A 70,037-nucleotide genomic window follows, 5' to 3' on the forward strand; every position below is an offset into this window, starting at 1 on the left:
TAATAAAACATCAGGGCTTCTTCAGCAGGATTATTATAAGTGGTTTTCCTGAGTGTTGGTTGGAGTGAGGATCGGAAAGAACAGGGATCCATAATCCTATTTATCTGGAGCCACATAATCTTCCTGAAGCTCTTTAATGGTGCCCAACTTTTTAATTACATTGCATCCACATGGGCTGCTGCAGCCAGGCCTATCCGCAAGCCCACTGGGGAGAGCAGGAGCCCAGAGATTTCCGTGCCAGCTTCCTGCTCCCCTCTGGGCACCGACCCTTCGGGAGACCCATCTTTCCCACCCTGCTCCCCGAGGGATGCAGCGGGGCCGGCAGAGCCTGCCACCGCCCTTCTGCCGGCTGCTGAAGGGAGGGTTTGCTCAGCTCATGGCGCTGGCATCGCTCTGCCGGGGACCGGTGTCCCCCTCGGTTCCCGTCGGCAGCCCCGGCAGGGAGGAGGAGCGCGGCAACCCCGGTCAGCCGCACGGCTCGTCCTCGCCGGCGGTGCGGGAGGACGCGGGCGGCCCTGGCGGTGCGAGGGGGGCCGCCCGGGAGGCCGGTACGCCGCGCTGCCTTAAGGGGGTGTCGGTCGAGGCAAGTCCCGCCCCGCCGGGTCCCGGTGCACGGGCGGGGGCGTGCCGCGGGCGGCGGGGCGCCGCCCGCCCGGCCCCTCGGCAGCGGGGCACTGACAGCTGCCCCGAGCGGGCACCCGGCGCGGCGCTCCCGTCCGCGGCAGGCGGCTCGCTCCCCGCCGTGGCCCCGCCGCCCCATGGGCCGCCGCCGCCGGGGGGCGGGCGGGAGCGTGCCGCCGCTGTGAGCCCGGCCGGCAGAGCGCGGGGGGCGGCCGAGCGCCCGCGCCGCGGGCACCATGGACAGTATCCTGGAGCCCTTCCCCGCCGAGCGGCTCTTCCCCGCCGCCGGCACCGGCTTCCTCGACCTCGGCGACTTCAGCGAGGCGGATTTCCTCAGCAATGTGGTAAGGGACCGCCGGCAGCGCGCACACACACACACACGGACACGCACACGGCACCCCCCACCCACCCCAACTCCGCCCGCCATCCCGCCCGGCTCCCCGGTGGGGCGGCCCCGGCAGCCCGGACGGGACGGGACACGCCGGCGACATCGCCGCGGTCCCCGCCGAGCGCAGCCTGCCCCGGGGCTGCGTGTGCCGGGGTTCTGCCCCTGAGCGCAGGGGTGCGGGCACCCGGCTGCCCCTCGCCGCGCTGGCCGATCCTGCCGCGGGCACCCCGAGGGGATGTCACTGGGGAGATATCGCAGGGTGAGGAGGTTTTTTTGGGTGGGTTTTTTTTCTTCCCATGCGCTTTTTGCGGCTGATGGCCGGGGGAGAAGCTCGCGGTCCCAGGCGGGGAGCGCACGACCTGCCGTGGCTCAGCCCTGGCAGCACCGGCGGCATGCCCGGGTGCCGTCGGGAGACCTCTGGGATCCGTGCCTCCGCTCTCCTTTGCTTGGAACTTTTTCTTAGAGCGGCGTGTGGGAGACGCAGCATCTCCTGCTTGGCGTTAAGGCTGGGCTGGTTTACTTTGGAGCGAAGGGTGAGGGGGAAGAGTGACTTGGGAGGAAAATGTCATTGCCAGTCCCAAGAAACCAAAGGGGCATTGTTCACCTCTCGGGAAACTGCCCAGCCTCTCCGAGGAGTCATCTGAGTCCCCAGCCCAGCAGCTCTCCCTTGAGCAGCACGCACGGGCTCTTTGCTGTCCTGTCTGAACTTTCTGTGGGAGTTTGCACTGCGAACCCTGGTGCCGCTCTGCCAGGGAGGACCCAGCCCCGAGGCAGAACCGAGGCGGTTTGGGATGAGGGTGAGGGCATCGTCCGATGCTGAACAGTGGGATACTCGAGCCCGTGAGCAGCTGCAGCCTTGGGACAGTGTGCCTTCCTGGGGCAGACGGCTTGCTACTCCCCCATCCCAATATCGGCACGTCCTGCATTCCCAGCGTAGCACTGTGAGGGCCTCTGAGGACTGCCTTTGCCACGGGAGCAGGAGCACCACGACATAGCAGCAGGGGACGGAGAGAAGAGGGGGCTGTGGCCATTAAATACCTCACCTGATGAATCCACTTCTGCTTTGCTATGCAGAAGATACCCAAAGTCGTCTACGCTGCCTCCTGTGTAGAGGATAGAGATGCAGAGTTGGTGTGTATGTTAAGAGCATCACACTTGGTGTGTGGAGGCACGCCGGGTCTGGGGAAGAGATTATGCAGGCAGCACCATCTCTCACATATCACTCCGAATTTCCAAGATACTACAGCGCCTCAAAGGACCGACTCCGGTCGGGCTCTACGGGCGGCAGCAGAGTCCCGCTGTGCTCAGGCAGAGCTTGCCGTGGCACGTCACCCCGAGACTGAATGCTCACTCGCACTGCGAGACCTCGCCTGCTCGCCTCCCAGACACCCTGTTGTCACGAGTCTTGTGTTTTCCCTCATTCCATCTCCGCGTGGCTGGAGCTGTGCTGGTAGGAAGCGCCGTGTGCCAGGGCTGTCCGTTCCCTTGCTGGAGTGAAGGCAGTACGTACCGGCACCGGCCCTCTTACCTCGGCCAACGAGGGGGTGCGGTGAGAAGTCAGGGAACCCCTAACCAATGCGGGTGGTACCTTTTATAGCTTAAACGCAACTTCTGCCTGCACGCAGCCCCCGTGAAAGGGAAGCTTCTGTGTAAGAGTGCCATCTGGTGCCACCTGCCAGGACAGTGTGTGTAACTGTGCAGGCTGGCTCCCTCCCATCTCATTTATCTGGCCTTTCTGCTTGGAAAGCTGCTTCTTGACGTAGCCTTTCGCTTGCCTTTACGTTAACTAGGCTGTGGTGACTCGGGCATCATTGTCCTCGGCTTACAAGTAGACAAAGGAATGTGTTTGTGGATCTCTTCCCCAACTGCCAGCACCACAAACTTCTGCTGGAGCGCAAGAGTCAAGCTGGTATCTTCTCCTCCTGCATGTAATAAATATGAGAGAGTCTGTAGGCACTTCTTGCCTACCAAATCTCTTGGTGATACAAGAGCCAGAACATCATACATCACCCCCTTTGTTCTTGCTCTGCATGACGCCAAGGAATACACTTACATTTTCTTACTAAACCCAGCAAATCTCCCGGGACCTTGGGATGTATTGAGAAGTCCTTTTAAATAGAACTGTGCAAAGCATCACCGTGCACAATAGCTCTCACAGTTGCCAGTGCCTTTGCTTCAAAGATGGACAGACTTTTCCAGATATTGTTCAGCAAGCATTTTTCTTAGAGCTGGCCAGGAATTTTGGCCATAAAATGCCAGTATGAAACTTTTTCTGAGGATGATTTCTTCTGTTCAGAAAGGAAATGGAAAGAAAAGATGGATGAACCTTACTGCAGAGGCTGTGCTCCTTCAGGGCAAGAATTACGTGTCTCTAAACTACTCTCCTTTCCTGAACCTTGGCATTCCTAATGAGTCATCTTGGTCTTTAAAAATAGGTTCCCTATATTGTTCATCTCAAGTTGTGACAAAGTAGTAATGAAGTCTGTAAATGTGTCCTCAGAAATGGGCTGTGTGCTTGAAACAGAAAATCAATTTGGGTAAGTGTGAGGGTGCTGTTCGGAGGGACCTAGATGTGTAGGAGGAATGGGTCACCAGGAACATGGTGAAACTTTTAAGGCCAAACACCGTCTCCCGCCCCTGTGATGGATTGACTCACCCACCAGGCTCAGTACTGTGTCCCAGGACAAAAGGCAGCTTGCAGCTAGCAACAGGAGGGTGGCTGTGGACCGAGGGATGTGATCATCCCCCACCCTGACAATCATAAAGCTGTGTCTGAAATGCAGTGTCCAGATTTGAACTGCCTGGTACCAGGACAGTGTTGATAAATCTGAGTGTGTGGAGGGGATGGTCACTAAGATAGCACGGAGCTGGAGCGCTTCTCCCGTGAGGAGAGACTGAGAGAGCTGGGCTTACTCAGCTGGAGGAGAGGCAGCTCCAGGGGGACCTAGCAGCAGCCTGCCTGCACAGCTACCATGAAGATGGAGCCAGGCTCTTTCCATAAGTGCATGGCAGGAGGATGAATGGTCATAAATTGGAATGAGGAGGGTTTAGGCTGGATATAGGGAGAACATTTTTCATTGTGAGGACAATTAGGAGTGAGAAAGGCTTCCCAGAGACACTGTGAAAGCCTTGGAGGTTTCCAAGACCTATCTGGACAAAGCCCTGAGCAACCTGGTCTGCATTTAGTGTTGGCCTGCTCTGAGCAGGAGGTTGGCTTCAAGACCTCCTGAGCTGCTTCCCAGCCTGCACAAGTCTGTGACTGGGTTCAGGTTCTTTGGGAAACTCCTAAAGAGAACGGTGCCTGCTTGATACTTGGAGGGGAAATCTCCAAAGGACACAGAAAGCTCCTTTTTACTTCACTTAACTTCTGCTAACCAGACTTGCATACGATGACTACTAACAACATTATCAGTCTCCTTTTGCTCAGGAGGCCACCTACTGCTCTTGAACTTAGGTGACTTTGCTCATCATTTTCTGCTGGAGGACCCGCTGTGAATGAAGCTGACCCCTCACACAGTCTCCGTTTACCAGTTTCACCTGTCTGTCTCCTGCCCGGCCCTGCATTTCTGGTCGCTCCTGTGAGCACCCATCTATCCTTTACTGCCTATTACAGCTGCTCTCTGAGAGCTCTTCCTTTCCCTCTCACGTCTTATCAGTGCTGTGAAACTCTGCATCAGCCTTATCTTTTGAGTCAGATTCACCACTGTGCTTTACTGGGCTTGTGACACTCTCATGTCAGAATGATGCCAGAATAAACCAGCAAAACAGGAGGCATGTGTTTCTTTTTAACCCAGTTAAACCCTCTTCCCTACGTTGCTGTATTTTATAGCATGAAAAATGCCTTCAAAGATGCCTTTGGATGTTTGTGTAAACACCTCTCCATTCTGACTCTACGCTTTTCAAAGTATATTCGCAGAATCACAGAATCGTAGGGGTCGGAAAGGACCTCCAGAGACCATCGAGTCCAACCCCCCTGCCAAAGCAGGTTCCCTAGGACAGGTCACACAGGGAGACATCCAGGCGGGTCCTGAATATCTCCAGAGAAGGAGACTCCACACCCCCCTGGGCAGCCTGTCCCAGGGCTCTGTCACCCTCAGCATGAAAAAGTTCTGCCACATGTTGGTGCGGAACTCCCTGTGCTCCAACTTGAGGCTGTTGCCCCTTGTCTTGTCCCCATATTCTTTACCTCCTTCTGAAAGGAGGACATCAAAGGCAAAACCCCAGATACCCCAGGTGCTAGTTGAGGCCTTCGCTGTGAGAAGCTGCAAACCAGCAATTGGGGCTGTCTCAGTAGCGCTCATCCCGCTCCGCTGGGGAATGCACGGTAACACACTCTTCACATGATCCTTTACAGGTAACATGACAAGCGGCATCTTCTGGAGCCTACTGAGGGGACAGCAGAATGGGAGGGGAACAGCTTGTCCCTCTGGGGATCTCCCTTGAGCACAAACCCCGGCTTGTGCTGACTGTGCATTCTTTTCTGATATCGCCCTGGCCAGCAGAACGGAGGAAGGGAGCAGGGCTGTACGTAGTGAGGCGGGTGAGAGCAGCGCTGGTGAGCTCAGAAGGGGAGTTTCCCTTGAAAATAAAGAGAGGCTGTTCTCAATGGATGACATGATGCATGATTCTCTTGCAAGAAGCCTGTACACACTTCTATTCCTCTTAGGCCTACTACAGGGATGTAAATAGGGCTTAAGTGGTGCTTACATCTTGGAATGACCTTTGGTCTGAGTGAGCTTCATGCTGTGTAAGCTCTCTCCCACCATCTCCACACACAGGGAAGACAAAGAGCTCAGGCAAATTTGCTCATCTGCTCCTCAACCCTTCCAGCTGCTGGAGAAGGGAGTTCTGAGAGGTTGGGTCTCTGGGACTGCTGATAGTCCCTCCTGGGGACACATGCAGCAAGCATTTTGGTCTTCTATTCCCATGGCTGGTAAAATTAGGTCAATGACACTTCTCTGGTTAGTCTCCCACGTACTGGGCAAGGCAAGACTTTTATCTTTATGTTCTTCTTCAAACTTGCCAGTCAGAGATTCCTGTGGGATCTGGAGCACAGATACAGAGAGATCTGGTGGGGCCATCAGACCTGGTCTGATGGAAATGAATCCTAAAATAACAGTTCTCAGATTTTCCTATTTCATTAGTCTCTTTGGACCCATCTCATCGTTCCTCCATTTCATATCCATGCTGCTCCTTAACGGCTCATTCTGGGACTAAGACCTGCAGAAGTGGAAGCAGGAGGATGAAAAGAGAGTTGAACACAGAAGTTCATGGGTCTCTAAGCCTACTGCATCATTACCACAGGGTCTTCAGTAGATGCATTTCCACTTTGGTAGTGAAAGGGGGCAGAGATTTGACTCTCCTCAGAAGACTCTAGGTGAATACCTCATCCAGAGAGACTGGAGATTATTCACATGTCCCTCCTAGCTCAAAAGAAACTGATAAACATTTGGGACATTTTTCCTAAATAAAAATGTTCATCTGTTGGACAACTTGCCTGCTTGTGCTGGGGATCCACTGGCCGAAATGCTCATCCCAGTCAAAGTGGGAGAACCCTTCAGTTGCTCTGGTAGGCCAGGCCTAGGAGGGAGGTTGCAACTCAGAGCAGGAGTACGGGAGGGCATGCATCCAAAACAGGGTTAAACAGTGGAGACAGAGCCATCATCTTAGTGGGGAGCAGCAGGAAGGACTTTGGTGAAGTGCTTGCAGAGTAAACAAAGGGAGTGTTTGGCAGGGGGTGGAAGAACATCTGTGCACACAGCCCGCTCCCACTGAGGAAGGGTGTCAGCAGCACCAGCTGGGAGATGCTGGAGTTGTGTACAGCTCGGGCCATGTCTGCCAGGTAATCCCCATCCCCTCCGGCATAAGGCAGTCAGTCATTTGGTTCCACCACTGCTATCAGAGAGGAGGAAGCCTAGGGGGTCTCATCTGCCCAGACCAGGCTACAGAAAGCCTCTGAGACTGTTCCACTGGACCTATTCCTGGCACCTGTGTGAGTGCCTAAGCTTGAGCTCTGATGGCTTCTGAATCCTATGGCAAGTGTCGAGTTCATTGATGCAAAGTGCCTTCTGCTGCACAGGAGCCCATCTGGTGCTGCCCTGGTCCCATCCCACACCGCGCTCCTCTCATCCAGCACTGCGTGGTCTCACCCAGTGTTGCACTGGTCCCATCCAGCATTGTGTTGGTCCCATCTGGTGCTGCTGCACTGGTCTGGATGTAGCCTGGAATGGAGTTGTCTCTGGTGGAGGTGGGAATTTGGGAAGAGCAGCCCCGCTACTCCAAATGTGGCCAGGCTGACACCTCTGTGATGTACTCCTGTGCTGCCTCTGAGAGCACCCTACTCTGGGGTTGCACTTCCCTGTAGTTTTTCAGACTGTAGTATTTAATGAACATTTAGTATATTACTCACCAACTACTTAAAACATTATCAGCATTAAAGGAAGCGATGACGATGCTGCACCTGCCACTTGGGAGGTTCTCTTCTCATCACCCCAGGTACGATTGGGCTCAATATGAAGATTTGATTCACAAGACTGATCTGGACCAGTGCGTTTTAGGGAAGGGATGAGTCAGCCCTCCAAAGCTTGTGCATCCTTGTCCTGTTGTGGACAGTCCGCTGCAGGAAAGCAAATGGGATGCACGAGCCAGCTGGTGACTCTCCTTGCTGCAGAGGTACAGGGGAAGGGGTAGGGTACCAGGGATGAAGGGGCACAACTATGAAATGTCCAAGAGGAGCCGAGGGCACGGCCAGAGCAGCAGGGTGCTGCAGGTAGCATGCTGAAAGGCAGGCTGTGTCTTTCAGCCCAGTTGCTCCCCACATGCCATGCAGTGTTTACAGCTGTCTAACCTATTCCTAGCTGCTCAGTAAAGTTTTTAGGGGTTTTATTCCTCCCTCCTGCTTTCCTGTACAGTCACATCATTTAAAGTTTTCCTTTCCTGTAATCTCCTGACCTGAACACCCTAGCCTTCCCCAACCTATCCCTTTCTGACTCTCCTCCCCTCCCCTTCTTACCCCTCCCCTCCAGTCTTTTGTTGCATCTCTCCTTTTACTCCTATATTCTTAAATCTCTCCAGGGCGCTCTGCCTATGTGGAGCTGCTCTGCTCTGGTCAAGTGATGGATACTTGACAGTGATCTTGACACGTTATTCAGCCAGAACAAGGTCTGGTGAAGGTTGGACCTGCAAATATCCACACACTTTCACTCCTTTCTTTCTTTTCCTATTTTATCTTCTCACTTCCTAAGATTGCAGAAATTCCTCTTGTGGAATGGAAGCAATGCACATGGCTGTCCTCCCTGAAACTAGCCTGTAATTTAAACCAGTGCTGGGCTAATTAGTACCATCTCTAGGGCTCAAAGGTGATGCCTTATGTGAGGTCATTCATTAAGATCACTGTCCAGCCTGTTCCAGAGGAAGTTCGCCCCAACTACCTCAGCAAAGTTGCTTTTGGCTTCTTTACACTGTGACTTTGTCTTGATTAGGAAAAACGCTCGTTTAGGTCAGTCTGGCTGACCTGATTAGCGGAGCCTGCTCGAAAGGCGGCGAGCATTTTTCCTAGAAGAGATGCGATGTAACGCGCCCAGCTCAGCGATCTGTGTCAGGAGTTCCCCTGCAACAGGAACGTCAGGGCTCCCTTGGGAGGAGTCTGGCAGCCAGGGCTGGAGGAGAAATGCAGTTTGGGCCTGACACCAAGCACGTTACACAGCAGGGAGCTGGACTCCACGTTGGGTTTGGACACTCATACTGGACTGTCAGCATCCCTCCTGCAGGTGAACCTCCTTAGACCAATTTCCAAAGAACTTCCCCGTGCTGAGCAGTGTCATGGGGCACTGGCTTCTCCTCCTGATGCCATGGCATGTCCAGGTGGGAGCACCGCAGTTCAGGAACAACAGGTCTCTGCTGGCTGAGGCACAGGGGGTCTTACCTTGCCAACCTGCTCCTGGCTCTGAGGTATTTGCAGCCCTCCCTCCCCTGGGAGGAGAGATTTTCCCTCCAGAAGGGGTAGTTGAGGCATAAGGAGACCAGGATGAAGAAGAAGACCAAGGTCCAGAGCCTCGGTAGTTAACTGTTTCATGCCAGAGCAGCTTGATATTAAATGAGTCCCGTAGATCCATGACAGTTGAAGGAAGGAGCTGGGCAGGTGATTTTGTCTGAGCTCAGTGCCACCCCAGGAGAAGGACTGCAAGCCAGGCAGCTCAGGGAGGAGGAAACCAGCTCTGACATTTGTAAGAGTTGTTGATGGAAGGTTTCTTTCAAAGCCTTTTCAGTCTCTGGATCTGAGCGCTCTTTGCCCAGGGAGTGCTGGAAATCTGGCTCTTCTTCCCAAGCAAATGTGGCAGACTGAGAGATGATGAGGTGCTGTTGAGCCACAAATCCTGAATTGTCCAACTGAACGATGTTTGGTTTGGTTTTGTTGTGTTTTCTTCTCTCCCTATGGACAGTGGGGCAGTGAGGTTGTCAGGAATGGGAGAACGGTATTTTAGTCCCAGCTCTGCTGGTTACTTAGCCTGTGTTCCTCAGGGCATCACTTGCCATGGTGCAGCTTTTGCTGCCTGTAGAACAGCTCACACCCTGACTCGTACTGGCACGGGGCAGTGCCATCAGAGGGTGAAAAGGAATCATGAAAAGTTACACTGGAGTGGGGTTTTGCCAGCAGATACCTGCAAGGAAAGGACCAGAGGAGCTATTACTTCCCTCGCCTGGTCCCTTTGAATTACTTTGCAGCTACAGATGGCATTTGCAACATTCTCAGTTTGGCAGATCCCAGCTATCTTTCAGCCCTCTCCTGTTCATTACCACCAGGGACTGCACGTGTCCGATTGTGACCTCAGATACTTCAGAGCTAATTCAGAGTAATCTATCTGTGTCAGTCTGAATGGCCCCATTGGTCAACATAGGGATTTACAGTGAGGTACTTGGCCCATGCTGCTGCTGGCCTGACCTCTTTGGTCCTTACTGAAACCCAAACAATTTATGCTTTATAAATCCAGTGAATGGGCCGTTCTCATGTCTCATCCTCCACTGCACAACCAGACCATGGCACACGCAAAACCTAACTTCTCACAGTGTTTGGCACAACTTGCTGAGAGTGCCCTGTTACTCTTCTGCCCAAAACTGCTGCCTGTGCTGAGTTCCCAGGCTCCCAAAGTATGTCTCACTGGTTTGTACCTGAGAAGGAGGTAACAAGCTGAAAGGACCAGGGTGCCAGGGCTTTAGCAGTCCCGTCACAGGGCTTTCAAGACCGACAGGAGTCCCCCCTCCTGCCAGTGCCCAAATCAGTGCTTTCCTGGTCTCTTTGGAAGAGCCTTTTCCCCGCACTAAGTCTGCCTGACCTGTTGTAGAGCTGGGATTGCAGCCGTGCACTGGGAAGACAGACGCAAAGGTTGCTGTCCTGGTTGCTGACAGCTCTCCTGCTCTTCAGGATTTCTCCAGTGTGGCAGCAGTCCACCAGCTGGATTAGCATTAAATAATGAGCACATGGCCTGCAGCCTTTTTTCAGAGCTGGTGAATCACCTTTCGTTCTTTTCCTACGTGTCCTCCAGCCCTGTCTCTGCCATGCCAGAGAGCTGAGCTCTGGGCAAGGCTGGGGACAGAACGGAGGGTGCTGGTCTCTTTTTTTTTGGGGAGGGTGTGGGGGGGGAGGGCGGTAGTTAGTACCAGGGTGGTAACTAGAGGCTGCTAGAGCAAAACTGTTGTCTCCCTCCCCTTGTAACTGCAGCGGCGGTGAGCAGTCAGTGGCAGCTGTGAGCAGCTGGGGTGAGCTCCAGCAGAGCAGGATGCTCATTTCTTACTTCTCCTAAGGGCTCCAGGGGAGCAGCCCTGGCCACCTCCTCCTTTTGTAGCCAGGGGCTGAAATCCCAGGTGAGGTGAAGGCACACCTTGCTGTGTCAATCCCAGTAGCTATGCCGTGTAGCAAGGTCACCCGGCAGCCTTGTTGTCTATGAGGAAGTGACAAGGACCCATGTCCAAGGACCCCAGCACCCCGTCCACTGGTCTCAGATGCCTTTCTGATATTCTGTTAAGTTGGATTATGCAGAGTTTCCAGGGGATTTATTTATTTCTTCTGGGAAAGGAGAAAGGGAAGGAAGCCAGGAGGGATGGAGAATGGGGAAAGAAAGAGGGAAGAAAAAGGCAAAGACAAGAGAGAGGTAGCTATGCAGTGAGCATTCCTGAGCCATATGGACCTGTTGGCATGGCCCCAGCTGGACAGGCTCACAGGTTCATCCACAGCATGATGTAATCTCCATCGTCCAGCGTTTGATTTTTCTCCTTGCGCTGGATGGCCTCGTATCTGGTGCATGTCTGGAGCGGGCACTTTGATTTCCTGTTGCTATTTGCAGACTTTTCCTGGCCGATCCTCAAGAGCAGCTCTGGCGGTTTGCATTCCGCGAGCTGGAGAGGCGATGCCACCCCGCCGGCACGGAGCGGAGGCCAGCCACCGCCAGCCTGCTGGCTGGGGAGAAGCAGCCCCACACGGGCAACCAGCTGTGGGCTGCACCCTGCCACAGCTGGAGAGAGGATGAGGATGACTCCTCTGCTGGGTGCTTGGGCTGCTGCTGCAGCAGAGCTCAGGAGTCAGCTCAGCCTTCAACACCAGCATGGAGAGGGCGTGTAGGACACCCTCTTCCCAGCTGCTCCTGGGCTTCCCATCCCTGCTGGTCCTTGCAGCAGAACAGGAGGAAGGAGAATTTTATTTGGTCCAAGACCTATTCCTTCCTTTGTTAGATGTGAGTAAAAACTAACCGATTATCTCAGTCCTTCTCCCTTACCAGCACCAGCACTGGGGAGCAGTGGGGCTCTCTGCTGCCCTGTGGAGCAGGTGGGCTTCCCAGAACGTGGGAGGAGAGCATCTGAGGAGGACACAGTCCCATGCTATCAGGTGCCCACCCTTGCTAGGGGCAGGCTTGCAATCTTCTTTGCTCCATCACTCGGTGCCACTTCCAGGAGGCAGAGCGGTCTGATGGGAAGGGCTCAGGCTCGCATTCCCTCCATGGTCTCTGGAAGACAGCCATGCCTTACCAAGACCGCCCATCTTTTTTATCTTGAGTCCTTCCCAACACATGAGTGGAGGGGGTTTGCATGTCCACCTCCGCAAAAGTGCACTGCTTGCACATCTTTAAGTTACAGGAGTAACTTTGCACATGGGAGCAAAGTGGGCTTCTTCACTACCTAAATTCAGTGTGAGAAGGGACAAACAGTAGAGCCATGGGTCCCCTCCTGCCTTCAGAAACAGAACAACTCCTGTACGGCTGGAAAAGTCTGAGATGCCCACAGGAGTGAAGACTGGATTTCTCTACAGTGTTCCACTGCTTCAAGCAAACCTCAAGCCCAGCAATATGAGGGGCCTGCTTCAGAGTAAGCTGTGCTCTGCTCTGACTCGAGAGATACGCGTTGCTGTGTGAAGAGCCATGAAGCAACAGTTTGACATGAGCACACAGTCCTCCCTCCCGATGCCTCATCCTGCCCACATGCCTTGGTTAGCTTTGTTTCCTCCAGAGGCTTGGGAACAGGAAAATTGAGTGCAGTGACCCCCCCAGGGAGCAGAGGTTTTTTTCAGCACAGAACCCTGCCACTTGGTTCAGAAGTTTGTCCTGGTTGCACCCTAAGGGAGAAGAGCTCTGCTTTCATAATACCCCAGGGACAGCCTGTCCACCAGGGATGGACTCCCTGGAACCACAGAGCTGAGCTTTTCCACCCAACTCAGCTCTGCTGAGCGAGAAAGTAGCTGAGGAAAACGATGGCCTCTTTATAAACCGACTGGCAAAACTTTTGCATCTCTCCTGGGAACGGGCCAGGGATTCTGAGTCACTGCTTAAGTGGGTTATGGCCAAGGTAGTCTTACCCAAGACATTAAGTGAGAGAGAAGAGATCCACCCAGGAGTGCCAGCAGAAAGAGAAATAGTCATGACCATAATTAATAATAATATAATGATGAAAAGATTCAGAAACACGCTGCCCACTCCAAAAATAAAATCTGAGGACAATTCAAATGCTCTACAGAAAAGAGAAGAGAGGAAAGAGTCGAGAAAGACCGCCAAAGCCTGCATGTCAGCTGCAATGCAAGGCGTCCCGTCCAGCTGGCCTGGGTTCAGAGAGCTCCTATTGTCCAACAGCATTTCCAAGACACCATTCAAAACTTTCAGAAAATGAACCCAAGATGCAGGGTGAGATTTATCGCACAATAAAGGCAAGCCAGATGTGTGCACCCTTTCCGAGAGAGGAGAAGGGAGGAAGGCGATGGAGGAGTGAAGCAGGGCAGAACCAGGCAGGAGGGAAAGGACTGGCATGAGGTTTGGTGCTGTGAGCAAGCAGGCAGGAACAGGGCCTGAGTGTGTCTGTGCTGGGTGGGACACATGCTGGGCACTGGGGAGGGGTTTCATATATATGGAGAACTCCATACTTAGGAAAAGTCACTCAGCAACAGGATTGAGGGACAGAAGGGGAAGAGCTTGCTGATGCTTCTTCTCTTTTGCTGCATGTAAAACCATGATAAGATTCTAAGAGGTTAGTGTTGCTTCTGCTCCTGGATTACGCACCCGCATGATAAGGCCAAGTCTGAAAGGATGCCCAGAAGCCAAACCACTGTAGATTTTATCTTGCTTTTCTAGGGCTGCGCAGGCTTTACGGTGCTGGCGGCCACAGCAAGGCTGTAACTTCTGAATCACTCGCTTCCACCTGTGATTTGATTATGTTAAAATCTAGCAATTAATTACACAGAAAGATAATTTAATCTTTGAATCTGCTAACAGTGGGGTTACATGACCACAACTTGCCATCGTTAAATCAGTCCTCAAGCTCTCCCTGCTTGCAGCAAGCTCAGCATTGTTCCTGCTGCCTGGAGCACAACCCGGGAGGAATGGCCACGCGATACCACGCTCCACAGATTGTAAGGTGGCTTGGCTTTGTTCTCGGGAAGACCTCTGGTCATAAGGACTTGTTCATCTATGAGCAAAAAGCCTGGGAAAACACTTTGGAGGCATATACTAGAGCATCCCTCTTCACAGAGACTCATATGTTTGGTGGCTGTAGTTAGCTTCTAAAACAGTTGGGTTTGGGCTTGGTTTTGTTCTTCTTAGGAAGGAGTGGATTTATCTCAAGACTTTAAACTGAGATGAGATGTTTCTTCCTGTGCAGCTCAGTTGCAGGTGAGGAATTTGAAGCAGGAGGCATGAATATAGCTCCCGCACTCAGCTGTGTAAAGAACCATATTTGATTACCAGACTGGTTCCTCAAGGCCCTGAAACCCATGAAGGGTTTTCAGGGCATGAGAGGTGGCCTGCCTTCAAACGGACACAAGGTCTTTTCTTCCCAGAAGCTCCTGGTTTAACTTGAGCACACAATCCCAGGCATCCGCATCTTTCTAGTTCTTCTCACCAACTCCGTGGTATTCAGCTGCTGAACCTTGTTGTGGAGAAATCTGTCTTGGAGAGGGGATAGCTAGAGAGCCACGTGTTCCAAAGGGTTCGCACAGGCTGCCTTCCCCCTTCAGCCTTGATTTTTGTCCTGTGGTTGAAGTGGCTGCATTATCTCTGACCGATCGGATCTCCATCCTCATATTTGGAAACACAGGGCTTTGACCCCTCCTTCACCAACATGACACCTCTGTTACCCCCCAGAGTGGTGTTAATTGGGGCTGCCCCAGTAGTGACAAAGCGGTCTGAGCAGTTAATGCCCTTCACAGGCTAGGAAGGATTTCCCCGTTCTCCAGAGACTCTGGTTTCTGCAGCTCTACCAAGGTGAAAATGATACCCTCAACGTTGGAGCTGAAGTTTAATTTCCTATCTGCTGCTCAGGGCACAGATTTTCCACTGGGATATTGGCAGCAGGTCAGAAATCTGCATTCCAAGCCGAATTGCTTTGAAAACAGTCCTGGTGTGGGACCCATTCAGTCTGCTGGTTGCAAAACCCAGCTCTTGCCCAGCCTGACCACTGAAGAGAGTCCCAAGTCTCCCTCTCAAGATTTTGGGTGAAAATCCTTCACATCCCTGAGTCACAAATCAGCTGGTCCAGACTTAGCTGCTCTTTGTAATTGTCCTTTACAAAGGCCCGAGGAATGAAAGCCACCAGCAATGTTTGGTATTAGCTGCGTGCCTCGGCTTTTGGACTTGAACAGAGCACAGCTATCTTCCCCCTCCAAGGCCTGCTTTTCTTTATGGGTCTCCAGGGACCTGCCAGGGGACAAAATGTGAATTATCTCCGATTTTGGTCTCTGAGCACTAAGGAGAAACAGTTTTGATGAGACAAATGAAACTGATTGTAAAGATAATACAGACTTTTCTTCCTGCTTTGGTTATCTCCCAAAAAACAGACTTCTTCCATCTCCCAGGGCACCTTTCTCATTGCTCAGATTGTCTTTCTTGCAAGATGCAGGAAAAAAAGGCCCATAATGACAGGGGGGAGACAAGCTGCATGAGAACAGGCTTCTGGCCCTGCTCAGAGGTGGCTCCAAATCCCTATTGAGCAGGAGCAGAAGCTTCCAAGAAAGAGAGAAGGGGCATTTATTCCACGTTCTTTTGGCTATCTAATAAACTTCTCCATCCCACTGACTGGTGACTGGCTTAAACCATTGCACCTCTCTAATTTATTTTTAATTGCATTGAACTATACTTCATGTATTTTGGGTATACAGTGAACTCAGCTCCACGTGTCCATCTCCCTCAAGCAGAATTTTCCCCTAAATTGTCGAGACAGATGTGAAACACACACAATTAAGTTGATGTAGGCTTTCTCAAGGTAGAATTTGCCTCCAGGTTTGCACAGCTGGGATGGAGCTGCGCTCCTCAGTTGGGCAGGGGTGCTAGATGCCAGTGGGCATGGCTGCAGACGTTCACGTGCGTTCTGGCTGCTGTGCCATCTGTGAGAAGGGATGGATGTGGATGCATTTGGGCTCTGTGAAGGGCACGCCTGGGTGGAGGTGGGTCTGGGTGATGTAGCAGATAGGGCCTCCCCAAGGATGATGGATCCTATTTTCACGCATAAGGAGATAAAAGTTCACATGAACGCTGTCCCCCCAATGTGACAGCAGCTGAAGGACTCCTGCTTCCTTGTCACAGTGTGGAGTTAGGGTGTCTTTGGGAGCCCGCTGCAAACTCAGATGAGGCTGCCAATTTAACACACAGAGGTAGAGCACCAGTTCATACAAGGGGGCAGAGACCCAGAGGCAGTGATGATGATACAGCTTCTTTCTCTCAGAGCTATTGCTCATGTGAAGTCTCTGCCCACAGACTGTGCTGACCTCAGCTGGGGAAGGGGCAAAGAAGAGGAAGAGACCCCTGCCAGCTTGCCCAGGGGTACCTGCATTCCCACAGAGAACACCTCCCACGCATCTCTGTTCGAACACGGCCCAGCTGCCACCACGATGGTTCAGAAATAAAGGCAGCTTTGTTTGTAGCAGGCAGGTGTCTTCAGCTCTCCAAGCTCAGGAAAGGCCTCGAAGGACAAACTTTTTATTTACCTTTCACAGACTCCCAAGAAATAGCCCCCAAACCTTCTGCCAAAAGAGGGTTAAGAGCAGCTGATCTAAATGTTTCATCCTGAGAGGGCCGTGTCCAACTCCTGTGTATGGTTTAAGTCCTACTCTTAACTTTTTTTTTTCATCAGTCAGCTGCAAAGGAGCTGTAAGCCAAAGGAAATTTGGGATGTTCTTTGCATATGTAGCATAAACGCAACAAAAGCTCGCTGGAAAGCAGAGGCATTCCTCTTTATCCTCCGGGGTACTGTGGCTGGGAGGAGAGGTGCTCCTGTCTCTGCAGACTCGGCAAGTCTCATGCAACAGGCAAGATGTGGCTGCTTTCCATCCTTGGGGTCAGTAAAGTCCGGTTTGCTCACGTAGAGTCTCCCCCACCCTAGCACATCCATACCTGCTCAGCACTCCGGTGTCTGCCAGTGGTTTGGGGCATGCAGACGGCCACACCACTGTGGCCACACCACTGATGCCGTTTGTCTTTTAATTTACCTCGCCCTGGGCTCTGCCCTGCTCCACAAGTCATTCCACTCACAGGGTGCTTCCAGGCTCTCCCACATCGCCGCTGCCCACACCAGCTGCCAATCCCATTTGTGCTGAGCACGCCAACCCCAGGTGTGGGCGCACCAATGTCCATCACTGTCTGGCCACTGCAGCAGCAGCAGGTGCTTTCTGTGCCTCCTTCAGGGCTGCTGGGAAACCCAGCCACAGGCTGCGAGATTTCAGCTTTCCACGTACCTTTTTCTCTTTTTGTTTGTTCTTTTCCTTTCAGGGGCAAAACCATTTAAGTTAAAGACTTAACTCACCCACTCCCCCCCATGCCTGGATGCCTTCCAAGATTCCTCCAGCAAGCTCACAAAGCCCGAGACGAGTATTGCGATCGCAGCCACAAAGTTTTGGTGCAGTCTGTATTGTGCGTGTGATCTGATCAACGTAGAATCACCACAGAAGAATTGCCTGGGTTGGAAGGGACCCTTCAGATCATGGTGTCCAACCATACACTCAGCATCGCCCATTCTGAGGGAGCTGGGGTTGTTTGATCTGCAGGAGGCTGAGGGGAGACCTTATCACTGCCTATAACTACCTGACAGGAGGGTGTAGACAGGTGGGCGATGGTCTCTTCAGCCAGATGAACAGGAGATAGGACAAGGGGGAATGGCATGAAGCTGCGCCAGGGCAAGTTCAGATTAGATGTTAGGAGAAAGTTCTTCACTGAAAGAGTTGTCGGGATGTGGAACAGGCTGCCCAGGGAAGGGGGTGAGTCACCGACCCTGGATGTGTTTAAAAAAAGGGTAGATAAGGCGCTCAGGCAATCTTGTGATTCTGTGAGCTGGTATTTCCCCCCTCGCCCCCCCAGCCCCAACCTTCCCAGCAGGGCTGTAGAGAATGAGGGGAAAAAACCCCAAAGCTTTACGCCTGCCTCCGGGGCGGCTACTGCAACCTGCAGGAGCAGCGTGTCCCGGAACGAGTGCGTCTCCCCTCATGGCCACGTTCTCTGAGGCGCTCATTAAGACATCCCAGGACAGCAAGGAACCGTGAGGGGACAACTCGTCGAGGGGGCAGAAGACCCCTCCCGCGGTCTTCTGCCCCCTCGACGAGTTGCCTCAGCGCGCAGCCGAACCGCGAGGCAGCGCGGGGGGGCAGCGCCCGCAGCGGGCAGCCCGGCGGGGCAGGGCCGTGAGGCGAAGCGCGGCGCGGGGCCGCTCCGTCCTAACCCTGCACTCCTCCCGCCCGCCTCGCGTGGCTCCGCTGGCAGCCGCCTCCCATTGGCCGCGCGGCTCGGCGGCGGCGGCCAATGGGCGGCCGCCGCTGGCGCCCGCTGGAAGCGTGCCGCGGGGACTGTAAACGGCCGGCGGCGCGGGAAGGTCCGGCCGTTCTCCGCCGGCGCCCCTTGGGCCTGGGCCTGGGCCTGGGCCGGGACAGTGGGGACCCGCTCCGCTTCACGAGGGGAGTGGGGGGGGGGTCGTGAAGCGGCTGCGCGTCCAGGCGGGAGCCTCGTCGGCTCGGCTCGCTGCTGCTCCTCCCTCTGTGCAGGGTAGCGCCTGGCTTTGGCACGGCGCCCCCAATCGCCTTTCCCTGACGGTGCCTTGAGCCTCCGTCGTTCCCTCCCTAGGCCTTGTGGCGCCTAGCGCTGGAAATTGTAAATCCAGGTCCTCTGGCACGGGTGCGTGGCGGAAGGAGGTTTGCGCGGTGAGCTGCGGCGGGACTCAGGAGCGAAGCAGGCGGGGGCGCGGCTGCCGGTGCTGCTGTTGGCACCTTTGGTCTGAGGGGCTGTGGCCCCTGAGGGGAGGGAGCTGGCGGCATGGCTCACCTGTGGGGGAGCAGGTCGCCTGCCCTGCTTTCAGTGGCCCTCATGCCCCTGCCTTTTCTTCCCTTCTGCATTGTTCTACAGACGGCAATAAATTGCAGGGACAGATCTGGGTTCAGTCAAACCCCCTGCTGCTTGGAGGCTGAGGGCCTGGGAAGCGTTTAATTAACCATACAGTCACAGGTGACGTGGGCGCTGCCAGCGGTCTCTGAGAAAGGCTGAGAGGTGCTGCTGGTTGGGATGCTGTTCCTGTGGCTGGAGGGAAGTAACAACAGGGTTTGCAGATGGTTTGATCTGAAGAGCTTCATGGAAGCCAGTGTGTGGTTTCCATGCCATACAGCAAAGCAGGAACAGCGAGGGGATATCAGGCAAGCTATCCAGGCAGATTGGGGGTCTGGGCAGGCCAGGCATGGAGCAGCAGGGAGGAGCTGCAGTGCATGAGGAGAGAGACCAAAAGAAATTCAGGTCAGGACAGAGGGGCACCAGAGGGGTTTGAAAGAGCCAGCAAGTGGTCAGATGGTAACTTGTGCCCCTTGGGGTGCGGATGCACTGACTAGAGTGTGAGGAGAAGAGTGTGTAGCATCCCACCATCCTGCCTGGATCTTATTAATACTGTCAAGACCTTCAGTTTCATAAGATCTAAAATTCACTGCGTTCTAAAGAGAGCAGAAGGACTGTCTGGAGTGTATGGGCTCTTCTTTCCTGGAATGTAAAGGAAACCTCGGCTGTGAAGCTGGAGTGCAGGGGGCTTCATTCCTTAGTGAAAGCAGAGAAGGGAAATGCAGATGTCACAGCTGGGACAGGAGATTTATCTTGGCAAGCAAAGAGGAAAAATACTTTCAAAAAGAAAAGAGAAAACTCAGAAGAATCCCCTCCCCATCTGCACTGCCTGCCAGCATGAGCAGAACCTCCAACCTGCAAAGGCCCTTCGTCTCTTGGGCCTGGGCTGCCGCCCAGCTGGATTAGCCCCTTGCCGCTTTCTCTTTGGAGCGAGACCATTGTGGTGGGAGCAGGGAGGCTGTGAGAACCAAGCTGATCCTGAAGGGAGATTGTCTCCAAACAACTCAGCAGGAGGTGGGAAGGGGAAAGGCACAGTCAGAGGATGGTAGAGGGAAAGGGAGGGACAGATGCAGCCAGGGTGACCACTGAGGAGAAGGGAATAAAGAGAGAGGAAATCATACCCTTCTCGGCTGTGCATGGTGCCACTGGACTACAAGTGTGGCACCTCCAGGCATCCTGTGTGCAGCCAGGGAGAGGAAAAGGTTTAATGCCTCCGTGGCTGCTTGGGGCTTGCAGAGGTCTAACACCAGCTTGGGGGCGGGTGGAGGGAAGACTAGAGAGATTGCATTTGGATGTCTGGATGCCTTACATTAGCTCCCAAGATAACTGTTGTACAACAGGAAAGGGTGTTCAAATGAGTAGTGCACGCACGCACATACAGTGTGCTATTTAGACAACCCTAAGCATGAGGTCAGGGTGAAAACATGTGGTGGAAATATGTTTGGAAGAGTCAGTGCCTATGTCGGTCACCAGGAGTGGGAGGGAGCAGAAGCCAGCAGCTGACAGATTCGCACTCTCTCCCCGTGGCCGAGGTGGCCTCATCCTGAGTGGATTCTCCTGTGGCACCAGAGCAGCTTAAGGTGCTCTGTTGGGCCTGGAGATGCGGTGGTCATTGTCTCCCTTGTACCTGGGTACGCTGGCTCATCCCATTCAGGCACTGCCTCTCCGTCCTCCCAGAACTGCGGTGGGGGGACAGGCAGCCAGAAATCAGGCTTGGATCAGGAAATCCAGCACATCCTCACCATTGCGTTTCTGTCCCTTGGCTGCCCCCTCCCTGACCGCTCACTGGTAATACAGCTTTGGAAACACATCTCGTGCTATTTCTTGGCTTGGGAGCATAGTTAGAAGGAGAAGAAAGGAGGGTGTGAAAGGGAGGGGGAGATATCAGGAGCGAATAATGCAAAATGAGACTGTGCTGTGAGCTTCATATCCCATCTGGAAGCTGTTTTCCCCCAGTACACTTCACACCCGCTCCCTCTGGGCCAGGATGGTAAGGAACACGTTTCCCAGTTGACTGGTCCCCCTTGTTGAAGCTGGGCCCATCTGCATGAAAGCTACTTGAGATATCTTAAGAGTCTCTCACCAGAGTTGCAGAGTCCTTCATTGTCACAGTTAGAAAATCTTGGCTGTTTCCCTGAGGGGTGAGAGCTGGCTGATCTCAGCCTGGCTGGAAGGAACTCTCAAGGAGAAGCTCTAGGCCCTGGAGAGGCTGTGAGAGGGTGAGCCTGCTCTGCTCGTGCATCTCTGAACATCCCACGTTCATTCACATCCGAGTCCTGTGGACTTTTTCTTGGATCTTCCACCAACACCTGCCTCTGGTCTGCTGAGATCTTTGTTGCCACGGTGTTGGTGAAAGTCATTTCATTTAGTGGCAGCACATGCAGGCCTTCAGCTGGCCCCAGTTTGGGTGGAAAGGGGGGATAGTGGTTGCCCAGCACCTCCTTTGGCGTATGCCCTGACAGCTAAAAGGCTGTCATCTGTTTGGTCCAGTGATAAACCTGTTTATCACTCGGAAACTCGGAGCACTGACCCTGGGACCTGCAGCTGCCTGGAGCCTGCTCTCTCACACGCATTCAGGAAGAGTACAGCTGAAGCCGCCTCTGAGTTTTGCCAGAGGTGTGCAGCTCCCACAGCGAAGCTGGGTGGGATGGAGTTTGCATATTCTGGGTTAGCAGGCTCCATCTAAACTAGCAGTGGTTTTGGTGACATCTGTCCAAACTAAGCTCTGGGCTGCTCCACACTATGCCCATCACAGTTGGATCTGGACCAAAGGACGCTTTTCCCCATTACCATGTGGTTGTGTGCATGGCTGTCCTTACTGATACAAAATCTGTCCTGAAGTTAACAGTACCCCCAGGTGTGAGGAGCGAACAGAGCCAACCCTAGAGGCACAGCAGTCTTCTGGGATGTGGTGGTTTAACTTCCCACTTGACCTGTAGCCTCCGTTGTGGATATAGGCAGCTGCAAATCCATGTCATTATCTTTGCTTTGCCCTTCCTCCTCCTGTTCCCTCTGCCTCTTGGCACCACCTCTGAGTAAAACAACAATCTCCAGCTCTGTGACAGCTCTCCCTCTCTGAGGGTGTCTGATCCTTGGTGTCCTCTTTGATAACTGCCATGGTTGTTCCCAGTCTGATAGGCTAGCTCCCTTCTCTCCGTCGTTTGTGTCTGGAGGCGTTTGACTGGTGTATGTGTGATTGACAAGAGATGAGAAGGGACTGCTTTGATGAGGAGGCTTTACCAGTATTTAGTTGTGCTGGAGGACAGGACCCAAGAGCCCCAAGAGGAGAATGTGCCCAACATTTCTGGATGGGATTCATTTCAGGGAGGGCGTGAGTTTCATTCTCTGCTTATCACCTATACTGTGCAATAAGTCACCGTCTCTTGGGAGAGAATGGGCTCTTGGAGACCCAAACTCCCATGTCTCTGGGAGAACAGCATTGCCTTCATCCTCACTTCCAAGCAATGAGGTCTTCCAGCAAGCCTGCCCTATGGTGTCTAAACAGAGAACTGGAAATGTGCAGTTATTCCTGCCAGTGTTGGTGGGACCATGTCAGGGCTCTGATACTCAACCCCTTGCACTCATTACTCACCTCTCAGCCCTTTTGCCACTGCCAGGGAGATCTTTTTTCTTTCAGAATAAAACTAGAGGCACATCTCCTCCTCTTCCCTCCGGGTAGGTTTGTCCTACAATGGGAAGACTGTTGCCTGACCAAGAGATCCTTGTTCTAAGAGTGGGTGGGATGCTGCTAAAAGACGGTGTGTGGAACTACTGCATAAACACATCCTCTTGACTCTCTGCTCCCACCTCTGCCTTTGTTAACGCGGTTGCGAAAGAAATTGGAAGCACGTGGCAGAGCTGCAGACAGCTCTCCCTGCAGCTGTCCATCCAGCCCTGCTTCTCCTCCAGGGTTACACCGTGGTTCTGGTTTTGATGGTTACGACCAGTGTAGATGATTCGAGTGCCTTGTGCCGGATCTCAGCTCTGCTGTGCTGTCGTGGTGCGTTGGCAGCCAGAGCTCTGAATCCCTTCACTCTGCTCTGGTTGCGTTCTCACCCTTACCGTAAGGCTATCGTGTTCATATCCTGTGTTTGCTTGTGGTATTTAGAGAAAGCAAGACAAAGAACAGCTGTTACATGAGCAGGCGCTCGCTGGGGTTAATGCTCAGGACTCCAAACACTGTGCTGTAGGATAGGATAAATCCTGGTTTTTCCAGAGCTTTTTAGATAAATATCTAACCCAGTTCCATCTGCTGACTCAGCTCCCTCGGCAGAGCGCTTATGCTCGGCACAGATGGGAGGTGTTTTCTGTCGCTTGATTCAAGTGCAGAAATGCTTCTAGGCAACTTGGAAATGGCTGGGTAAGATGTTACCAAGCCAGCCTGCCAACTCGGCTTCCGGAATGGGAGCAACTTCAGCCCAGACATCCCAGGGCGGGCCTCAACACTGGGCACTAACATGAGTGTGCCTTCTCCACCTTACCTGCACATGCAATGTCTGCCTTCCCGGAGGAGCCTCGGGTGGTGGTGTGTCAGGCTGTTGCTCCAGGCAGTAGGAGGACAGGACAAGGGGGAAGGAATTTCAAGGAAAGAGACCTTGTATCAGGCAGAATGTAGGCAGCAGGGACTAACCCCCGCTTCCAGCATGCTCTGTGAGCATCGAAGTTTTGCAGTTGAGTGGCTAAGGCTTGATACTGGAAGGTGAAGGGCACTGGCCAGTTGGAAACTGCTGAAGCTCACTGTGTCCCTCCACAACTTAGTGGGAAGCGTGGATCTGTTCAGCTGGAGTCTACTTCACTCCCCAGCCTCACCCAAACCCTCTGACAGCCAGCATAATGTTGACAGAGTGATACTGTGATCAGATAAAACAAATACACCTTCTTATAGGAACAGGAACCTGCAGGCTCCGGCATCCGGGGTCCTCTGGCCAACCCCTCCCTCGGTCCTAGCGCTGGGGAAAGAGAGGACCTCATGCACCCCATGCCCTAGGAGCCGGGCTGTTCCCTGAGCTCAGCTCTCACACCAGAATTCATTTGCCTTCACATTTCTACTCTAGGACCTGTGTGTGCTCTCCCACTCTTGCTCATCCATACCCTGTTGCTCTTGCTATTCCCGTATGCTGCTTTTGATGCCTTTCTGCCCACCCAGTTGCTGTTCCAGGGGTGGGGGGTACTCTGCCTCTGCCTCTGCTGAGCTCTCTCCAGTTCATTTAAGTTACACAGTTCCGTCTGTGTAATACAGTCACTTGAATGTATCTGTCTTTTCTTTCCTCTCCCTGAGCCAGAAGCCTCGATCTGCCAACAAATGGGATAATTTTTCAGCTGGTGTTTGGCAATCATCATTTTTCTCTCTGCCCAACCAATGCTTTGTTGTAGCAAATGGAAAAGTTAGTGATTTGACTTCTGAATAGGAGGATATGCCTCAAAGGAAACAGGTTCTCTGTAGCATCAGGAGCCCAGCTCTGCAGAACCGCTAGCCAGATTTAGTGACTGTTACTGGAATGATTAGTGGAATGATTGTTTGTTGTTAACAGCCCATCTGTAGTGTTTAAACTTCATCGGGGAGCAGAATTTCACAGGCATTATCTGGCTGGAGGACAGCCTCATATGGTCCACAGAGGGGCTGTGAAATCCCAGAGGAAATTAAATACAACAGGGGGCCTTCCTGTTATGTTGATCCAACTGATCTTTTTTTCTGTGATAGAAATCAGCAGCTGAGCTGATGTTCTCTGTGGCATCGGAGTGCCTATTGCTGCTGGCAGAGAGCACGAGAAAGTGTCTGCCACCAAGGACAGGTGCTGAAGACCATGGTTTTCTGCCACAATTGCCTTTTGTCATCACAGGGATTCCTTGCCTTATGCTCTGTTCAACTTATCGTCAGTGAGCTGATGCTAGGAAGCAGAAGATAGGTACCCGCAGAGGAAAGGGAGATGAGAGAATACAGAAGGTTTTCAAGAGTGTTTATGGTGTAAATAAACAGGTGGAGATGTACAGCACCACGGCCCTTTCTGTCTTAATTCAGGTGCTTTTATCAGACTGATGCAGGCAAGGGATAAGAACTGCTTTCTCCGATCCAAAAAGGGCTGTTGCTGAGGTTTGGCTCTCAGAGCAGGGGAAGGCTCTCAGATCCCTCTTGGAGCTGACACTAACACTCTGTCTCCCTTTGTCTTTCCTCAGCACTTCTCAGAGAACCTGGATCACTTCTCTGACAACATGGAGGATTTCTCCAACGACCTCTTCAGCAGTTTCTTCGATGACCCAGTACTGGCTGAGAAGAACCCTCTGCTGGACATGGACCTGGATCCACCCACTCCAGGCATCCAGGCAGAGCACAGCTACTCCCTCAGCGGAGACTCTGCTCCCCAGAGCCCCCTCGTGCCTGTCAAGACCGAAGACAGTGCTAATGGTGAGCAGGAGACATGCACACTGCACAGCTTTGAGCACATCTGTCAGCAGAGGCTTTGGCTGGCTTCCATATATAAGGACAAACTGGCTACTCCTTGGCTTTGTGCGTCGCTATTCCAGGGGAGAATCTGACCTGCCCTTGTCAAATACAGTCCACTTTTTTTCCCTTCAGTTTGCACTCGGACAGTCACATTGCTCCTTTGCTGGGCAAACTGTTACTTTACGGGGATGATAATTGGTTGAGGTTCGGTGTGCTGCCAGCTTCTGGCAAGCAATAGGCAATGTCTCTTTAGGACCCTGCAAACCTGGGTGTGGATGCCCCAGATCCAGGCCTGTTTTGGCATCAGGCAGTGGGGTTTTGGCTTGAAAATAGGAAGCATGAATCTCTGGCTGCAACCAGTGTTGGTACATGTGGAAATCTCAGTGGCTTCTTTACCAGCAGATCTTTTAGCAGGAGACAGAGAGGAACAGTCATTTCAAAATCTATTTTTAAAACAATTCATTTCAGGATAATTTATGATGGCTGGATATTTTTAGAGCTGTCCTTGCAGAGAGTCCTGTAATTTGCGGGACTGTGTGGGTGTCCCAACAGCTGATGGACACCAGGCTGCCTGAAAAAGCAGTGGCATAGGCTCAGTATACACAGAAGAAAGCCATTCCGTTGAGCAAGAGTGAGACCTGGGACAGAAGCTTTGCTCTCATGGCCAGGAATGATCCCAGCTCTCTGGCACAAGCGCCAAGGAGGAGAGGAGCAGAGCAGAGCTGGCCTCTGCTCCCTCTTTGGGTCCGGCAAAGGGCGCAGACCTCGGTACCACATTCCTTAGGGGCAGCTCAGAGACGTGCTGGGAGAGATGCTCATGGCAGCCCAAGCAAGCACTGCCTTAGCATCAAACAAGACTTCAGTTTCTTTTTCCTTAGCTTTAACCCCAGTACAGTCCTGGAGGGAATTCAGCCCAAGCAGGCAAACAGATGACTAACAAAACACCAAACCAGCCTGAGTGCACAGACACATCCTTATTTTGCCCCTGCAAATGAATAGGAGGAGATGAGGCTTAGGAAAGAGAGAAGCAAAAAGCATGCAGTTGTAGAAAGTGGTGAAATGAAGGCTGCCTGCAGAAGCTATCTCAGGGACTCCTCTCTGAGAAGTTTGTCACTGCTTCTGCTCCTCTCCAGTCTCCAAGGCAAAACCATGACTTTCCTAAAAAGGCTGTGACATTGCTCCTTGGGCAGAGGCCAGCACAAGGTGTACAGCGCAGAACCCAGGAGAGCTTGAGAAGGACCTGGTTCTTGCTGAGAGCACAGTTCAGATCTATACAGGGAGTAAGGCCTAGTATTGTGACTGGAAAAGGGATATCTGCACACCCAGTCCTGCAGTGAGATAATTCAGCCCATCTTTCCAGGGCTATTTTGGCTTGCAACTGGATGTGAGTCATATTCTAGTGTAGTCCTGAGTCAAGTCCAGTATTTGCAACACTGTGCAGTCCTTTTGGCACAGCTCCATCCAGTCTCAGTCCTTTTAGACATTCACTTCAAATTAATTACCCAGGAACGGCTTCTCTTTAACATTAAGCAAGCTCTGCTTGGTCTGCAGAGCTCCTCAGGAATGCCCGGGCTCTGTCTAGGCTTGGAGCTGGCTGCAGCTTGCTATTTATCAGCTTTCTCCCGGCTTTTCTGCAGATCTCCCAAACACTTCCAAATCCTGCCCCTTTCCCACATGGTTCCCGCTAACAGAGGTCAGCTAGGGCAAGCCACTGGGTGCACTGTGACCCTGCTTATCAGCCGAGTCTGCTTTCCAGATGGTTTACATGTAGGGACTGGCTGCTCTGGTTCTCAGTACCAGCCTTCAGTTCTGCAGGGCCTGATTTGATGCCAGGAGCAAGGGGAGGGGTTGTACAGAACAATGGGTACTGGACCAGCCCCAGACTAGTGCCCACACTCCTGTAGGGGTCCTGCTTCCTCACTGCTCTTTGCCTCACCTCCTCAACCCAGGGCAGCTGTGGATACCTTTCAGCCATACTTCTTCTCCTCAGGTACAGAGTATCTAGAGCAGAGGGTAAGCTTTCTGGCACGCCTCAACCAGCAGCATACATGAAATCTGCAGTGGTTACAGGCTGACCATACCTCTGAAATGTCCTCTGAACCAGCAGAACATGGATGTATCCCCACAAAATGCCTTCTCAGTCCCTCATTGACCCTCTGATGGTTTATGTGTCTCTGATTCTGTAACCCAATCGCTCCCCAGATGAATCTCTGAGGGTGGGAAAGAGAGCAGGGTCAGAATGTAGACAGGAAATGGGAGAACAGCACATACTTATTTGGGTGTCTGCTCCTTGGACTGTCTGGACTGACAGTACTGGGGGCTGCTCTCTCACCGAGTCAAGTCTGAGTGGGGACAGCCCTTGGTGGTCTGCTCTCCCTTGTCTGGTAACTTGCTTCAGCAGCAGCCCTCCCAGACAGACAATGCCCCACATCTCTGAGAAAAAGAGAAACGTGGAGCTTTGCAGCAGAAAGGGAGGATGAGGAAGATAAGGCTTAAAATGACAGTAAGGGGACTTCAGATTAGCCAGTGGGCAGAACCTTCCCATAGTAGGCACAGTGAGATTTAATGTGGAAAGCTGCGGATTCTTCAAGACTTTGCAGAGGGGTAAGAACAATCAGACAACCATCTTATCAGGCCTGCCACAGGTTTAGTTGAAATTGCCTAGAAGACCTCTCAGGTTCCCTCATCTCTGTGACAGGCTGCACTCAGTCAGAAGAATTCAGTCCAAGTTTTCCAGCTACAGACACTCGTGGCTGCGTAACACCTTACCTCCTTCCATCAGCAGGGGCTTGTTTGCATACCAGGGATACCTGGGATTTCCCTACCAGCTTCGGGCTTGGTGTTCTTAGCAGGACAGCATTAAAAAAACCCATCATTCAGCCTGTGTCTGCTCAGCAGCCCCTCCGTCGTGAGGGCTGAGCAGTGCACCCCTGCCTGAGACTGCTGCCTGAGGGCGCTGCCCCTGCTGCATTGTGGGAAGCTCTGGGAAGTTACCCAGCAGCAAGGGAGAGCAGCTGGCGCAGCTGACAGGCACACTGAGCAGCCACAGCAACTCGTGTCTGCGCTTGAAGATGTCCAGTCACATCACACAGGCTGGGAGGAACGAGCCTTTGCTAGAGACACCTATCCAGTAAGAGGTACCAAAGACAGGAAGAGAAGATACTCCACTGGCAAGGACAACGCCGTGTTAACTGATATAATTCCTGCCCACCTTGTAACACCACGGTGTCCATGCAAAAGCCAGAGGCAGGATTCTGCCTTCTCCTTCCCTGAGGGCAACAGAGCCTGAATTGGGCAAAGTTGACATTAGGTCACTTTTAAGTGTAGTTCAGATGGCAGCTCCCATGTGAACAGTTACTTGCTTGTACCCTTCTTTGTGCAGGCTTCTCTGGAGCTGAGAAAGACCTTTCTCCCCCTCTCCTCTTGCCAGGATATCTTCTAGACTGAGACCTGCACTGCAGACAACTAGGCAACACCCCTGAGTCTGTGAGTGCTGTATGCAGGGAGCAGCGTAGGGGGGTCAGGGAGTGAACCTGACTGTGGCCTCCTGTTGAGCCAGCTGGGGCACTACCTGGTGGCATTCTTAGCAATGGGCTGTTCTGTGTCAAGACAAATGCATTTCTGTATGTTACATAAAAAGGGGAAGGGATGAGGATTAGGGAGGAGGATACAGGCCCCAGGCCAGTTAGGAGTAGCTTTTTGGCAGGCTGAAGTGTTTGAAGAGCAGTGAAGAGACCAAAACTTCAGAGCAGCTCTCCTGCCTAGCAGGTTTTTTTCCCCTCTCTGAGGGGCAGCTTATCTGCCGCTGCCTGAATCCCAGCTCCTGGGATCTCTGCTTCCAGTGACAAGCCAGACTCATGCCACAGATGTGCACGGGACAGAGCAGGCAGGGGGCAAGGGGAGCATCCCCACACAGCTCCATTCAGTTCTGCTCAGACTCTTCCTTTCTCTCACTGCTGCTTTGCCCCTGCCAGCAGTGGCAGCGGGGCACGGCTGCAGGCAGCAGTCCCCCTCAGCAGCACGGGATGGAGGAGGGAGCCGCAGAGGGGAGCAGCTGTGGGAGCAGCCTCACAAGCAGGAGCCATGTTTAACTTCCTTCCACAGAAATGGACCTTCCTCCTCTGGTGTCATGCAGCAAAGCTCTGGTACTTGGCACAACATTGGTGGGAAGCCAAAGCAGCAGTACAGCCACCTGTCAGCCCTCCACTGTCATCCTGCTTGCCCTCTCGCCAGCTCTCTAGCACAGAGATGGTGCTATTCTTGGTAACACACCTGGCAACTCTGTGATGCTGGCCACTCTGCCTCAGGAGACACAGCCCAGCATCCTCCTCTCACTGAGCTCTAAATATAAATAAGCTCCAGAGGACAAGACCAAGATATCACTGGGGGAGGAAACCCTGCAGCTGTCTTTGGGCTGCAAAGGCAGAGCAGAGACACAATTCCCTCTGTCCTGTCTTCTCCCTGCACACGGGGGGTTCATTCCCGTTTGTACTCTGTGTTATAGGCCTGCACATGCTTGTGTGTTGACAGTGCTAAACTTGGAAAGGCAGCCTCCCCAGATGGGGGGAACTGTCTTCATGGTTTTTTTTTTTCCTTGTCCTGTTCTTGCTGGAGTTTGACTCTCACATTGTGCATGTTTCAGAGCTGGAGAATGGAGTGTGGTCACTGGGGCCCAAGCTCTGCTCCATCATGGTGAAACAGGAACAGAACCTGGCTCTAGACCTGCCTGAGTCCCAGCTAGCTGCCAGCTCCATACCAGTGCTGAACCTCAACCCTCTGCAGAGACTGCCAGTCCCCGAGGAGGTGAGCCCACCTAAGATCCATTGGGAACTCGGGCTCTCACACAGCGGCACCCTGGTGATGCGGACCCAGCCATGTGACTGCAGGGTCCTGCTAGGTGATTTAGCCTGGACATACAGAAGAAGGTGATGCAAAGCCCAGATACCACATTATTTGTCATTCTTCTCTTGAAATGGCAGTCAGAGGAGCAGCACACCTGATGCTAGCTAGAACTCTGTTCTTGATTCCTGCTGTGAAGCTACAAGACAGCTTATCCTTCCAGGGCAAACAATGGAAGGAGGGTTTTCTCCAGCACAGGAGGCTTTACAGTCTTGGTTAAATACGAGCATGTTTCCTTGACACAAAAGTCAAAGGCTTTTAAGCTTCCACGCACCGGAGGCCTGTCCCCTCCATTCTGCCTGTATTTCTATAGCCACTCCTGGCTTATTTTCATTTTTCAGAGAACAGTGACGATTAATATGCTGACAGTGTCCCCACTACTCGTGAGTATAGGCCCCTGCTCTGCCACTGTCTTTTTCATGGCCTTGGGCCTCTCACTTTTTTCAGCTGCTCACTGGAAATGGAGGTCCCACTCTAGGTCCTGCTTGCTTTCTCCTATAAGGCAGCTGGAGATATTCTTTCTAAGGCATGAGGGGACAAGTCTTTTGGTCATATCTAAGTACTTAAGAAGCCTGTTTGTCTGAAGGACATATTTATGCCACTGGTATGTGGATATAAGTTGGGGGCTCGGTTTGACTGCCCTTGAGTCCAGCCATGTTGGATGGAAAGGTTTGACCAGTCTCACACAGACCTTGACTATCTTCTAGCAGGTCAATAGATAACAGTAGAGCATCTCTGGGGCTCACTTCCTTTTTTTCACTCATGCTGAGTATCTTCCCATTTAAACAACCATCCAAAACAAATGGGTACTTCCAGCCAAAACTGTGCACAAACTTACTCCGTTATTTACACAGCTTGAACTTGCTGTGCCCTCAAAGCTCTGCTGTGTGTGCTCAGCAGCCATACCATGGTGCTCTCTCAGCTGTGTTTACAGCCTGGAGGAGTCTGCACTGTGTCTGTTTAGTGTAAAAACTCCCCCAGCTTATGGTGGGCTGGGGGCTGGCGAGCCAGAGAGCTGAGGGGCAGCATAGCACAGATGGGAATAAATCTACTCTTTATTTAACTCGCAGTCCCCTCCAATTGGAAACAGCTGCCCAGTGGCCCTGGTGAAAATCATGTGAGCAGGACAGGGAGTTTGTTCTGTTTCTGTTTCTGTACAACGTCTATACTCCCATTTCTAATGAAGGCAGATCAAAGAGGGACTGGCCATGGTAATGCAGAGGTTGGTTTAAATTCAACTGTCTGGGTCTAGCAAGGGAAGTATTGCCAGGGATAAAAGCCATCTCCCTTTTGGAGGTACTCAGTGCATGGCTTGGCAGCATATCCATCTGCCACTGCTGTGGCAAACATGTGTTTGCACTCTGTGTGCCCAGCAACACAGACTTCAGGGGGCTTATGTTTGGACTCCTGGTTTCTATTATGTGTGGTGAGAGGCTGCTTTGGGGCAGAGCTGTGAGATGGGGCAGAGCAGAGAGCTGGGGAGCCATGGCTATGAACAGAACTGGTGGGAACCCTCTGGGCAGGGGAGGTGGCAGCACCCAAGAGCTCTTTCTGCTTCTCTTCCACAGACTCCCATAGAAATGACTCCAGCACCTGTGATCAAAGTTGAACCCAAAGAGATGAACCAGTTTCTAAATGTACCTGCAGGTAAGAAGATAGAATTTGCTGGTCGACTTCTATCGCTCTTTATTACTCAGATACAGATCATTGCTATGCTGGAGGAAAGATGGCAGCTGAGAGCAGAGCTATACATACAAGGTAATACGAGGGTACACACAAACACAGGAGTGAGTGCTGCACTGTTCCAACTCAGATCAGTGTCTGGACCAGCACCCACGCTCAGAATTGTTCAGAGAGGGACTCCCAGGCAAAACAGGCTACCTCAGAGTTGGAAATATGCAAGAGTGCCTTTAAAATCCTCGGAGGGACTGCAGTGTTATCCAAAAACAACCATCTGAAAGTCAGGAAATTCAGGATCCAGTTTAGTTTGAAAGAAACCCAAGCATCTGAAAATCTGCCGATGCACAATGAAAGCACTAATAGGAACTCCCACTGCCACAGAGTGACATTCCTTAGGCATATTCCCACCTCTGTTAGGGTCCCCAGGGCTCTCCAGTACAAAGTGGGGGACAGTTTTCAAGTGCTTGGCAACCAGCTGAGTGACCAGCGTCCCTTTGGATCAAATGTGCTGGCAAGCGTGTGAGCCCTGTGGTGCTTTTGGAAGAGCTCTTGCCTTACAGGGCTTCCTGTACTTGTGAACAGGCCATGGAGCAAAACATCACAGGCTTTGTCCTGCATTTTGGTTGACACCAGAGTACCTTATTGCTTTGTAAATACCTTTGGTGTCTTGGCAGAACCCCTGCCAACTCTCTGACTCCTGCAGTTCCCAGTTTAGCACGTTTGAAGTCAGCTTAATCTCTGTCTTGGGCAGTGCTCAGTCCAGCCTTGTTTTCAGACTCACCCCCATCATGTGAGACTTGTCACCCGCTCCTTTCAGTGCTGTGGTACGGCAGCGCCTTTTCCTGTTGCTCCTCAGGGCCCTGTGCCTGTACCAACAGGCTGACACAAGAGCCACTGACGTGACCTCCTTGTTTCTCAGTAGATGACCTGGTGCAGATGCCTCCAACTCCACCCAGCAGCCATGGCAGTGACAGCGACGGATCTCAGAGCCCCCGGTCCCTGCCTCCCTCCAGCCCAGCCCGACCTGCTGCTCGCTCTTCTACTGCCATCTCTTCTTCACCTCTCCTCACAGCACCACACGTAAGGAGGCAGCGGGATGTCACTGGGGCACAGGGTTCCTTGGTGCTCAGGAGGCTGGAGGCTTTCCGAGACTTATGTGGGGGACTCTGCCCTTTGTTAAGGTCTCCAAACTGAAATGCTCTGGCAAGGCAATTTGATGTCCTAGCACAGGGGTGTGGGGACAGGATGGTGCTCACAGGAGTGAGAAGAGGCACAGTGAGTCTGGTATAATGCCTACCAGCAGCTATTTTGTTTTAGCAAGGGCTGTCTTTCACCCCATACTTTGGGAAATGGCTTCAGTACTGGAGGACTTTCTGAGGAGCTTAATGGAAGAGAAAGGAATAACTGAGAATTCCCACAACCAAACTGGTTTTTAACCATCACCCAAAAGGCCTTGGGCAGCATCCTGCAGTGCAAGCGTGTAGCCAGGCTCACCATGAAGGAGCAGATGCCCTCCCAGGTAAAAGAGGAAGGCAGCTGCTGAGCTGCACCCCCAGGATCAGGCTGAGAACAGGAAAGGGGACTGCCCTGCACCTATTTGTATTGAGCCCCTAGCTGCTGTGCAGGGCTTTGAGGACGATCACTGGGATAATACTCCTTGCTGATGCTGGCAGCTGCTTTCTGTGTGTTTCAGAAGTTACAAGGGACCTCTGGCCCACTGCTCTTGACTGAAGAAGAGAAACGCACCTTGATTGCAGAGGGCTACCCCATTCCTACCAAGCTGCCCCTCACCAAAGCAGAGGAGAAAGCACTGAAGAGGGTCAGGAGGAAAATCAAGAACAAGGTGACTGTTTGCAAATGTAACCGTGCAGTTCCCGTGATTCCTGAGCATCCTCAGCTGACCAGTGGTACAGTTACCCTTGCACCCTCAGCCACAGGGCAGCTCAGGAAAGGTGGGATCCTGCCTTTTGGTGCCCTGACACGAGCCTCCCAACCCAGGCAGAGGTGTCATGGGGCATCCCTGCATGAATGCTGTGCATGCAGCTGTATCTGGGGAGTGTGGCTTCCAGTCCAGCTCCTGGGAGTGTGTGTCCTGGGATGAGGCCCACGAGCTAAGCCATCATGGATCAGAGGAACAGGCCTAGGGAGGTTTGGGGGAAACAGGGGGACGGGGAAACAAAAGCCATTGCATGGTGCAGAACTGGTGACACACAGAGCTCATTAACCAGGCACAGAGAAGCTGTGAGACCTTAGACTGTGATTAGAAAACATCTCATGGGAGAACCGATGCGACCTTGAGTTACTCACCCAGTGACTCAGCAGTGGTCTGGGGCAGAATCTGCCCAGATGGCCACAGCACATACCCATATGAGTCAGAGGACTTCAAAGCAACTTTAAAGATGCTCTCAGCAGCGAGGGGGTCAGGCATACTGCAACAAATAGTTGTGGCCTGCCGGCCAAAGAAAGCTTCGCACTTACGGCATCCATCCCTCCCTCCCAGTTTTGGCCTGGAGACCAGTAGAAATGGCAGTCTGGAAGGCAACTTCCCCATTTACCCTTATGGTGCTGCATGTGCGGGGCACAGACAAGAAAAGGGAGACACATAGAAATGTCTAGAAGCTTCTGATACTGACTGCTCTCTGACGGCTGCCCCCCTCACAGATCTCTGCTCAGGAGAGTCGCAGGAAGAAGAAAGAGTATGTGGAGTGTCTAGAGAAAAAGTAAGTTTCTTCTTTCCGTCTTTCCCCTGAAAAAGGAGCCCTGTCCATGCTCAGCCATGCTTTCTGGTGTTTTTGTCTCTGAGTTGCTCAGAGAGTGTGATTGCTTGCAAGGCTGGCTGCACAGGAGTTTGGTTCAGTATCCTGCCCCTAGGCACCTCCCTCCTAGAAATCCTCTTGTAGGATAAAGGAGCAAGTTTCTTGCTCTAGAAACCTTGTGTTTCCAGCTTCTTCATTTGGCTGGTCCCCTGCAGAACACAGGACATTTTTGGCTGCCAACAAGGTGGGATTTTGGGTTAAGTTTCCCCACTAGAAGTTGGTTCTAGGTTGCCTGTCCCATAATCAGCAGGCCCTCTGAGGGCACTGACCATGGCTTTTCCTCCTCTCTTCCCATGAGGGTAGACACACAAGCATTTGATAGCAAGAAAAACCTTACACTAGTTATTGCCCATACTCCCCCTCCATCCCTTTCTATCTTTACCTGCATGAGCTTTGTTTTTCGCCTTGCAAGGTCCTGCATCTATGGCACCCATAACCCTAAGGTGACATCACGTGACATTGATGGGGTAGAAATAACTCTTGAGGGCCTGATCCCCTCTGTACAAGTATGATGTACATTGTATGTACTAGTATGATGCTCCGATAAGCATTCCCATGCCAAGGAGAATGCCAGAATCCAGGTGCAAGTCCACATTTCTGTCTGAATACCAGCTTCTTCCCTGTTATTAACACCACCTGGCATCAGCAAAATGGAAAAACCCACCCCCCAAACCCAGCCTTAACCAACTCTTCTCTCTGATGCTATTTGTTTATGTTCTCTAACTGCACAGAAATGGTGAGTGAGAACAGGTGACTCCAGGCACCTTCAGGTTCTCGTGGCCTTCCCTAAGCAGCACTTTGGTGTGCATGTGTGCCCGGGCATCAGAGCCCATCACCTCCAGCTCAAATCCCACGCTGACACTCAGACCCTTCAAGCTGCGGCTGGTCTCGCTCAAGTGGGGGGTCCAAGGCCTTTCTGTGCTGGGGCCCCTTCCCCAGCCGCGGCTGTGGTGCCTGTCCGCACTCAGCGGTCCGCTGCGCTAGCGCATTGCTGTGACAGATGGCTTTCAAACAATGCCAGCTTTAAATATGAACCAAAAGCAGCATCCAGCCAATTTTTATTTTTTTTTTTAAATGCAACAAGTCTTGGGTCAACTTGGCTTTCTGTAAAAGCTGCTTTGTCAAAACCTGTACTCGGGCCTTTTACCATTCAGTTTGACACCTTTACTGCGAGCCCAGTTTTTACACGGAACGCCTGGTTCGGAGGCTGTGCTGGAAAACTCCAGCAGGATCAGGCTGTGCCCGTGGCCTGCCTGTCTTCCTCCCGGCTTGAAGACATTCCCCGTACCCCGTCCCAAACGCAGTCTAACCACTTTCCGAAGCAGCGGGAGGGAGCCTGCAGGTTCTCTGCTGCCCTCAAGTGCCTGCAGTCGGAGCCGGCCCAGCGTTTGCATAAAAACTGCCTGGTTTTCATACAGCAAGGCGCACAACCAGGGCAGGTGCTCAGTTTGAGTGAGAGAGGTTTGAATTTGTCCCCCTGTTCCTTTTCCATGCTCCTTTGGGGGCTCTGGAAGTGATGGAAATGCCCGCATAACTTTGGGCCTGTCCTGACATGACCTGGCTGTAGCTGGGTGCTACTGCCTCTCCCAGCACTCTGGAAAGCCTGGACTGAGTAATGTCAGATGTAACCGTCTACCTGCCATCTCATCCTTGGTCTGCTGGGGCTGGCTGCAGCCAGATGGGTGAGGGACATCTGGCCCCAGGATCATATCTGTAGGTGATGGATGGGTCCACTGAGACTCCGCTCCCTGAGAAAGGCAAGGACTGCATTTGCCTTATGTCTGGCCTGTGTAACTAACTGGCCATGGTTTTTATTCCTGCAGGGTTGAGACATACACAACGGAAAACAATGAGCTCTGGAAAAAAGTGGAGACCTTAGAAAATGCAAACAGGTAAGAGGGGCTAGACCTGACCCTCTGTGGGCAGGACGGGATGGGCAGGAAGGGAAGGCAGGGGGCACTGTGGCAGGGGGAGAGAAAAGAAAGACAGGCTCCTCCAGCTCCTGGCAGGACGGGTGCTGCTCGGTGAGGCGCTGGTTTTTGGCCCGTGGCAGCAGCAAGGCAGCTGGGTTTGGTTAGTGAGCCTGGAATGTTTGTGTTGGGACGGCCAGGCTGCACCGCAGCAAGGGGAGGGAGGGAAGGCGCGTTTCTCACATCTCTTCCTCCTTCTCCCTGCAGCCCTTTGGGCTCATGCTGCCCTCCCCACTGCCCTCCAGGCCTCTGGCTGCCTCCAGAGCAGCTACACTGAGGCAGGTCCTTCACACCAGCCTCTCAGACCCACTGTTTCTGCTCTTGCATTCTTTGGAGGAATACAAGGTCCTGGGCATAAGTTGTCTGGTTCAGGTTTCTCTTAAGAAAGAGCTGAACAGACTTGGCAAATACAGAGGGAGCCCATTCCTCTAATAAGGGTGGAGATCCCAGCTCCCACCAAATCCAGGGCCACTCCCCATGGTACCTCAGCTCTTGCCCTGTGGCTTCCCCTTGCAAAGAGATCCTGAAGGATCTCCCCACTATCTGCTGCTGCTCACCTGAAAGGAGCAAGCTGCTCCCATGGCCCCAAAGCAAACCCCTGGCTCCCTCGCCCAAGAATCTGGTGATCACTTGTGTTCCTAATATGCAGAGCTGGCCAACTGATCACCAGGGGAATCTGCTTCCTTGGAAGCAAATAATAAAGACTCCTCTTGTGCAGTGGGGATGGGTGGCAGGAGCTAAAGAAGGGCCCAGATCTGCTCCCTCTCACTGGGTGCGATAGGTGCAAGCAAGGGCAGGGGCAGCTGCAGGACTGGTGAGGGGGAAGGTCATTTCTACAGGCCTGTTTCTACCACCTCCAACTTGAATTGAAGGGGAGAACCACAGCTAGAGAGCCAGTCCTCCCACCCACCCCTCTGTTGCCACTACCACCTCATGGAGTGCTCACTGGGGCTCTGCTGCTCTCCTTCCTCCCATCCACCACACGAGTGTCGTGACTCCAGTTTCCAGTTTCCAGGCCATCTACTGGTGTGCGAGTTGCCACAGCATCCCGTCTGCTGGAGACACAGCTGCCCAACTGCTGTCATCCACGGGCACAGCCTGCCACTTGGCCTTGCTGGGAGTACAAGCAGCCCCCGCTGCTGACAAGAGCATGAGCCCCACCCTGAAAAATCAGGAGACTGACCTAAAAGCCAGGAGATGTGTTTTTCTCAAAATACACACTGCGTTCTTTCTAATTGGGCTTGTTTTTTGAGCACTGCCAATGGGACACTCTGTGCTTCTCTCCACATGTACAAAGAGCAGAAGAGCATTTGGAAGGAGATAAAGCTGGGATTCTCCTGCAATCTCCTGGCTCCAGGACCTGGCATTTTATGAAAGCTCAAACATATTTGTGTAAAACAGTCAGTGCTCCCAGAGGGGAACACTCAGAAGTCTGCCTTTCAGCAATTTGCAGCCTCTGGGACTTGTGTGCTCTGTAGTGTCCCTCATCACAGATTTCTTCATCAGGCCAACAAAGGGTTCAGTGGCTTTTAGTAACACACCTACCACTGCACTGGGCTTATGTGCACTGATATCCGTGTTCAGTTAAACAGGGCAGAGAGACCTTAGCACGTGTTCCAGCCAGGGCAGCCAGAGAATAAATTAATTGTTGAACTTGAGATTTGGCTTTGCCCACATCCCTTTGCAGAGTTTGCCAAGACTGAAGAAGCTGGAGGGGATCAAAACTTGTTTTTTGTTTCTCTCCCCATCATATGGTTTGGGGCACAGGTTGAGCCACAGAACATGTGTCTCTGAGTGAAGTGGAAGCAGGCAGATCTGTGCTCAACATCTGACCTGACTACAAAGTTCAGCTTCTGTCCCAGAACTTGGTTTTAATGGTAGCCTGCCTCTCCACTGCTTTGGGAGACGGCTGGCTGAACTTTAGGGCACCCAGGACGTTGAGTGGGACATTCGTGATGATGGACAGTTGCAAGGAAGGTTTTGGTGAATCTACTGGTGAGGAGACTGAAGGAAGGTGCTACAGGGGGTTATCACAGCACAATGGCACCTTGGGGCTGTACCTCCCAAGCTTGGGACCTCAAACTCACCCTTTTTTGTTTCATGCTTCCCAAGCCTGTTTGATCACAGAACTTGGGCCGGATGCAACAACAAGGGGATATTTGTTTTGATGAGAAGGGAAAATCAGGGTTGAAAAAGAAAGGGGTAGTGGTATTCTTGCATCACTTACTGGCTGTTACCTCCTTATCAAGTTTTGATTTGAGTTGCTTCCCATCCTAGGACTCTGCTCCAGCAGTTACAGAAGCTGCAGGCACTGGTAGCTGGGAAAGTCTCCAGACCTTACAAAATGGCTTCTACGCAGACTGGGACCTGCCTAATGGTATGAACTTCATTTCCACCTTCCTTATTGGCCTTGCTTCTCCAGACACCTTTGCCCAGCTGGGTTGCCAGTCACATCTGCTCTCTCCTTTTGTGTCAGAATCATCAGAGCTGGGCCCTGTGTCACACCTACATCGGCAGCATCAGTTGTTCAGGCAGCGGCGTCAGAACGATTCCTGCATTTTCACTGTCTTGTTCTTTGGGCAACACAGCTCTTTGGTTTTCATTTGCTCTCGGCCATTCAGCAAAAATCTTCAATGAGCTTTCATCATCGTGGGTAGTTTTCTTCTGCTGAGTTGGTAATGCTTAATGTTTGACTCAGCAGGGCAGGCGAACAGTTCAAGAATTCCTCCCAGTGGGCATTACCTCGTGTTTATCAGCAAGAAATGGAACCTGTTCTTGCTATAGGCCAGCACATCAGGCTTTGTCAAATCCAGATGGAATTCTCTTTGTTTGCCCTTTTGACTAACCAGAATGAGTCGGGGTTGTCTGTTGGGTTTAGTAATCCCTGCTTGCCTCTCATTTCTCATCATGGAAGATCATGGTTAAGCAATATAGGCTTCACTGTCAAGCTTTGAGGCATGCCAGTGTGTGGCCTTAGAGACAGCTGCTTATTCATCATCTCACTTCTTGCCAGGGAAAAGGTTTCTGATCCATGATAAAAATATAACCTTCAGCCCTGTGATCTCTTTGCAGGATTGTCACAGTAGCTGCTTGAGACAAATTTGTCAATTAGCTGTAGTGTTAACGGTCATGAAATACAAACAAATGTGAGATGCTTGCGCCACTTTCTCAGCGCCCTCAGCATCCTGAAGTTTTTGCTCTTGGTTTCCTTGGTTCCAGAACCCCTGCTCTGTAATTTCCAGCACTTTCTCCTTTCAAAATCTGCTCAAACTTTTGCTACTCTTTGCTGCCCCCATGTCAGACCAGATTTTAGTGACTGACTTCTTTTGGCTGCTCTGTGGCTTCATTCCCAAGTTCTTTCCACATTTTCGGGTGTGACCCAGCTGGGCCCAGTGACTCACTTCTCCGTGCAGCAGCTCATCAGAGCTCCCCTGGCTCCAGCGGTTCTTCATCACTGTTACCTGGAATCAGCAAGTCCAGGAGAGGTGCCTTCCAGACACCCTCTGTGCTACGGGCTGATAAAATACCTAAATTAGCTTCCCAACAATGTCTTATCTCTCTTTGCTGCTCCCTGCATTCCGTGGAATCCCAGCCCACACACCAACTCTCTCAGGCTTCCTAGCTTTGAAGCATTTCAAGAATTTGCAATTTGCTTTCCTGTCGTTGGCCAGTTCCTCTCCTGGGCCTCTGAGTTCCCATTCTCCATTTTGGAATACAACACTCCTTATCATGACAGGTATGTAGAATCACCATGCCTCGCAGCATGGGAGCGGGGCAGAGTACCCTCCGTTTTTAGCCCTGTGTCATTGCTGCTGGGTATTTGTCCAGCCAGGTTTTGAAGGCCTGCAGTGAGGAGCAGTCCTCAGCCTCCTCAGGCAAACCATTCCAGTGCTTTGTTATCTTTCCCAGATAAGGCTTTATTGCTATCGCAACTCAGTCTTCCCTTTAAGCCTATTGCAGCTCCTTCTTTCCACTGTAAGCAAGATGAGTTTACCCTCCTTTTCTGCAGCTGCATTTTACTTACTTGAAAACTACTGGGTTTTAGCAACTCTCTTTTAGTCTGCTCTGCTAAATCACCATGATTTCTTCAGTCTTCCCTTGTAGGCTGAGTTACTGAATCCCTGCTTGTTCCCAGAGCTCTCTTCCAGACTTTCTCTGATTGCTCCACATCTTTTTGGAAGTAGGGGGCCCAAAGCTGGACACAGTGTTCTACCTGATGGCCAGTATGGAACCAGCCAGCCAGAAAACCCATTCAAACTGCCCGGGCTGAGATTTGCCCTTTATTGAGTGACACTGACTTGTGCCCACCTTGTGCTTCATTTAAACTCCCAGATCCTCTTCTGCAGAACAGCTGCCTGGCCATGTAGTTGCTCTGTTCATCAGTCCTGTCCCCTCACAGGTCTCAGCAGGTCTCAGCATTTGTCCACATGGATCTGCCCACTGTTCTTGGACCACTTCTCCCTATAGTCGAGATACTCTTAAGTTTGAATCCAGACCAAGAGCCAGTCTGCTTGTAGTCTCTCCCATCTGCAGATTCGATACACTCCATCATTCAAATCGAGCTTAAAAATGTTGACTCTTGGCAGAGCCATAACAGAGCTCTCTGCTACTGCATCTGCTACTTCCTCCAAGTCTGACAGCGAACCGTCTGATAACTATGCTCTCAGGATGTCTTTTTTTTTAATTCATTTTGCCTCCACCTTTGCAACTGATTTTGCAGTAGTTTCCTCTAAGGTCAAAAGGGTGAGATGGCCAAAAGCTGTGACAGTGAATGGTACTCACAGTCAAACCAAGAGTTACTGTTAGGAAGTGTTAGAGAGCTTCAGCAGGAACCACATCACAGCATCGATCAGTTAACCTGAAACAAAAACGGGTAAGAACAATGCTGGTTTGCACAGCCCCAGTTGAAAGCTGTGTTAAAGCAGTGTTATCTATACTGCTCTTTCCCAGCCCATAAAGCCTGGGTTTTTCTAGAAGAACAGGCTTCATGGGGCTGACTCCCCTTTCTGGAAGTTGTGTGGTTGGCTGTGATAATGCCAACAAACATATATTCAGGATTCCCCCCGCCCTCCCACCTCTGTTTTTTGAGGAATAAGTCTTCTAAATGCTTTGTGTGCCTGATATGGTGCCCTTAGACAGCATCTATGCTGTCCACATTTCATTTCCTTACTTTAAAACCAGCCACGAAGAGTTTGAACAATTTAAATCCCTCTTTACATAGTGTAAAGACATTACATTGTTTCTTAGGGATGACTATTCTGAAATAGGTGGCTATTCTGAAAAGCAGTCACGCAATTGCTTGCTGTCCCCACAGGTGTCCCCAGAGGTCAAACTTAGCTAGCTTATACTTAGCGAGTAGAACTCACCAACAGATGCACTGCCTCTTTGACATGCTCGGTCTGAGCACTGAGCTGGTTGCAGCTAATTATATTCCACCCGTGGCACTTGGGTGGCCAGGCAATAAGGATTTGGCTCTGTATCGCTTCCCACGTGTCCCCTCTTGCTCTGTATTGATAGTTCCCTAAACTCTATAGAGTCCCTTACAATCAGCACTGGCATCTTGCTCTGAAGCTTTACTGCTACGGCAGCATTTTACAGACAGGTGCAGACCTACCAGAGGGGGATTTCCAGGGACCTTTCATCTGCTGCTCTCCTTTTATCACTGCCCAGTGGTTCTGACTGCGCTGCCTGCCAGCAGAACACACAGACACATGGTCCTGTAAAGGTGCATGTCAAGCATAAATTTAACCCTTTCCTTGGGCTTTCCATCCTTGTGTGGTGGTCTGACCCTGGCTGGAGGCCAGACACCCACCAACATCTCTGTGTCACTCCCCTTTTCAGCTGGACAGGGGAGAAAATATATATTGGGAGGCTCATGAGTTCAATATAAGGACAGGAAGAGATCATTCCTCAGTCAGTGTCACAGGCAGAACAGACTCAGCACAGAATAAAGGCAAGAAAACTCTCTGATGTGTTACACTGCACTGCACACCCACTGACACCAGAGTCCAGTACTGAGAATTGCAACCAGATCTTAGCACACCTCCCCCCACCCCACCCTTCTTAGCAGGCTTCACTTCAGTCATGATTTTGCTCCCTTCTTCCCTGTGGGGTCCCACCCACAGGAGACAGTCCTCCACTAACATCTCCAACCTGAGTCCTTTCCCACGGGGCTTCAGCCCTTCACCAGCTGCCCCAGCCTGGGTCACTGCTATGGGGTGCAGTCATAAATCATGGTATGTCTCAGTCTCTCAGTCCCAGATTCCTCTAAGCTGGTCCCCCCTGGATTCACAAGTTCCCCCAGCAAACCTGCTCCAGTGTGGGTCTCTCTCCATGGGCTGCAGGTGGGGTCTCTGCTCCCCATCATCTTCCATGGGCTGTGGGGGGACAACCCGCTCCAGCATGGTCTTCTTCACAGACTGCAGAGGAATCTCTCTCCTAGTGCCTGCAGCACCTTCCCCCCACACGCTTTCTTCACTGACCTTGGTGTCTGCAGAGTTTCTCACTCCTTTTTCTGGTGGCAAAAAGCAGCTGCTTGTGGTTTTCTTTTCTCTTAAATGTGATTCCCAGAGGTGTTGTGACCATCGATGACGGGCTCGGCCTTGGTCAGCAGTGGGTCTGTCCTTGACCCCAGCTGGCAGTTACTATGTTGTGCATTGGGGAATCTTCTAGATGCTTCTTGCAGAAGCCACCCCTGCAGCCCCTCGTCCTCCACCAGATCCTTGACATGCAAAACCACACCACCTTGCTCTCAGGTACTAGGTGGCTGCAGTTCTGCTGTCATTCCTGTCCTTGCATGGGCAGTAGCATCACTTTGCTATGTGCTGTGGTACCTCACAGATTTCCCCTGTTCCCTTGGCTCTTGCTGAGCCAATGGTGAGGTTCCCTTTGGTCATGGCAGAGCTCATCCCTTCTGTTGAGTCTCCCTCTTTCTGACCTTGCTCCCCAGCTATGCCTTCCACCATTTCTCATCAACTGGACGTCAAGTTCTCACTATTGAACCAGAAATACGTCAAATAAAGAAACACAACAAAGCATCTGACTTCCCCTCTTAGATGTGCAGCAGAGATTAGCAGAGTGAGCCCTTCCCCTCCGTAGAGGACCACAGCAACCCACTTGTCAGCCTGACCACATGTTCTCACCCAGCCTTGTATTTGTGTGCTACGAGGGGGAGGGTTTCCTCAAGGCTACCAGCCTTAACTCTGTGTTGATCTCCTCTCTAGGTGCTGGCACTCTGCTTCGTTCTGATCCTGGGGTCCCTGATGCCCTGTCTCCCTGAGTTCTCTTCAGCATCGCAGACAGTGAAAGCAACTCCAGCACCAGACATTTACACAACTAGTAAGAGTGAGTTTCACATGATTTCTCCATTTCACCCTGTCAAACCGTTTCCAGCTCTTCTCTCGACACCCCTGGTTCAGGTGAAGTGTCCTCCCCACAGCACCTACTCCGTACGCTGGGTCTCTGTCGGGGGGGGGGATTCCTGGCCTGTCAGTGGTTACAGACTCTAGTAGCAGCACCCTGTTTGGGCCTCTTGGCATTCTCAGCTAACATTTGCCCCAAAACATGACAAATGTCAAAGGAAGCCACGTGAGGGGGAAGTCCCAGGGCAGACCGAGTCTTCTGAGGCGGCTGTGTGTCTGAGGGGCGTTTGCCTCCTGAAGCTGGGGAGAGGTGAGTGCCCTGCAGAGCAGGCCTCCTGCACGGTTGCACACAGACCAGGCTGTAGCTGGGTGAGCACACGCTGACATCACCGCTGTGACGCACACTCATTGCAAGGGACCTTGTCCTCATCATTAACCAATGTTCTCCTTTTTTTCCAGTTCAGTCACGGAGCCTCCTTTTCTATGATGAGGGTGCTGGCTCCTTAGAAGAGAGCTATAGCTCCTTCCTAACCGTGGACCATCCTGAGGGGTGGGAAGCCGAAAAAGGGCAGTCTGAGGAGGCCAGGCCTCATCTGGCCAGGACACATGAGACAGACAAATACCTGAGCAAATCCCAGCTGGAGGGTCCTGGCCAGAACCAAACTGACCCAACTTTCACCCACCTCAAAGAGCAACTCCATGAGAGGTAAGCAGGTGGGGGACACCCTCTGAGCCCAAACCACAGCATGGTGTCTGAGAGTGAGCAGCAGGCATGTCCTCTGCTGCAAGCTAAGGACAGCTGAGCTGCCTGCAACAGGCCATTTCCTAAAGAGCAGTGGTTGGAGGAGGCCAGTGCTGGCAGGGAGCATAAGTACAAGTTTATTTTCTAGAGCAAAAGTTGGGGACTCCACAAAGCAGTGTCCCACTGGCATAAAGCAGAAGAGGACTGGGTGTTTCGGGTGGTCCCAGGCTTGCTGGTCATTCAGGCTCTGTCCTGGTGAGAGCAAATCAGTTGGGCATGCAGAGAGGTGAATTTGCATAGGAGGCTGCAATGAACCTTGACTGATGCCTTGTATTTTCTTTTCCTCAGGGAGACAAGCTCCAGTGAGACAGCTGAATACTTGTAGCAGCTGCTGGACCTCAAGGCCTCATCTGTCTGGTTGCAGGATTCCCTCCTCACCGAGCAACTGAGGGGACTTGGTGGCAGAGGACGCTGCATTCAGACACTCCTAAACTGGCCTTGGGTTCAGCTCCTCCCCTTCCCTGTGCCCTCCCCCTCTTTCCCCCTTAGTACTGATGTCTCTGAGGGGACTGTCACAACTGCCAGAACCATCAATGAATGTCCCTGGCAAAGCCCAGAGATGCCCTCTTCTCCTGGCCTAATCTCCTGCTTAAATGAGCGCTACCCTATGGGTGTGGGCTCACCTTGGAGTGGAGGGAGATCAGGGGAAGCCCCAAACCATTCAGCTCACTCCTCAAAGCCTTCAGACCAAGGGGGCTGTCCCCAGGCGTGCACCCCTTGGCTACATCAGATGCACCTGAGGGAGAGAGGGGGAGAGAGAGAGAGTGATGGACTTACCGTCCTGCCTGGGGATCTTCAGAGTGGGTATGCTGGTGCTGGAGAGATGGCTCTGGAGAGTTTGAGCTCATTCCTTTCCCTCCATCTGTTAGTATATTTCTTCTTCCGTTGAGAGAAAACCTAGTTCTTCCTTGCTCCAGTTTTCTCTTGATGGACATGCCTACGTAACTTCCACACCAACTATCTGCAAAGATCTGCACACAAACGGAGTGGGGGAGACCGATCCCAGACAGCTAAACCAATGTAAAAAGTAGCCAGGAGCTTCTGAGCAACTGGAACTCTGAAACAGAGAACAACTTTTCCCCACAGCCCCCTCCTCCCCACCCTCAGCATCCTTGCTTTGGCAGGGATTGCATTTCCCTTTCTGTTCCCAGCTTGGGCCCTACAATGCAGTGCAAACCAGGCCAGTGGCCTCCTCGCTTTCCATACTGCAGGCGAGAGAAACCGGCTCCCGTAACCTGATACCCATCCCAGCTTTCCAGCCCCAATTTTGCTTGATCCCAAATAGGGTCTTCCTGGGAGCCACCAAGGAGAGCCCGGCAGCCCGTCAGAGGGCTGTTGGGTTGTTATTGTTCCCCTCACAACCTCCGTGTGCACAGCAGTGTAGGAGAAGCCACTGAGGACACACCGGCATCTCTGTTGACAGGTGTGTCTGTCAGGAAAGAGGTGGCATGTTGGAATTGGCCAGAGTCACCAAAGACTGTTTTAGACCTCTTCCTTCTAAGTGCTGGCACCAAAGGTAGCAAACTCTTGCAGTGACACCCTTCGGGCCAGACTTGCCAAGTTTGGTGCTGAAATGACCTCATCTCAAGCCTATGCCATCCTCTTTAGCACCTGGACACCCACTTCTGACCCTTCTTCCTCCCTGGCAAAATGCTCTGCTGAAAGACGAAGTATCTCCTCACTCCATTCCCTCAGCTGCCATTTGATGGAACAACAATGTGGGAGATGAGTGTTGGAGATCTGGGATGGGGCAGGTTGCCCCGTGTTTGTATGTGGGAGTCCCTGATGCATTCCACCAGGTCTCACAGCAGGTTCTTCTTTGGCTTGTTTCTCTTTGAGCACCCTGGACTCAATCTGCACTGCCCCAGCCTCTCCTCTCCCGCCAGGTGGGAGCGGAGAGGGCTCCCTGGAGAGGAAGTATGGGATGGCTGTTGCTCAGCGATGGGGAGAAGCGAGGGACGGGCCCTCACATCCCTCTTTTCTCCCTTTTGAAAACTGGTTTTGCCCCCTGAAGCCATTTAGGAAAAATTTGGACATTTGAGTGGCCAGTGGGGTGAGAAAGAGGAAGGCCTTCAGCATTGCTCTGCTCTTCTCAAGGTTCACACTGGTCACTAGACACCACTTCATTCCCCATCCTCCGCCTCCACCTCCATGCAAAGAACCACTGCAGGGTCCAAGCACGCCTTCCTCCCCCCCAACACTTCACTGAGCATGTCCCCCTGCCTCCCACTCCCACCGTTGTACAGAGACCAAGAGCAGAACTCGTTTGTACATAATGAACCTTGTTTTGTATTATTGCTGATCCCTTAAGATATTGTATTTTGGAGACTCTCAGATCCTATTTTCAGTATTGTATTTTATTAAGAATTAGTGCGGGCTTGGCATCTATGAACTTCTTCCTGGTGAGCAGCTCGCTTTCCCGGTATACTCCAGAGCTGCTCCTTCCCTCCCGTTTGGTTTTTGGTTAGGTTTGGTTTTTTTTTTTTTTTTGGTTTTTGGTTTTTCAAGCCACCTTTACTCCTCCTCCTTCTCCTCTCACTCGCTCTGCATTTGCTTAGTGAAGCAAAATAAAAATAAAATAAAAAAGATGCAGCATCAGCCCTGGGTTGACGGCTCCTTTAATTGAGGTGTGGTCATCACGCCAGCCCATGTGCACAGCCCCTCACCCCCCGCTGCCCTGCTCCCTGGCCACATGCAGGACTGGGTCGGTGCTGGGACCTCGTGCTCAGTGCCAGGGGTTGGAAGCGAACATGCATGTTTTTGTTTCCAGCAGGGAATGAGTCGGAGATGTTCCGCTAACATCATCCTCTCGGAAGGAGAGGAGGTCGTGGATGAGAGTTTATGGAGGTGCAGCGAGGTCTTCTGATGAAGGGGCTGCGTGGCGGTCTGTACAGGAAGGACACTGCTGGTGGCACCGTGGGCCTAGTCCCATCCAGTCTGAAAAAATACTTAAATCCTTCAGCTACCCAGGGGGCCTGGAGCAACTCCCCTGCAAGGAAAGGCTGAGGGAGCTGGGGCTGTTCAGCCTGGAGAAGAGAAGACTTGAGAGGGGATCTGATCAATGTTCATACATATCCTAAGTGTGGGACACAGGGGGAAATGGCCAGCCTCTTCTCAGTGCTCTGTGGTGACAGGACAAGGGGCAGTGGCCTCAAGTTGGAGCACAGAAGTCCTGCACCAATATGGGGAAGAACTGAGGGCGACAGAGCCCTGGGACAGGCTGCCCAGGGGGAGTGTGGAGTCTCCTTCTCTGGAGATATTCAAGACCTGCCTGGACGCCTCCCTGTACAACCTATCCTAGGGAACCTGCTTTGGCAGGGGATCTCTGGAGGTCCCTTCCCAAGCCCTATGATTCTGTGAAAAGCAGAGCAGCAGCACTCAGGTCAGTAAGGCCTTGGGGCCTGGCTGTCTGCCCACACCCCTGAAGGCCCATTTACAGCCACAAAAACAGGTAGGCTTTTTCCTGATTTTGTGTGAAACACAAAGCACCAGCAGGTCTAGAAAACCAATCTTCATTTTCTAGAAAGCTCTGAGTGGGCATGTTAGAATTTGGCCACTACTGAAACAGCCCCTCCCTGCAACCAGGCCCCCCAGAGCTGGGAGGATGCCTGAACAGGAGCTCCTCCTGGAGCTGCTGAAAGGTGGCTCTGTCTCCTGTCTCTGGCCCAGCTGGTGCAGCAAGGCTCTGTCTTTGACACAGGAGGAGGATATGAGAATGGTGCTTGCAAAGATCTCTTTCTGTGGTTTACAGTTTCTCGGTGGAGAGGAAAAAAGCCCTGTTGTGACCCAGATGGCCATTGAACAATGGCTGTGAGGGACAGGACCTCTCTCTTCTTGACTGGGCCTGTACTGCTGAGAGTGGCTTTGACATGGGATCCCTGGTGTGGGTTTTACAGGCCCCTGCCGAGCTCATTTCCCCTACGTGCGCCCACGGATGCAAGGAAGCGCCTGACCCGGCCCTGAAGTTTGTGCCCTTGGCCAGAACTAGTTTTAAGTTTAAGGGCTTGATGTTTTCCCTGCAGCACCTTGTCCAAAAGCAGCCTCCCACCCCTGTGTCAGTGTGATGCACCTTTCCCCACCATGCCACTAGGATTCTCCCCATTCCCACCACAGAATGTTGGGAGTTGGAAGGGACCTCAAAAGATCATCTTAGTCCAACCCCCCTGCCAGAGCAGGATCACCCAGACTAAATCCTACAGGAACGCATCCAGGCGGGTTTGAATGTCTCCAGAGAAGGAGACTCCACAGCCTCTCTGGGCAGCTTGTCCCAGTGCTCCAGCAACCACACATGGGACTTCCAGCTTGCACCCGCTGCCCCTTGTCCTATCACTGGTCATCACTGAGAAGGGCCTATTAATATGGTCACCCCTCAGTCTCCTCCAAGCTAATGAGGGTGGAGGGCTTTTGCCTTGCTTGCCCCTGTGCAATGTCACTCAGCTCTTTGGCCATTGCCTTCCAGGGAGATTCTGGCCTGTGACCTTAAATGCATGCTCCAAAACATCAAGGGAAAGTGGGTGCAAGAGTGGAGATCTTTCAAAGTACTATTTCACAGGCTTTAGCTCTCTCAGCACTGATGTGTCTGGAACAACTGGAACCCCTGTCCATCAGGAACAAATTTCCCTTCATCTTAACAAATCCTCCTAATTCTGCAGTCTGCCAGATAACTCTCAGCCATTCAAAACAGGCCCATTAGGATCTTCTGATCCTCGCTATGCCTCCCGAAACGCAGCCAGCAAATCACACCTACCAATTTGGCCACAGCGACTAATTAGAGGAGAACAAGAGAATCAGCAAAGTGAGAGGGCATCTTCTTCACAAGTCACCTTCAGCCTTGCTCAGTTACGCTGGCTCTGCTCCAAAATGCCCTCAACCAAGCTCCATCATGCCAAGCCAGGCAATGCCCATTTAGGGTCACATTTCTACCAAGCCTCTGCACTGTCGATAACGTACGAGCCCCGAACAAAAGAACACTAACAGCACACAGCCTTCGTTCTTCAGAGACAAATTATTCCCAACTGTTCTCTGTTACCAGGCCAACTTGGAGGGGGGGGGAATAGAAAAGAATCGGTGTTTGCAGCTCGCCGCTTCCGAGCGGGCACTGGCGATGCGTGGCAGCAGCCTGGTGGGTACATTGGGTTTGTTACAGAACAACGTGTGCTATTTAGGAGTCTCAGGAGAGCAGCCCTGCTCTGCAAGTCCAGTGCAGTCCCTCGTGCTGGTGTTTGGAACTGTGCTAGCAGTCCTTGCACGGATCCATCACGGGGATCAGCAGGATTCGATCCTGCTGCCTGGCAAGGGGCCCAGGCTTTTGGAGACCTTCTGGGGAGAATGGGGAGGGGTTGGCCTCTCCTGACAGCCTCCCCCTCAACCCCAAGTGTTGAGGGCTAATAGTGATGGTGCCTGACCAGGCCTGGACCCATCCCACCTCAGCCTTGAAAAACCTGTGTTGGTTCTCTAACCTGGCAGGTAAAATGGGGCCTATGGGTGAGCAGGGGGGGGAGGTTTCTCTTCTTGTGCCCAGGGAAGGAGACCGTACCATCCCAGAAGTACTGCTGTGCCTGCCAGAGATGCCACTTCCAGGAAGCCCGTGCCCTGCCCGTGATTGCAAAAGGGAGGGCAGGATCTGTATAGCAATGCTGAGCTGCCCTTGCACTGTCCTGTGTGCCCATACAGAAGAAAATCCCTTTTCAGGGCACAGGAGAAGCCCTCTTCTGCCTGTGCCCTTGGTAAGCAGGGATCCCTGGCTAAGCAGGTGACGTGACTCAGCTGAAGTGGCAAGAGGACAGGACCAACCCAACCCAACCCCACCACCCAGACACACTGTCCTCAGTCAGCATCTGCCTGTTCTTCCCAGGTCCTTGGGAAGCTCTGATGGCATCCTCCAAGGGAAAGAAGACCCCATGAGGGACAGATGTGTGCGATGTAGAGATGGGTGGGCAGAGAGAGATACAGAAGCCTGAGCAATCCTTTACCTCCTCTCATGCAGGTGTATCCCATGATGTCTCCTCTCCTCCAGACACACCATCTGGACACACTGCCTGTGTGATAACCGTGCAGTTTGGTATATGGGTAGAAAGTGACAAAATCCCTCTCCTGGCTGCTCTTCCCCCCACAGGAGCACAGGATCAGCCCCCACAGGATGGCAGGAGGCATTCGCCATCCTGACCCTCTCTCTGATTCGACCAGAAGTGCTACAAAACCCCAGGGCAGCATCTCCTGGGGGCGCAAGAGGACCTGAGTCCTGCATCCCCCATCTATGGCTCCTCTGAGCAGCCCAGCTGTGACCTGCCCTGTCTGGCCAGTGCGGGTGAAGGTGGCTCTCTTTTGTAGACCACCCAGGGCAGGCAGCAAGGCATTGCCCAGGGGGTGGTGAGAAGCTGTGAGGGGCCACGGGTCCCTCTGCACTAGCTGGGTACCCACTGCTTCTCCCTTCCCACAGCCCACTCCCAACTCCTCTGGTGCCTGTGGGTGGCAGGAGGACACAGAGCAGGGCCATGCATCCGTGCAGGGAGTGCTGGCAAGCTCCCAGGAAGGTCTTGGTCCCAACAAGAAGGGCGAAGCCCTTCCCTGGGGCTGGCTTTACCTATGAGGGAGAGCTCACCCAGCATCTCTCTGGCTTTCGAGGGGAACAAAACCCCTGTGGGGGCTGGAGGGGCTGAGTCACGCGCTGAGGAGGGTGCGGGGCTCCCCTGCAAGTCACGACTGTGCGGAGGAGTGGGCTCTGGGGCTGCCGTGCCCCTGGGAGGCACAATTTCCCCAGCAGGTGCAGGATGGGGGGAGATGCCATCGTGGCATTTAGGGCCAGGCAGAAGTTCGGTAACTTGAACTGGATGTTCAAGGGGCTCCCAGAGAAAGGCACAGCCCTTCTCCAGCTCCTGCTGCTTCCCAGGCTGGGCTCAGGAGTGGCATGGGAATGTGTGCCCTGCTGCTGCACCCTGCAGCAAAGGTGCCACAGGGTGGCAGGGAGGTGATGGAGAGAGCACTGGGAAGGTGGATGAGCTGCTCACACTGACTCCCAAGGACATGTTCCAGCCCCTGTCACACTAGCCCTTCAAGGGAAGGCACCAGGATTAGGCAGGATGGCAAAGTGTTCTCAACACTCAATTTTTCCAGTACCCAGTAGGCAAAGCCTGCCCAGCAGGTAAAGCCTCAGTGTGTGAGTCTGGCGTAGAACAAATCCAAACCAAGCAGCCAGGCACACACAGGAGTTTTATGGGGATCTTTCACCCCAGCCGGCATCTGCAGCACCAGGGCAGGCCAGAACTGAGACTGGGACTACAGAGTCCAGTCCCAACCAAGGACAGACAATGCAGATCTCCTGATGGATATGGACTGGGGACAGAAGGGTCTTTTTACTGCTGGATGCTAGGACTGGAGAACAAAAATGCCTTGAATTAGTAAAATGCAGAGAAAACGTGGCCTCCCAGGTGGCAAGGAGCTGAGTGTGCCTGCTGGGAGGAGGGAAGCTGCACTACAGCTGTACCTCTCCTTACCCCTGCCCAAAGCTGGGGACCCCATCCCCAGACGGCTCTCATGTATCAGGCTGCTGGCCAGAGCACCAGGTACCGTGCCCTCCTGAGGCTGCTGTCACACACTTCTCTTGGCTGCCTGACCTTACCTGACTGTGCACCCTGTCGAGAGAAGCAGCCAAGATGCAGCTCCCTGAGCAGCCCTTGGAGGCAGACAGATGCCAGCTGGGCTGCGAGCAGCGAGGGGCAGCTGAATTGTCCCCCTCCTCTGCCTCCCTGGCCTCTGAAGGGTTAAGTGCCAGTTTCCCAGTGTCTCTAAGGTGACACCAGGCTGCCTGGCTTGGTGCAGCTCCCCGCAGCAGCAGCCCCCTCCCCACGCACACACTCACGCTCTCTTTCTGCTTTGTCTTTTCGAGGGCTGCTGCAGGATCGGTGCGGAGGCACCTTCCTCGTTGCCTACCTCTGCCTGCCTCTCCCCCTCAGCTGCCGCTGCCAGAGACACTCCTTGAGAGGGGACACCTCACCGACGGCATCCCGTGCTCTCCTTCGGCTGCTGGGAGCATCCTCATCCCTGAACACTCTCTCTCCCTAAGATTCCTTCTCCGGCGTGTTTCCCGCTGCCCTCACAGTGCCGGCTCCTCCAAGCAGCACCGCACCGGCGTCTCCGGGTTCCTGCCAGCCGTTCCTGCGCTTCGCCGTGGCAGGGCAGTGGAGACAGAAGGAAAGCTGAGCTGCGGTGCCTGGGCTGCCCAAACTGCTAGCGAGAGGGCGATAAATACCACCGCCGAAAGTTGGGCACTGCTTTTCCCCTGTGCTCGTGTCCCTCTGGGTAGTTGAACCTCGCTGAGATCGTCCCACGGTCCTTGGGGAAGAAAGCCGAGCAGCGCCGTGGGACGGGACCAAGCTGCCTAAGAGGTCTGTAGGGAGAGAGCAGGGCTCCCTGCCTGGAGAGGCACCTCACCCCAGCATGGCTGAAGGTCCCAGGAGCTGGAGAGACTTCAACCCAGCCAGGGGGGACGGCAAGGCAGCCAGAGGGGCTGCAGCAAACCTCCCGGGAGCGGTGGATGCAGAGAGTGCCGGGCAAGCGCAACGCTCCGGCCTCTGCGGTGCGGATCCAGCCTGGGAGGAGATGAGAGGGGCGGTGGTGGTGACAGAGGTGGAGGAGCAGTTCCTGCACTTGGCCATCAGAAAACAGGTCTCCTACAGGTAGGAGCTTCTGGGTCCCAAGCACTGGGGCTGGGATGGGGTGGAGGTCTGCCCTGTCCTGTCCTGTCCTGTCCCATTCTGGGGCATCTCCCTCCCGTGAGTCAGGGCTGGCTCTTCCTGGTGGCCATGGGTGCTTTTCCCACCAGAAACCATCTGAGCGTAGGGGCAAGGGAATGACCTAGCCTATTCCCTCCCTGCCCATTCATCAGTCCCCTCACGTTCCCCCTTACTTATCCCTCTCCCCTTTCCCATCCTGGGGCTGTGATGTCTCCCAGGTGGTCCATACCCAACAGCGTCCCACCAGCTCTGGCACGGGGCCATGGGCTGATGTTTCCCTCTCTCTCTGGAAACTGGAACACTGGCTTATCAGCTCAGTGCTTGGGTGCAAAGGACTTCTGATAAGAGATTTTCTTTCTTCTTCCTCCTCTGCCGCAAGGCAAATAACCCTTTGCGTGTGACTCTCACGTCCAGAAACTTTGATCCCACCTGGGGAAGACTGAGCAGCGATGCAAAGATGAAGGAAGGGGCTGAGGGTCGGGGTTGGGCTGGAATTGTGCCCTTTGTGGGCACCCTGCAGCAAGAGGAGGATCTGTCCTGGCTTTTGGTGGGACTCTTCTTCAGGGACAGCCCTTTTTAGGACTGACCTACGGTTGAGGCAAAGAGTGGTTTTCATAGCTTCCAGGGAGCTTTTATGGGAGCTGTTGGCTGGTGATGCTCAGATGAGCTCCCATCCCCAACTCCAGTCACGCAATGTCCAAAGTCCTGCTTGGGTCAGCACCTCCAGGAGCTCAGCTCTATTCTTTTTCTCACAGCAGATAAGGTCTGGTGTCTCACCCTCTGTTTCCTTTCACCCTTTAAGCCCTTCCACCATTCAGTACCCCCGGGCTTTGCAGAAAGGATCTCAGGTGTAAGGGAGGAGAAACCCTGCACTTGCAGGGCTGACCCTGGGCTGCTTCAAGGGTCTACGATGGAGGGGAGAAGGCCTCCTTACCCTTCTCTTGAGCTGGCTTGGCCCAGGGATGCCTCTGTGTCCTCTTGGGCTCAGTGCCACCATGTCACTCCACACTCAGCAAGCAGCAGGTAGCTTACAGGCAGGTGGAGAAACTGGCGAGTCATGGTGCTGCCATGGTGGGCAGAGGATGGACAGGCTCTCTGGCCACTGGCCCGCAACTCAGAGTCTCCAGGGTGCAGAGCACTGTTTTTGAGGGGCGGTGTGTGCAGATTTGGGACAGGAGCTACAGGTCAGTCCCCAGCTGCGCTCCCACACGTGTGGCAGCCCTTCTCCCTCCTTGCGAGGGCTGTGGTGGAAGCTGCGAGCAAATTGTTCTCTAATCCTGCGGTAATGGGAGCTAATGGGGAGGCGTATGAGCGCCTGCAGAGCAGGAGGGGCCCCGGAGCTGACTCATCCCTGGCACTTGTTATTTCTGCAGCGGGTGGCAAGCGGGAGCCGGGGTGGCAGAGTGCTCCCCAAGGCAGCCCTGCATCCCTGAGCCTTGCCAGAAGCTGGGGCAATGCGCGGCCCCCCCGTCCCTTGCTCAGCACCCCAGGGATGCTCTGCCAGAGCTGGGATCTCTGCCCTGATGCCACTGAGAGGTCACCGCACCAAGCAGAGGGGATGGAGCGGGATTTTTCTCCTCTTAACCATCTTCCTCCAGATGCATGTGGAGTGCTTGGCAGACGGGGTAGCAATTATCCAGTCTCCCCAGGGGAGGAAGGGCCCATACTGCAACCTAATCTGATGAGCAGGAATTTGCTCCAGAATTGTCTAAGGTTGCTGGGGATTGTTTACATCCTGCTTGTCCTACCCCAGCTGCCCTGGGCAGGCAGATCCACTGACACGCTCCAGCCCGTGCCGGGCTTCTGCAGAGCGGCCCTTGTCCTCTTCAAGCCTCACAAGAGGTTCCTTTACAGGAAGCTTTGCTCATTCCAAGGTGGGCTTTGCATAAGAGAGGAATCTGGCAGGGTCAGGGGGATGCTCTAGCCACCTGCAAGCCAGCAGTGAGGAAGGAGATGGAGTTTGGGATGAGGGAAGGGGAAACCAGAGAGGAAGCGTCTGGGGATGGAAGTTCCTTGTGGCATCCTGGGGCGGGTCAGGCAGCAATGGAGATGTTGGGGGTTGGACTTGATGCTCCCTGGAGGTCCCTTCCAACCCCTAAAATCTTGAAAGATTCTGTGACTGTTCCCAGAGCTGGGCTCTCCTGCAGCACAAGAAGTCCTGGGGAGGCTGACAGAAAGCCCATCGCCACGCTGCCTGCCTCTGGAGGCACTCACCGAATCCGGGTAGGGAGTTTGGAGGACCTCCTCCATAGGCTGTGGGCATCACAGGTGTCCTCAAAGTCAAGCGAAGGTTGGAGGCCGCCGGTCCTCCTGCCGCCAACCTGCCGGTTCCTGCTGGGGCCCATTAGTCATCACAAGGGGCAGGCAGCAGGAGCTGCTATATAAAGGCTCTGAAATGAGCAGAAATGATATTAAGCCCATGGAAATAAAGTTCCTTCCATAAATAGCTGCCGCGGTGTATGGAGCTGCCTTGGGCGGGTGGAAGAGAGCTCAGCACTCAGGTTATATTTAGGGCTTTGAGTAGCAGTTTCGTGCCAAGCTTATTAATGATGCTGGCTTGCGCACCAGATTTGCACGTTCTGGGACAGTTTTTCCAGTAGGGAGATGCTTCTGCAAGGCCAGAAGGACCCTGTGCTCTCAGTCACCACAGCAAAACCTGTGTGCCTTGCTCCTGGAGAGCAGCCAAGGGGAGTCCGAAGTCACCTCCTGCTCGCTGCGGGTGTCTTCACCAAGGTTTTGTGGTGGGGCAGGAACATCTCTGGCTCCCCGAGTGGGGCAGCTCCAGTGGCAATAAGGGGAGTTAGAGCCTGGGGGAACTTTGCTCTAGGATAAAAAAACCTGGAGTCGGGGAGGCCCTGGGGCAGGTTCTGGCTGGCCCCACAGCAGCACCCCGCAGCCTCCCTGGCAGGGCTGGGGGACCTGTGCTGTCAGGGGTCCCTCTCATCTTTTGAGACTTTCTCAGTTGCTTTTGGGATGGTGGTGCTTGTCAGGGACAGCCTTCGTTGCTGCCACCACTCCCGGCAGCCCGGCCCACGGAGGTGTTTACCCAGAAAGGAAACCACAAGTGCACAAAAGCTCGCTGCACGGGTTCCCTGCAGTCTGGGGGTGGGGGGTGAGGGACCCGTCCCCTTCTTGCCCTCAGCCACCTCCAGAGGCAACACCCCGCCGCAGCCCACGCACCACGGGGCTCCTCGCAGGGCTCTTTCAGCGCCTGGAAGAGGATTCCCTGTGCCCCAATCCCCCCCGCCCCGTACCCTCCTCCCTGGTGTGGAACAAAGGGGCACATCCCTTTGCCAGCTCCCATCGCCGCTGGGGAGATGCAGGGCACATCCTTTGCTCAGTGTGGTCCCCGGCTGGCAGGCAGGACACGGGGAAATGAATTTCACAGGCTGTTCTGTGCTGGGGGGCGGAGCTAAGTATAACCCGGAGAGCAGGGAGAAGGGGGCTGCTTTGTAATGGGATGGGAATAGCCAGGGAGCTCGGGCTCGGGCACAGGCCAGGCAGAGCAGAGGGGAGAGCTGGCAGGGCCCGCTGCTGAGGGGGAGGCGGGAGCCCTTCCCGGGGGGCTGGAAGGCAGCTGCTTGCAGCTCTCGAACATCTTCTCTTCCTTCTGCCTTCAGTTCTGGCTGAGCTCCCCGGGACAGAGAGCGTGCAGCCCCTCTGTCCCACCTGGGCAAGGCAGGGCTGGGGAGGAAGGAAAGGAGAGCTTCCAAGCTGCAGGCAGAGAGGGGCAGAGCAGGGCCTCCTTCCTCCCAGTCCTGCCTGCTGGCCTGTTAATCGCGTTAGCTGGGCTGTGCAGAGCAACATAATCAAATTCCCATTCATTCCCAGCAAGCCAAGCCCGCGCCACTCTGACAGAAGCATCTGTCTCTGTGTCCCTCCGTGCAGCTGGGAAAAGGAGATATCTGGCACCACCCCCACCCCCCTATCCCACCCCACCTCCCACGCACCCCCCCACCCCAGCTTGTCTGGGGTTGGGAGGGGAAGGTCACAGCACTGGAAAGTCCCAGTGAGCTGGTATGGGAGCATGACAAGCAGGTGTCTCACCATTCCCTGCCCTGCCCCTCTCCGAAGGTAGAGAGGAGCCTCGCGTGCTGGGCACAGCGCTTGGGAGAGGAGCAGTGGCAGCTCTGGTGGGCACAGGGATGGGATGGGATGGGTTTGGAGTCAGCACCACACAGTGAGTGCTCCAAGGCTCTCACCCTCGACAGTCCTAAGGGCAAAGCAGTGGTAAACTGGGCATTGGGCTGTTGTAATAAGAGACGGAAACATCCCACAAGGCAGATTTGGAGAAACTGGGAGGCTGCACAGGGACTTGCCTGCAGCAGTGCCAAGGCAGGGCAGCGTGCCGCAGCCACGAGCCCCCATCTTAAAGCAGACATGCTCCCTGGTTGGAGCCAACCCAAGCCCATGCTGCTGCCAGAAGGGATGCTCCTGCCCTCCCTCCCACTGGTGTTTTTCCATGTTGGGTGGGCCAGGCCTGCTCCCTCAAGCAGCAGAAGACACCTTAGCCTTCCCTGGCTACAGCCTTCTGGTGGGGGGGGGTGGGGTGGAAGTGTGGGGTGAGAGCAGGTGGGCAGGGAGGTTTCGACAGGGGCAGTGCACCCCCACACACCTGGGTGGGGAGAGCTGGGATCCCTGAACTAAAATTCATCCCCTCCCTTATGTGATCCCAGCTTACAGTGAATCCTTGCCAGGTATCCTGCCAGACTTGGGTGGCTTAACCCTGTCCTTACCAGGGGACCACACACACCAGCAGAGACGGAGGGCTGCTGGATCACAAAACCACCCAGCATAGTGACCCATCCCCCCCCCATCCCCATCCCTCTCCAGTGTGGCCTGCAGAGCAACTGGTGCCAGCGGGGTTGTCCCCTCTGGTCTCCTGACTGAAAACAGCCAGAACGGGGCTTGCTACAGGATCCCACATGGTTTTGTGCCAAGCCCAAGGGACAAGACTGAGGAAAGACACACAAGACACAGCCACAGCACAGAGGAGGGTGAAGGTCCTTGGCTGGGGCATGTTACTTCTCCAACAGCCTCACCAAGCCTCCTTCCTGGACAGGGAACTGAACGTCAGTGCCGCAGGGCAGCACAAAACATGGAAGGGAAATACCTGCAGGCAGGGAACACATTTGACCAAGCCATGGTGACATGCAAAGCAGCAGGGCTGAGAATCCCACTGGTGATAACAAAGCCTCTCCCTTCTCCCCTCCCTGAGCTGGATTTAGGACCTGCCTTTTCCTCCCTCCGCCGGCTATTATTAGTGTGGTGGGGTTGTGCTTGGTTTAAGAGCTTGCCTGGTGAGATCAAGGTCTGCCTGTAGGTTTGGTGGTTGTGTTTTTTTTTCTCCTTTGGCTGATGGAGTCTGAAGCAAGACCATGTGGCCCTGCAGAAATGCCACCCGGTGAGGGCTGTGGGGGCTGGCTCTGCTTGCTTGCTTTTCTCTGGCTGCTTGGAAACCATCCACAGGCCCCCTCGCTGATCCGAAGGTCCGTGGGAGCCAGAGCAGACCCAACAGCGTCTGGGTTTTTTGGAGCTGGGGATGTGCTGAGCCTGCTAGCTCATGCTGTGCCCTGCAGACCCACATCAGGAGATAGATGATGACCGTCAGCCTGACTCTCCGCTCTTTGGAAGCTGGCCCACAGCCTCCCAAATGCTTGCGCTTCCCACCGTCCCCGTCTCTGTCACTGTCTGGTGGTTTTTCAACAAGCCCTGGCGCAGGGTGAGCAGGCAGCCATGGCTGGGGGGTGTCTGGAGACCCACCACACAGGGGGAAAACGCATGCAGCTGGGGGCCCGTGTGTGCTGTGGTACCATGCGGGGTGAGCACGCACATGGCACAGGATGGGCTGCAGAGGGACAACCCTGCTGCCACAGCCCTGTTTGCACGGCGGTGGTGCTGGGCCAGCTTTAGGAAGAGGGGGCTGTCTTGGAGCCCAGGGGCGAGGGAGGTGAGGCTCTTTGGTGCACACCCCGGCGCGCCAGGGCGTGCTCCTGCTTGCCCAAGGCACGTGCGAGGCTTCTCCAGAGAGGGCCCCACGCCATGGCCTGCCCTGGGAAGAGCGCGGCGCAGCCGGCTGCAATGACAGCCGCCCTCACACTTCCAGGAAGTGCAGAGAGAGGAACCAGGTGGAGGGTGAAAACAAAGCCGGGGCCCCGGCCAGGCGGCCGGGTGGCGGAGCACTGCCAGGGACCTGCCCTCAGGATGACTCCGGAAAGCGGCCACAGTGGGAGGAAGAGCGAGAGTGAACCCCGGGCCGGCTGAGCGCATCAGCTCGTGCTGCGGCAGATGTGGCGGCACCGCTCCTGGGACGTTCCCCAGAGCCCTCCGGGGGACGTAGACACAAGGTACCCGCCGAGTTGGGCTCTGCTGCCTCCCTCTTGCTCTCGGGGGGCTGAGGTGCTGTGGCTGGTACCGACAGCCGGCGCTTTGGGGGTGCGGGAAAGATCCCCCATGCTTTCCTGTGCCTTGCCAGCAATCCCTTTCTCTTCTCCTGGGCTTGCGCAGCACAACCTCCCCAATGGGGATGTCAGAAGGCCGCACGGGTGCTTTCAACACCAAGCCTGCGAGTGCAGGGCTTTGCCCAAGGCTGTCAGGTTCTTCCCGCAGCCCGTGGGAGCTGGAAGGTGCCTCCTCATCCCCACCAGCCCTCTTGAGAATGGTTGAGTGCTCCAGGCAGCTGGCAGGACCTGCCCCGAGGGGGTTACAGCACAAGTGGCTGTACTGGGCTGGCAGCTGGGACCCTGCCCGGGCACCCTGGCCCTGGCTTTCACCCTGGCTTGGCACCCGGGTGGGTAGCAGGGAGGGAAACCAGCCACCACGGCCAGCTTCATTTTCCATGCAAAACCGGGCTGCCCAGCGCCGGAGGCAGCCGCAGCACCGTCAGCCCTGGGGCGCAGGCCGGCCGTGCCTGCTGGCCACCCAGCCCCGGGGAGGGGGGAAGAGAAGCGGGGCAGGCGGCTCCGCTGGGCCGGCTGGAAGGCGGGCAGGGAACCGCGGTGTCCGCCCCGGCAGCAAGGCCGGCGGTGGCTCCCGGTCCCCGGAGAGGGTGGTGGAGGCGGCAGTCGGGGCCGTTGGCTCCGTCCCTCGTCGTCCGGCGGTGAACAATGGGAGGCGGAGGTGGAGGAGGAGGCGGGGGGGGGGGGGGAGGGGGCGAGGGGGGAGGCTCCACTCCTGCCGCCGAGCCTCTTCCCGAGCGCGGGCGCGGCGGCGGGGCTGACACCGGGCTTCCTGAGCCGGCAGCGCCGGGCACCGGGCCACAGCGCCGGGCCGGCTGCCGCCGCGGGGCGCCCCGGCCTCGCTCCCCGCGCGGCGGCAGAGGGCGCTGGCGGCGCGGCCTCCGGGGCCGCCGGTGCGCGGCCGCACTTCCTGCCCGCCCGCCAGCCCCGGCGGGGCGGGAGTGCTCGGTGTCCGCGCCGCCCCCCGTCCCCTCCCCTGGCGCGGGGCGGCGGTAAGCGGCGGCGGCGGCGCCGAGCCCCGAGCCCGGCGATGGAGGCGGCGCGGCCCCCGCCGTCCGGCGGCTCGCCCTCTGCCTCCTCTTCCTCCTCCTCCGCCGCCACTGCCGCCTCCTCCGGGGCTTCGGGTGGCGCCGAGCCCGAGCGGGGGCCGCCGCCGGGCCGCCGGCACAGCAACAAGCGCTTCACCGGCCTCAAGCTCTTCGGGCGCAGGTGAGCACCGGGCGAGACGGGCGGGCGGGCGGCAGCGGGACCGTGGAGTGCCGCCGGGCGGGCGGGCACCTGGCGGCGACCGGGGGGGGGAGGAGAGGGAAAGGGGGAAGGCGTAGGAGGTGGCCAGTACCGCGGGGCAAGGGGCCGGCCGCGGGTGGCTGGAGCATCCTGAGCGGAGGCTGCGGAGCCGGTGCCTCGCCGCCGTCCGAGGGGAGCCTCCTGGCAGCTGTCAACAGCCGCCGTACCCCGAACTCTCCACGTCAGGCGCCACGGAGGTGGCTGCCCCCCGGTTATAAAGCCGGCACCCGGCCGAGCGCATCCGCCGAGGGATGCGGGACGTGGTGTGGGGATGGAGGGGGACGGGTTTGCGTCTGCTCCCTTTCGACCCCGGGCAGCCGCGAAGTTAGGGAGCGTCACCTTAGCTGCGCCCCGCTCTCCTCCTCGGGGAAGTCCGAGCCTCCTCCCTGGGGAATTCGTTTCCACCTTCCTCGGGCCGCCCGGACCTCCCCAGCGCACCCGCCCCGCGCTGCGGGCATGAGAGAGAGCGGGGTCCTGCAGCACCCGGCCCGTGCTGCCCGGAGCCTGGGATCTCCCCGGCTTCCCTCACTGCCTCCCCGCAGCCTTGCTCTTGACCTCGTGGGGTTTGGGGAGGTTCTCAGCCCGCGCAAGCGAAGGGGTGCCCCTGCCGTGTGGGAGGGTGTGAAAACGCCGAGTGACAGGTCTCAAGGGACTTCGGGGAGCCACCTGGGCCACCCTAACACCTCGAATGGGGGCTGAATTCAGTCAGGCTGTTGAGTTTTGGGTGTCAGCCGGGATGGAGACCACACAGTGTCCCTGGGCACCTGCCTCCATGGTTCAGCTCCTGAGTTTTGGTGGGGGTTTTTTTCCTGTTACGTCTTCAGAGTTTCTCTTGTGGCAGCCTGTGCCTGTTGTCTCTCAGGTTGTCTCTCAGGTTGTCTCTGCGCACTTCTGGGCAGGGTCTGGCTCAATCTTCTCTGTACCTTCCCATCAGGTACCTGAAGATGGCAGTAACCCCCATAACCTTTAAGGGGATAATAAGCCCCCTAACCCCCGTTTTTTGCAGGCCAAACCACCCTCTGTTATCTCAGACTCTCCTTGTATCTGATAGGTCCTATCCTCAACTGTCTTGGCCCTTTGCTGAACATGCTACAGCTCATCAGCATTTTTTTGGCATATGGCGGGGGGAGGAAGAGGTGGTGTTGTAGGTGCTGGGTGGAGGAGCAAGGCCCCACTTTCAACCTCCATGGCCAAGCTGGAGCTGGTAGTGAAGGGCTTGCAAGGTCACCCCACGGCAGAGAGATGCTGTCTTCTGCTGTGGTTTCAGAGCTGGTGGCAGTGCCCCCCCAGAGCTTTTGGCAGTCTCTGGCTTGTCCTCAGCACCCCGTGGCATCTCTCTCTGGGCCCCAGGGGTTTGGGCTGCCATTCCTTCAAAGTATATCAGAGCCTACGTGGAGAGGAAGTTTTTCATGTATGAACAACCTTCTGCAGCACGGATACGTAGGGGAGAGGCTAAGTGGGATGGGCAGGGGGCACCAAGCTGGAAGGGGCCAGCACGCCCACCAGGACAGCTAGAAACGCCTGTCACGTTGTGTTGGTGCGTGGATGCTTCTCTCACTGCTCTTCTGCTGACAGCGAACCTGGTTTGCTCTGGCTTGGGGTGATGAATGCAGCACCTGGGGCTCCGGGGAAGTGAGGAAGAAATTCCCGTGGGCCTCTGAGAAGGAAGAGGCTCCTGCTTGGGCCCGTGGGAGGTGGGCTCGTCAGGAAGCAGTGCAGCATAATTGGCTGCATGCTGCCGTATTCGTGCCTGCCTGAGCATCAGAGCCGAGGGAGATGTGAAGTTCCACCTCCTCTGAGGGACTTGTGGGGGAAGGCTTCACCACGCTTTCTTTTGGCAAGAAGAAGCCAGCCCCTACCCCCCCAGATGCTCGCTAACAGCCATCCGTCAGGAAATTTGCATTCCCTTCGATTCTGGGCATATGTGGCTGGGAAGTGGGTCTAGAGGAAGCTTAGACAAAGACCAGTGGTGTGTCTCCGGAGACACCAGACCTCAGGCAGAGGGGTGGCCACGCACTGCTGGGCTCTGCCCAAGGTGACACTGGGAGACACACCATGGCCAGCCAAGGGACATACCCACAGAACGGCAAGAGAGCCTGCCTTGTCCCCAGGGCAGGTGTGCCCCAAGGGGATTTAAAGCAAAAGAGGGGTGAGGCCTTACCTCCAATGGTGCATTAGCGTTTCACAAGCGGGCTTATTTCTGTGCCTTGTAATTGCCTTACAGGAGGGTGTAGTAATTGGCTCCAGAGCTGACGGAGACAAGTGCATAATGCGTGCATCCGGGCCATGGATGGGTAATTCTTTTAATTGGGCTGATAAAGAGATTGGGGCTGATGAGATAATAGGTGGTTAGGATTAAATTTCCTTTCGAGGTGCCCCGTTTCGTTTCTTGTGCTGTGAGCAAACAGCATGTTTAACTTTTCCACAGGGAACGTAGGGAGGGAGCGTGAGTGCTGGGGACAAAGCCCCTTTTTTGTTCTGCCCTGGGCTGGAGAGGTGCGATGCTGAAATGGATCTTCTTTTGTGGGTTTTAGGATCTTCAACACATCCCCCTTCAGAGGAGGTACGTGTGATGGCTTACACTGGTGTAGACCGGGAGTGTAGCCACCACTGGGGCAGCTGGTGGGTAGTTGCCCTGCAGGGAGCATGGGACCAAGTTTTTGGCAGTGGCCCTTTGGCAGGCCCAGCGCTGGAGCCTGCACGTGAGCCCGGGGGCGCCTGCCATTGCCCCCGGGGAAGGTCTGTGGGTGGCACGGCCTGTGGGTAAACGGCAATCGAGAAACTGAGCTGAGCACCCGCCTACGTCTTTCTGGGACGTCACCTGTCACCGTCTTTGCAGCTTGACGCTCACGCCCATGTAAAAGCTGGGGGAGATGTGCCAGCGGTGGGACAATCACCCCCATCGTGCGGGTTCTCAAACCTGCTGGCCGTGGGCTGGTGAGTAGGTCCAGCCCGGGCGCAGGGCTGTGCGTTGGCTTCTCCCTAGCACTGGTGGGGTGAGGGACTGCACAGTGGGGCCAGGCCCCCCGGGTGCCCTGGCAGACAGCAGCGAGGAGGCGATTTGCATGCTGCCAGGCTGAGAGCAGTGCTTACCTCAGGACAGGCTTTTTCAGGGCACACCTCGCTGCCAGCTAGCTGTTGAGCAATCCCCCTCCCTTCTCTGCGCATGCAGCTTTTGCACGCCTCTGGCTCTGAAATCCGGCACCCTCTGCTCCCCATCCAGCTCGATGAGTGGCAGTAGCTGGGCCCCGGGCCAGTGCCACCCATGGGAGTCCCCAGCTGTCCCCTGCAGTGACACTGGGGCTGGTTTGCAGGGAAGCACAATGTGCTGGGAGGCCTGTTCCCCATCGCCATGTGTGCTCTGCACTCCTGGCTCACGGGGCGGATCCGAGACTTTTGATCTTGCCGGAGGGAGAAAAGAAAAGACGGCGCTGCTGGGCACGCTGGGTGGTTGTGCCTGTCGGCTCTCCGTGGGGCTGTTGGGATGAGGCAGGGAAGGATCAGAGTGCAGGAGGACTGGCTGCTCTGGGAGGCTGGGCCCTCCCTAGCACCCTCCCTGCCTGTCTCCCCAGTCCCAGCTCCGCTGCTGTCCTGAGATGAGAGCAGAGGCTGCTGCCGTGCTGTGCAGCTGTACTGGAGAAGGTGGCAGGACCTATAATCTGTTTAGGAGTTGGAGCATCCCTTCTGGGAAACCCTGTAATCTCCTCAGGGCGCTGAGAGGAGGGAGGACAAGGGGCCTCTTTCCTCCTTTGGACAAAAATGATAGTAAGAGAGAAGGGCAGCAGAGAGGTAGGGGAGCACTAGGAGCAGGCATGGGTCTTTGCAAGGAGACCGTGTTGGGAGAAGAGAGGCAGAGCCGGGAGCATTGCAGGGGTGGAGAGTTTGGGGGTTGTTCGATTTCATGGGTCCTCTTGGGGACTAAGAGCAGATGCTCGTTGGGGTGATGCCAGCCCTCTGGAATGGGGGGAATGCTCTCATGCAGGGCAACCTGAGCTCTAGCAAGGCAATGGGGGATGCAGTGTAGGATTTCTCTCTCATCGTGGTGTCACGCTTGGGGAGCAGACAGTCTCCCCAGAGACTTGACAAAGCCTCTATATCTAACTTCCAGCTCTGCTCTCAGTGGAGCTCTGGTTTCTTTTTTCCAGGTGACTCCATGAGCTGAAGCTCTTGAGTTAGCTTTCAGCCACATGTGTTTGCTTGCTTGCTGGCTTCTGGTGCTGACTTTGAGATGCTGAGCTCAGGAGCAGAGCTAGGGCTTCAGGATGAGGCTTGGGCTCCTTACCCATGGGCCTATAAACCATCCTTTTTGTGAGAGATGGGGACTGGCAAGAGGTGAATTACTTCTGCAGGAGACTTTGAGGTAGGGACTCTGGCACAGGGCCTGCTCCGAGACATGGACAAGGCATGGGAATAGGGGAAACCTGTCCTGCTGGTTCTTGAACTGGCACCAGGCTCAGAGGCAGTAAGTGCCTCCGTCTTTGTGATCCCAAGTCCAGGAACTTTCCCCAGGCCAGCTCTCCAGTATTACAAAAGTAATGCCTCGTGTTTCTGTCGCAACTTGCAGGCCTGGCAATGGCTGCAGTCTCTCTTTGGGAGCTGGGAGGCTTTCTTCTCCTCCCGATCAGGACATCAGGTGGAGGGTGAACCTGCCAAGGCAAGTGATGAGACTGGCCCTCTGTCCATGCTGGATGCAGGCATTAGAGCCAACCCCATTCTCCTCCTGCCTGGCGTTTAGGGGTTGATGCCTGGGGGTGTTAACCTTGTAGTTAACTGGGAGCTCTGCCCTCAGGGGAAACTCTTCCTCCAGGTACCAGGGACTAACTGAGAGAACATTGCCATCCCAGACAGTAGGAGTTAATGGGCCTCCTGCCTCAGCCCTGCCTGCAGGGCAGGTAGTGCTGTCTGGGCTAGGCTGCCAGTTCCAGTTTCTACCTGCAGCCCTTGCTGCTGCGCCTGGGAACAGCTTGCCTGAGCTTTGCCCATCTCACAGTGGTCAGCCTTTCCCAGTGGTTCAGAGCCTGGGGAAATGGGCTGAGCATTCTCCCACACCCTGTCTCAAAGGAGTCCTGCCCAGTCGGATGGGACCAGTGGGAGGTGGGGACCTGTCTCTGAGGGATTGGGGGGATGCTACCTGAGATGCAGGTGTAGGGTGGTAGGTACATGGCACTGTTGTGGGGAAGCCCTGCTCTGGGGGCAGACAGAGGTCTGGCCAGGGTAGTCCCACCTTCAACTGCTGCCTTGTCCTCTACGTGCCCCAGGTCTTTGTCCCTAGTGGGCTGCTGCGGGCAGCCTTGGCTCTGCTCTGTTGCTGCTGCTCCTGGGGTGTTACTGCAGGATGCCGGGTTGCAGTGGGCTCTACCCACACCACAGCCTGGGCCCAGCCAGAGAGGCTGGACCCACCCAGGACCGGCAGGGTAACGCTGGGTGTTTGCCCCTTCCCTGGCTCCATTCACCCCATCTCCCTCCCCCTGCCCAGCCGCTGCCGCTCGGCTCTGTGCGGGCGGGAGCAGCCTGGGCTCCAAAACACGCTGTGGCTTTGCAGAAAGTCACGTGGTGGCCCCGCTGGCTGTCCCAGGAAGTCAGGGGAGCTAGCGAAGAGGCTCGTTGCAAAGGGTTTTCCCCTCATTTTGGCACAGCTCGGCTCCCACAGGAAACGTGGGTGCCGGAACAGCCTGTCCCATGCTTACGGTTGGCAGCCCAGGTGCAGAGCCAAAGCGGGACATGCACACACACTCCTTCCTGCCTGCTCCCCCCTGGCTGGGGAGGTCACAACTCCTCTCCGGGACAGGGGGATGAGGAGGAAGAGTCATGAGGCAGAAGTACCCAAGACAGCTTGGAGCCTCTTCCCAAGCTCCAAGCCTCTGGGCATGGACCGTAGCCAGCCCGGAGAGGGAGCTGGGGAGGGTAGGGGGGGGCATGCAGCCAGCCATGTGCCGGCCCCTCCGTGTGAAAGTTCCCTCTCAATCAGATTATCTATATCTCGTCCTGCCTTGCTGCCGCGGCCATGGCCGGGAGCTGCTCGGATCCAGCACTAAGCCTCTTACCACCCAAGCCTGAGGTCACCACACAAGAGACGTGGCATGGGGCACTCTGGCAGCAAGCACCTGGCAGCTGCCACTGCTGAAATGTGGCCGGGGAAGGAGGGGTGTGTGTGTGCGGGGGGGGGTGGGTTAGAGATGTTCTCTGCAGGGATTTTACACCCGTCAGAGGCTGACAGATGGTGGGATTAAGAGGCAGTGGGGCTCCTGTCCTGCGAGAGCCACTGGTATGCATGGTTGGAGGCAGCCTGCTCCCCAACCTGACTCTTGGTGGGGCTATTGGCTGGCCTGGGGCCAGAAGATGTTCCAGCAGAGACCTATGATAAGGACCTGCTGCCTGGGCTTGTGCAATGGCATTATCTACCCACGAGTTTTCTTGTAATTTGAACTATAGAGGAAGCAGATGTGGTGGGGGTGGGTGTTGGAGGGTCCCAAGAACGGTTCTCTGCACTGGGTCACCGAGAGCTTTGCTGGTGGTGGGTTGGGGCTCTTAGGGCTCAGTGCCCATGCAGGGGCCAGAGGATTGGGAGCAGGCAAACTGCCTTGCCCTGACCGAACAATGCTCCTCCGTGCAAGGCTTCACGAGTGCCTTCATGATTTATTTGAAATTCAAATCCATGCCTGCGCCCAGCGGTTGGGGTGAAGGCTGCCAGGAACCAGCCTGGCGCAGGGCAGGAGGGAGGGAAACAGGGCTTCCTCTCTGTGCCAGCCTGGCCCGGGTCCTAGAACAGTGCACCCCGTGGAGGTGCAGGGGCTAAGCACCCTTCGGCTCCTGCAGCTGGCTGTCATGGGCTGGAGGTGACTCTGGACTGGGGTCCCTGGGACCGGAAAATGCCGAGGCCATGGGGAGAGTGTGTGGGGTGGAGGGGTGGCACTGAGGCAGCAAAGCTGCAGAGGGGGAGGACAGTGCCGTGTGCCGGGCAGGCAGGCGTGTTTATGGCTTGCTGACTGCTCTCTTTGTGTCCCTAGACTCCACCTGCCCCACAAAGGTGTCTTCCCTTGTCTCCAGGGCAGCCAGCCCGGCCGATGGGGATCCAGGAGGATAAAGCACCGGCCGGCGGTGTATAAGTATGTGGCATTTTTATTGGCTTGCACAGGCTGTGCAGTCCCAGCAGCTGCCGCAACATTTCTGCTCAAGAGCTCTCCTCCCTCCCACCCACGTCTCACCCCATGTCACCCTCATGTGTCTGCACTAACCAAGGCCGACAAAAGCCAGGCTGCCTGCCTGCTGCCTGTGTCACTAACCTTGTTCTAGAGGGCAGCTTGCTGATGGACTTCCATCGGCTAACCTGGCAGCCCCCTCTTCTGCTGGTGTTTGGAGTGAAGGTCAGTTGAGGTCCTCCTCCACGTCCTAGCTGTTGTAGCACCTAGATGCTCTGCATGCTGAGTACTCTGAAGACTAAGATGACAACTCTGGGGTAGGTGGTTTAGCTAAATGCATGAAACAGCCCAGCCTGAAGTTCAGTAGGGCTGGTGCTGCCTGACATGGTGGGAAACCAGGGCCTGGGAGGCAGCTATGATTGCTGGGATGTGGTTGCTGTGTGAGAGCCAATACCTAGGCTAGCTATGGCGTTAGGACCTCACAAGTGCTCCTGAGGAGGTTGCAAAGGTAGGGACAAGTCCCAGGCCCCATTCCTAGGCTCCCTACACCATGGTCTCTGTGGAGCAGCACATCAGCCCAGTGAGGATTTGGCTGCCTTTGTGTGAGCACAGCGCAGAAGCACCACAATGGAAGACCCCCCACCATGGACTGCTGCTTCCTGGCTTCTGCTAAACGGTTCCTGTGGGTATCATCCTGCCTGTGTGTGCCCTCAGCCTTTCTGAGGTTCCCCACTCAGTCTCCACTTTGCCTGACCTTGTAATCACAGAAGTCTTGCGTCTCCGGGCTGCTCAGCAGCCTGCAGTTGGAGGCGTCAGGGGGCGAGCAGCAGCGTGGCTGGTTAGTGCTCCGCGCAGGGGAGGCGGATGGGGTTTGGAGAGGTCCGTGGGTTGAACAACGCCGTGGGTTGAACACCAGAGGGCATGGTCGCTCTTCGGAGCTCAGCGCTAGGCTGTGATGCTCCGGAGCTTCCTTCAGCTGGGTGTTGAGGCAAGTCCCCTCTTCAGGGTCTCTGGCCTTCTCACTCCTGGTTTTTCTTTCCTCTCTTCTGCGAGGGAAGGCTTTGCAAAGCCTTCGTGTAGAGGGATTTTTGTGCTGCGCTGTGGGTGAAGCGGGCAGTGAGCTTGCTGGCTTACTCTTGTCAGCCGCTGCCGCGGGCTGGCTGATGCTCAGAGGCAAACCTCCAGCCAGCTCAGCGCTCGCTGTGCAGGCTTCTGTGCCCTGGCAGCACTCGGAGCTGCGCGGTGGCACCTGCCCAACCTCTGCATCTGGAGCCTGAGCTTCTCCCCCGGCTCGTGTGGTCTCTGGAGCACCCAGTGTCACCCTGCGGGAGCAGGGGCAGAGAAACTTGGGGAGCAGAATGAGGCAACCCTGTGCTACCAGCCTGCGGAGAAGTCTGCCCCGGGAAGGGGGAGAGTGGTCCAGACTGCACCACAGGCACCTCTTTCCCTGGGATCACCTCTCCAAAAGACAGCAGGAGGAAAGAGCCCATCACTGGGGCTGTGGAAGCTGGCAGATGGGGATGTTAGGATGAGAAGAGGAGAGGAAACATGTAAGAGCAGTTATGCTGAGGGCGTTTGAACAAAAAGGGCGGAGAAGAAAAAAAACCCAAC

At 54.6% G+C, this 70,037-nt stretch overlaps 1 protein-coding gene across 1 annotated transcript; it reads left to right on the forward strand.

Annotated features, from left to right (window-relative positions):
- Positions 1-857: 857 nt before the first annotated feature.
- CREB3L1 (cAMP responsive element binding protein 3 like 1) lies at positions 858-45,135 on the forward strand (the record flags this gene model as incomplete). The annotated part of the gene is made up of 12 exons (XM_084263636.1): positions 858-965; positions 25,015-25,243; positions 29,925-30,085; positions 31,750-31,828; positions 32,784-32,941; positions 33,555-33,704; positions 34,523-34,581; positions 36,501-36,569; positions 38,925-39,024; positions 43,871-43,991; positions 44,468-44,714; positions 45,099-45,135. The coding sequence occupies 12 exons, from the start codon at positions 858-860 to the stop codon at positions 45,133-45,135; spliced, it is 1,518 nt and encodes a 505-aa protein (XP_084119762.1).
- Between the last annotated feature and the right edge of the window lie 24,902 nt (positions 45,136-70,037).

This window comes from Gallinula chloropus, assembly GCF_964237585.1.
Source record: "Gallinula chloropus genome assembly, chromosome: 4".
Lineage (NCBI taxonomy): Eukaryota > Metazoa > Chordata > Aves > Gruiformes > Rallidae > Gallinula > Gallinula chloropus.